The sequence below is a fragment of the Hibiscus syriacus genome, unplaced genomic scaffold, assembly GCF_006381635.1.
Source record: "Hibiscus syriacus cultivar Baekdansim isolate YM2019G1 unplaced genomic scaffold, ASM638163v2 tig00111842_pilon, whole genome shotgun sequence".
Lineage (NCBI taxonomy): Eukaryota > Viridiplantae > Streptophyta > Magnoliopsida > Malvales > Malvaceae > Hibiscus > Hibiscus syriacus.
The window spans coordinates 270470-342558 of NW_024063197.1; the positions used below are offsets into that span (position 1 = coordinate 270470).

The window sequence follows — 72089 nt, forward strand, 5'->3', positions numbered from 1 at the left end:
CACTGTCACCAACGTTGATGACATTCCTCGTTCTCAAAGCTTGGACAACCTTCTTAAACGTAGTACAATTCTTAATGGAATGTCCGGGATTCCCCGCATGGTACTCACACTGAGCACTAGCATCATACCATTTGGGAAAAGGAGGTTGTATTGGTGTCACGTGATACGGGAAACCACATGTCGATCATACAAAATCTGAAACAATTCCTTATAAGTCATCGGGATGGGGTCAAATTGAGGCCTCTCTCTCCTCTGGTCCATTGCCCCTTGTCTATTGTCATTTTGTGTTGATGACCCTACTCCTTGAAGACAAGAAACAATGATGTTATTAGAATTGTACTGCCTCATATTACTGACTTCGTTTTCCTGTTTCTTCGTTGGTGACCTCTTACTAGACTCTCCTCCCTCGAGCTTTTCACTCTTAACCGCAATTTCAATCATTTCTCTCGTCGTAACTACATCAGCAAAACTTCGATAAGGATTGCCGATAAGATGCGAGAAAAAAGGAGCCCTTAAGGTATTGACAAAAAGCATATTTGTTTCATCCTCTTCCAATGGTGGATGGACTTGCACCGCTACATCTCTCAATCTTTGAGCATATTGTCTAAAACTCTCATTAGACTTCTTTTTCATTCCTTGCAACATCATCCTGTTAGGCCTAACATCTTTTAAATGTTTATATTGCTCAAGAAAGGACTTAGCCAAATCTTTCCACGATTTAATATTAGCTCGACTCTGCCGAACCAGTTAAGCTTTCCTAAAAGAAATATATCAACAATTGATCGTCCCCTATGTATCCGGTCATCTTCCTACAGAACATCGTGATATGCGCAGAGGGACACCTGGTACCATCAAACTTCTCAAAGTCATGAACCTTGAACTTTGGAGGCAAAACCAAATCTGGAACTAGACTTAATTCCTTTGTGTCAAATCCATAAACATTGGTATCTTCCTTGATGGCTCTGACTTCTCTTTCTAACTGTTTCCATTTCTCTTCCAGCGGATTGTTTTGGTCATTCTTGGTTTTTTCATCAAAGTCCGAAACTTGATGATATCGATGTTCTTCCTGATACGAACCAGATCCAAGCTGTATGTTAACAGAAGCATCGACTGGATTAATGTGCACCTTCTCAAAATGAACATGGGTCACTTGAACGTTCTGATATTGTTCTGGGGTGAACCCTGGAGTATAAAGTGGATCCTCAGTTACAGTTCTTGGCACAAGGCTTTTCCCATGTTCCAGATTTCTTCCTTCCAATAGACTCGCAAACTTAGCAAACATCTCCTTCTGGGCATTCATCATATCTTCTTGCATTTTCTTTCTCTTGTAACTCCAGCTGAGTTTTCTCAAGTTGAGCAATTTTATCATCCATGACCTTCTTTCGGGTATTATAGGGATGCTTGGAAGTTCCCAGTATTACTCTGTTACACAATCCTTTTATTAATGTTGATGTTTATTAATGAATTTGAAATATATGATTATGAATGAATAAAATGCGATGTAAAAATTTAAATGCATTAAAAAATGTATATGCAAAATGCAGGGTGTTGATCCTGGAACGACTCCTTAGAACAACTCTTTATATTAGAATGACATTCAATTATAAAGTTGAAATATATCACAAATAAATTTGCACCATCTCTCCTATTTATTGTTCATGTGCTACCAGCTCCACAATCTTCTGGTTTTCTTCAGCCTCGGGATCCAGTTCTTCAGTCACATCAGCAGCTTTCTCAGATAAAATGACCAAATATTGAGCTATTCTCCGTGCGTGTCCTAGGTAACAAGCAATAAGGTCCTCTCTTTGCTTAACTCTCGCTTGAGCTCGCTCCCATAAAAAATGCCACTGCATATCCCCCTCATAAGGAATTATCGATAGCTCACTTGGTTGCCTCTGAAAATCTTGAACCATGGCTTCAAGCTCATTCAATTTTTTTTTCAGACTCTCAACTTCCCCACGGCTTGAGCTACCTTCCCTGATTCGGTATTATCGTAATGCAGTCTCTAAACTTGAAATATTCTCCTTCAACTTATCATTCTGGGCCTGACTCTCTTGTAACCGCTGCTCTAAAGAAACCTTTCTTTCGATAAAATATTCACTTGGTGCCTGCTTTGTTTGAGCTCTTCTTGACTCTCTTCGGCTACTCTCTTGAGGCTCGCTACTTCTTGCCTCCATTCGACAGATAACTTACTCGAGCTAGAACCTGTCTGAGTTTTTACCATTCGCTGATAAGTTGACCGAAGATCGTCAAAGTCTAGCCGAAGTTGCTTCTCCGTTTTTTCAATTCGATCTGCTCTACTCTTCTGAATGTCAATCTCCAATCCCTTTTGATACACTTCATTTTATAGCTTCTGTAAAGTCATTATCCATTGTCTCCGTTCTGCTTCGAAATTGCGCTTAGCTAACTCTAATGGAGATGGTACCATTCTCAACTATTCTTCCACAGGCTGAATGTTTTCAGGATTCACCATCGGGATGTTATCATTTACTCGACCGCTTCTCCACTACTCGAGATCATAAGTGAATAGATTCACACGATGAGTTTAATTCCAGGCCTCATCAACCCCTTTAACTTTACCCTTATACTGATCTCCTTTGAATGCAAAATCTGACCCTACCAAGTCCTATGTGGCTAGAATGAACTGCCTTGACCCATACTGTCTGGAAACTAGTAGCGGTGCATACCCAACAAAACCCCATATACCTGGCAAAGGAACCCAATCTCGATCTCCACATCGGTAAAGTATATTCGAAGAGACATTCCACGAAGCTCGCCACAAAATATCACCATCTCTGATATCCTTGAAGATGACCATCCATTTTTCTTCGGTGAAGCCCCCAGGGCATTCTTTAGAAAGAAAATCCTTCAAAGGCAAAAACACATCTAGAAACACTCGTCCTGGTGCCCTTTCAACATGTTTGAAATGACTCAGAATCCACACTAGCAACAAAGGCGCACATCCTATAAAGCATCATTCTCCCTCGCGTCTACAAGAACTCAAAGACCGGAACGTCTCAACTAGAATGGCTGGAACAGGATCCACGTGCTTGTCTAATCTTTCAAACAGGTCAACGACTGATACGTCTACATATCCTAGCACCTTTGGAAAAATAACAAGCCCATAAATCCCTAAAACAAACAAGTCAAGCTTCTTTCTCTTATCAGGGTGATAATCAATTACTTCTTTCAGAGCAGCCCAAGAGATGCACTCACTGTCTCCCTTCTTAATGTTTCTAACTACCCAATCTTCACTCATTCCGGTCATCAATAGTAATTTCTTCTTAAATGAAGGAGTGACTAGCAGCTTGGTATATATTCTATCCATTTGGGATCTCGGAAAACGGACCAAAGCTTGATACTCCTCTATTATTGGTGTCAGATCCACCCTTCCAAATATGAAACAGCTATAAGCTGGATTCCAGAACTGCGCCAATGCTCTAAATAGATTTTGGTCAATAGGAATATCCAGAAGATAAGGAATATCTTCGTACAATTGATAAAACATCTCCTTATCAGCTGCTTCCCATCTTCCATATACCTCTTTTAACTCACTCAGATCATTCTGACGTACATTGATGTGAGTGTAACCAAATAAATCTGACACGTATTCAGGTATCACACTGTTCCGTTGGTCAGTTAGGACTGTTCCGACCACCTCAGAACATATGCATTGTCCTCAACCTCTTTCTGAACCATTCGTTCCATATTACTGGCCTTCTATATGGAAATCGATCCCAAATCAACACCATGTAATGGATAGTGCAATGCAAAACAGAAAAGAAACAAGGCAAAGACAACAAAAGATCGGTTAGTAAACATAAAGTAATTAAGTCGGGATAATAATTTGTTAAAGAATCCTACCCACATGCTGGCTACTCAATCATGCTTTATCAGATCCTACCCAACATGATATCTACCCCCATGCTTTGTTATTCACAAAAAGAAATCCTAACCACGTGATATCTAATTCGCATGCTTGTTCGAAAAATAAACCTAACCACATGATACCTAGTTCGCATGCATTTATTCAAAAAATGACAATAAATGACTAAAAAAAGCATTTCCTTGTGTACCCTCCTCACGGGATTCTCAAGGTTTGGGTTTGGCTCAACCTAAGTTCAGGCTATATGTTCACTATATGCTGGGTTAGGTTATAAAGTAATAAGTTCTCGAATTATCCTTGTCGGTGCCCCCTTGGGCTTTCGAACCCTCAATCCTGGCCCATCACAGGCTTTAGGGGATCGAGTTCAATTTCGAGGGAACACACCTCCTTATGTCCATGCGGAGTTGAGTACCATCACGAGGACCATAAGGCATGAGCTCCAGAAGCGATCCACTATCCTATGCGGAGGTGAAAACCACATGAGGGCATAGTCTCTCACTCCTACTTAATTAGGATGGAGCGGGGTTTTAGCTCATGTCATGAAAATGCAACTGTGCAGTGTGTTAGGAAAAGCGAAAAAACACACAATAAAAACACTCAAAATTTCCTAAATTCACACAATTAATCTGAAATCATTAGCAAACAAATCAGTACAACTATTTAATTGTTAATCGAATTAAATCAAAATACAAACAAAACTTATTAAAAACCAAACAAGGGATCAAAAATCAAATTAAAACAAATTTATAACTTTCAATTGTAAAGACAATTAATTAATTGACTATCGGCCTAACTCTCTAAAAAAAAGTCCCCAACAGAGTCACCAAGCTGTCGAAACAATTTTTTTTCTTAAAGGTGAAAAAGTAATATTTTGAAAACCACATTAGTTTTTAATTTACCTCTTTCAATTTAAAAACAAATGCGATTTAAAAGACATCTCGTTTCAAAAAAAATTTGGATTTCCTTTACGATCGAAAAAATACGATTCAAAGAGTCGCCACCAATCTTTGATTAGGGTGTGATTGGGCACCCAAAAACGTTTTGGCATTATAAATAAAAATTAATTTTAATTAAAACAACAAATTGAGGTCTGTGTTACCAAAAATGAGTTCGGGAGTCGGTTACGTGTGGAGAAGGATTAGCACCCCCACAACGCCCTAAATCGGTACCTCGTCGATTAATTAAAGTCTTTGCAATGAACTTTACAAATTCGAATTTAATTTGATTTTTGATCCCATAAAACAAAGATGTAAATTTAAAACATTCAAAAGCACTCAAATAAATTAAATTAAAATTACCGAGTCGTTTTAGAAAGATAAAGAATGTTCGATTATTTACAAATATCGAGACCAGATCTTAAAAGCTATAACAACCTTTTCTCGGTAAATTTAAATAGCCGAACATTTCTTTTTCTTCAATTCCTAAATTTTAAAGTGATGGATCAATTTTTAAGCGTCATTAATGGGATACACTTTTATTTTAAAATCATTAAAAGCGGGCATCAAATGCATTATGAGAACCCACTTAAAATAATTTTAAATTAAAAGTGTATTACCCTTAATCCAATTATGTAATATATCGAGTTATGCAAATGAGGATATCATACAAATTGTGCAAAAAGTATGTCATGCCAAAAATTAATTAAACAAAATTAAAAATATCATACAACATGACATACAAAAAATTATATACATATGTTTTAATTAAAAATCATAAATTATGCATATTAACATATTATGTACACATGTAACCTAAATATAAAAACAAAATCATAACATTCTAAACTATAAATTTTAAAAAGTGTATATATACATAAATGTAATGATTAAATTTAAATGAATGTAAAATTCGACATACAAATTAAAACTAAAGTATGGATCAAAATGAAACATGCGCATAAATGAGGGATATACACCCAAATAATCTAACAAAATTATAACTAAAACTGGAAACTGGAAAATGACTAAATTAGGACAAACATAAAAGGTTGATTTAAAAATAGTCGTAAGGGTGACTAAAGTATAAAACAAGCTTAAACATTGGGGAATAGAAACATGATTTTACCAAGAAATTCAGTGATTAAATACTAATTTAACCAAAAACTCTAATATATAACCTAAATAAAAAGCAAACCTAAACTAATTTACTAATCTCACCTCTGTCGCTCCTCATCTCTCAACTCTATCTCATGCCTCTCCACTCATCCCACGCAACTGCAGACCAGAAAAAAAAGAACCGACTGCCACTCCTCTCTTGTATGATGATCGGACACCTCACACTTCCATCTCCGACGACCTCGTCGGCGAGACTCTCTAAGGTAAACGTTTCCTTTTCTCTCTCTTATCTAAACCCTTAAATCAAACCATATGGGATTAACAGTAACAACAACCTTTAACCTCCCATCACTGGAAATGGCTTCGATCACTAAATGTAAATATACTACTATTCTTTTATGATTTTGACTTGGTTTCAATTCAAAACATATGCCCAATTTAGAATATTATGAAAGCAATGGAAAATGGAAATTGAAAACAAATACCCTTTTGATGATATGCGTTGCTTTGATTCAATGAAAAATGGAGTTCCACCGTTTCCTTTGACTTTCAAATAAAAAGAAAAATCCACCCTTGTACAATGCTTTTTCTTCTCTGTAAAAAAAACCAACAGGCTCCCCCTCTTTTCGTTTACAGTGGTTTTCTAAAAACCCAAAAAAACACAACTGTCTCTTTACAGTTTTTAATTACCCAAGTTTCGTGCTCCTCCACTACCAATAATGGATCCCTCTTTTGTTAACTCCCTTCTCACATTTATTAACTTCCTATAACCATTTTACTTTCCAGGTTTCACGTGGACTAGAGTTCACTCTGCTGAGGACCATTGGACTTGAATTGGGCCTCAACCTAGTTGGGCTCTTCTGTAAGTCTGTCATCACTTCGAGTCTTCTCCGACTTAGCCCCAAACAAATCGAGTATCTACAGAGTTAATAAGTGAAATTTGAGAAGGAATTTGACTTTTTCATCACTAAGAATAAGAGATTTATGAAGTTAGAAATGATTAATAGCAAAGTTGAAAGTTTAGTAAGATTTTTAATTTTAAGAATCATGATGAGATATGGAAGATAGAGATGGTTTATATGAATACAAGTTGGTTTAAGTAATGGTAGTTAAGTTTAATGACATGATAGGGGCTTAAAATAGAAGAATTGAAGGAAGAGTTAAGGATTTTCGGGTGTAAAATATAAATTATGGGCAAAGTGTATCGATGCACATTCAATGTGTATGCACATTCAATGTGTATCGATGCACTTTCAAATAAATGAACATCGAATGTAATTAGTGTATCAATGCATAAGGAGTGCATCGATGCATCCTCTTAAGAATAAAACATCGAAGGTGAATTGTGTACCGATACAAAGGTAGTGCATCGATGCAGACATTAAGGAATGCATCGATACACTGTAGAGTGCATCGATGCATACCTTTATTAAAAGATAAAAATAGCTTTCTTTTAGCCTAGGAAATGATATATTAGAATACATCAATTGGATACTGATATGTATCAATGTATGATTATATAGATATCGAGCACGAACAAGTTCCATAACGATTATCAAGTTAAGATTCGATCGAAAGAGAGGAAAATCATAAAAGTGGATTGAAACGTAGGGAGGCCAAGGTGAGTGCATACAAGTTAGTTTATGATGTTTAATGGAAATAAGACTTGCGACGAGTCTATTTCCTATATTAGAATGCATGAATTTATGATCATATGCATATGTTTGATTTGGGTATATGTGATATATATTATAGTATGTATTAAATGGTTTGTGTGAATACATGTAGTGTGATAAGTTATATGAATTAATATGAATGATCTATATGATTACATGGGAATGTGAAATAGTTTATATGATAGGTGACCATGCATGTTACATAGTAAATCTGATCAATTATAAGAATCAATATAATAGATTTATATGACTACATGAGAAGGGTGATGAGTTAAATAAGATTAGACTATAAAGTAATATGAGAATAATATATTAGTGAAGGGAATTGAGTATAAATGATGATGCCAAACTATAAGATAAGTGTTATAGAGAAGAAGTATACTTAAAGAGAATTATGGTATAGGAGTTATGTAAAATTTAACTAAATAAATAAATTAACTTATTATACAAATAATATTAGATATGTGATATAAATTATATGTTATGGTATAAATAATTATGAGAATAAATGAAAAATATGAGACAAGATAAGTATTTACTTATAGGATAATATGAGATTATAAGAATATATAGTATAACTTTATGAGGAAGAATCAAATGTTATATGATTTAGGTATGGAAATGATCTATGTGTAAGTAAATTATGTGATTATGTGACTATGTGTGAAATGGAGTAAACTAGGTAATTATAAGGTATGTGAATATAGGTATATAAAATAAGCCACATGACTATGAATTAGGTGAAATTAAGTGGTGAGAATGATATGACAGAAAGCTACCAAAGAATATGTTATGAGAAGATATAAGAACAATTATAAGCTATGTGATATGTGAGTTTATAAAAATGTTCTACGTGCAAGTGATCTACGTGTATGTGTGATTTATATGGAAATGAACTACTTGACTATTGTGATCTTATAAAAATGTAATAATGAGGCTATGTGTATATATGAATGTGTGATAACATAAATATTAATGCCCATGTTATGTGTTATGAGAGCTAGATGTATAGTTGGCATGCCAAGAGTCGAGGGTCTACGCGGTCCTTTGGGATATATATGTATTCTTTGGAACATGTATGAGGCCTTTTGAGACACATATTTGGTCCTTAGCATATGTATATGATTCTTAAGGAATTTTCTACGTGGTCCTTAGGGATATTTTATATGGCACTTCAGTGCAATTCTACGTGGCACTTCGGTGTAATTCTATGTGGTACTTCGGTGCATTTATACTAGCTGTGGTGACAGCATTAGTGCACAACCTCTAGAGACTCACATATAAATAGTTCTCACATATGTAAATGGGCTAATCAAGAAATGATAACAAATATATATTGTGATATGATAAATTTTATAGCAAGGACATGATGAGGTATAGGTATAGTATATGATTAAAAAGGTTAGGTATATGTGCTATGTGATTAAATGATAAGTGACTAATGATGATTTATATGCATGCATGTACTTCTTATTAGATAATCTGATATGATTTATATGATTATGTTTGTATTGCTTGGTTAATTGAATAATATGTTGAGTAAGAAAAAAAATAGATATAAGAGGATATAATTATAAGATATAAATGATAAGAATATTGATAGTGAACTAAGGTTAGAGATTTAAAATAATGTGTGATATGTATATGCTATATATAATGTTATATTGTTTTGATGTGGTATTATGAGAGGATATGTTCATGCATGTGTAAATAGTTATAGTTCTTTTATAATTTAATGCCTCACTAACTCATAGACTTAGCGTGTGGTTGTTTCACATGTAGGTTACAGAAGCGAGAAGAGAAGCGAAGAAGAGCAAGTCAGGTCAGCATCTCCCTTACAAAATTTCAGATCATAAAATAGATGATTTAAATGTGTTTGGTTATTTTAAATATAGTTGGCATGTACTAATTGATTGAGTTAAATATGCTCTGATCAATTTTGGTTATTGTGGCCAATTTATGTAAATAAACTTCTTTTACTTTAATGAAAGTTTTAAATTTTCTTTGAATTTTGTCAATAGTCAAAGTTTGAAAAGTCAATGTGACACCTCAGACTCGTATTTGGGTCGGGTACGGGTCTGAGGGTGTTACAATATTGTTATCATAAAATATGATATAAATTAAGTGACCAATTATGTTATAAAGTCATAATGTATTAGAAGTGTCATGGAAATAAAAGTGTAGATACTATTAAAGTTGTATTTATAATTCGATGAGGGGCAAGTTATAAGTATAGACAATAACCGATTCTTAAATTAGCTATATAAAGGGGTTATGGTCCCTAAGAAATAGACAATCTTGTATTTACTTTTATCCCCGTTAGAGAGTTTATGTTTAAGGGAACTCTATCTTCTTGGAAGATCACAACCAAATAAAAATTCAAAGATTTCAACATTGTAGATGATCTTCAACAATGGATTCAGGTACACTTTCGCAAATCTAGTATTTATTTTTATTCTTGATGGTTTTGGCATGATTAATTTTGGGTTTGATTTCATATATATTATGGCTTGGTTCTAACAAGTGGCACTACAAGAAAATGCACCTTTAGTGACAATGCAAATTGTTACTAAAATCATTAAATTTAGACAATAAAATGCATAGTGACAAATTTTTCAAGTCGTCACTTGTCGTCACTAATAACTCTGTCATTATTATTTTAATGACTATTGTTCTAAAAATTGTCACAATTGTTCATATTTTTTGTGATCATCTATCTGACACATTTATCACTATAAATTGTGATGAATTTGTTTGACACTAAAAAAATATTTTATGATCATCAATATACTCACATTAAGTATTTTTAGTGACCAAATGTTTTATTTTTAGTGACAAAATGTTCAATATTATTATCAATAGAAATTGTGATAAGTTTGTTTGACACCGAAAGTTATTTTGTGACCACCAATGTTGTCACACTAAGTGTTTTTACTGAGCAATTGTTTGACATTATTATCGATAACTCCGTCACTATTATATTAGTGACTTAATGAATTTTATCACCATTATTACTGGTATTTTTTGTGATTACGTTTTCTAAACAAAAAGATTAACAACAGTGACAAAAATTTAGAAACTAAAATTATCCTTATAGTGACAAATATTTTTTTCATAACTAAATAATTAAATTGATTAATTAAAACATTGTTATGAAATCAATTATAGTAGATATGATATTTTTAGTTGTATCCATCTTCTTTAGATTTAAGAAATTGCATTGTAATCATTGTGATCAGTTAATTATTCTTTAACAATAGATGATGCGACATCTCCACATGTTTAGATTTTTGTATAACCTCTAGTATCCTATTTATGAATCAACTAATTCGTATTGGGTACTACATAGGAAAGGGTGACCCTGGATCTAGTGCTCCATCCTGCTAGACCAACTGGTTGTTGGTTTCACATGTTATTGTTTGATAAATTAATACAATTCATGACTTTTGAGATGATCGAACCTGAGACCTTTAGGGAAATAGTGCAACACCTAACCATTATGCTAAGAAAAAAATATTTATTGTTAACAAAAAATAATATTTATGTTAAAATATTGTTGGAATTAATTTTATTTATTTTAATATATATAATAATAATATTATTATAATAATATATTAAATTTTATATGATTTCTCATATGAAATACGTTATTATATATTAAAGTTTCTATGATTTTTTCATATGAAATACGTTCTTGGAAGATAAATATAAAAAACAATTAGGTTGATTTTAAAATATAATCATATAAATATTAAGGTATAAATCTAAAATAATACCAAGTATTATTATATTATATTTTAAAAAATAAAATGAAACAAAAATATTTGAGAATGTATTAGTCCTTTGTAGTGAAAGTCCTAAATTAAAAAAATAAAATACTAACAATTAATTGGTGTTTACAAAATTCACATATATCTCAATAAAGATCGTAAATTATATATAAAAATAAATCAATTTTTTGAAGAAAAACCTAATCATAATTGGAGATTACATGGCAGTGTCAAAGCTTATAGTATCGCCGGTCATTTGTTTAGTTAATAAAAATAAAAATATAAAATAATATATTTAAAAGGTTAAGTTAATTTTATTAGTTATATAGTCGTTGTACAATTTGAATTGTTATTGAAATTTTAAATTCTAAAATGTATATAGACTAAAATTGATCAAATTAGATCATAATAACTAAAACCACAATTTACACATAGTATAAAGACTAACACCAAAATTTTACATTTTGAAAAACTAGCTTTTCTTAACAATAATTTTAATTATTATTGATATCAATATTTATCATAATAAAAAGTAAAAATTTAAGTAATAAGTAACTTTATTGTCACAATAAATATCAAATAATAGTGATCACTTTTTATGTTGTCACTATTATATCATTTCTCGCCAAGAAAATAAGTGCGCCAATTTACATATTCTTATAGTGGTAAAAACATTTGTAACGGTGGAATTTGTGTCGAAATTGTATATTTAGAGTGAGAATTTAATTAATGAAAAATATAACCATCATATTTATTAAGTATACAGAAGGTGCCTAATTTATGCCCGTTTTTCTAGTTTAGTGCCTAATGTTTATTTCGTTCTAGTTTGATGCCTAACGTTTCATTCTGTTGCTCAAAATGAGTTAAGTAATGACGAACCGTTAAATTTAACCGTTAACCCATTAAAAATATCACCTCACATATTTTTAAATATTGAAAACCCATGTGTTCTCATGTTCACTAACAAATGGGTTTACCTCCCTCTCTCTCTTATCCCAGCCTCCATTTCTATTGCTCCGACCATTGCCACCACCATCTCGTCCAGCTGCAGCATAACCACTTCCCTACCCCTGACGCCCAGATTCAGGCCTAGTTCAACCACCACCGCCCCAAAGTGACCCACCGGTGTTCCCGCTAAAACTTGGCCTCTTAATGGGTGGTGTGCCAGAGTAGGTGCGTCGACAGCTGCACTACAAAGGTGGGGAGGGACATAAGTGGTTCGAGTTGGATGAGATACGAAATTATTGTTTGAAATAGAAGTTTTAGACGCAGTCTTTGCCACAAAATCTGCCCATGAGGTTCTCATAATTTCCCAAACCCAAGAAAATCAAAAAAGAAAAATCCTAACAACAACCTAATCAAACCCAAACAAAAACAAAAATCCAGAATTTAAAATCCTCTCAAATGCCTTCTTATCCAATCTCTTTCCGTCAATCACACCTAATCAAACGAAATGCAATCCATAAAACTCAATAAAAAATAAAAGAAAATGAAAAAAAAAATTACAAGAAAAACAAAAATAATTAAAAGCCCAAAGAAAATCACTAGCTCATCGCAAGCCAATGTTTGTTCAATAACCTAAGTACAAATTAAATTGCACTCAACTTAGCCTTGCTTGCTTTGATTCAATCCTAACTCTTCGATTGTTCCATAACTCGTTTAGGCTCGATATCTACATAAATATAATTTTCAAGACAATTATAAGAAGCCTAAACCTTATAATTTGATACTAATAACTCGAACTAATTTAATAACCCAAAAATTTAGTTTTCCTTTAGGGGTGTAACGATGCACTATGGATGCATCGATACACAAAATAGCTTCGAAATTCCCATGCATCGATGCACTCCTTAATGTATCGATGCACCTTTAAAATTTTTCTTAGTGCATCGATACATACTCATAGTGTATCGATGCACCTGTCCAAAATAGCCCGAAATTCATCAATACTTCACCCAAATTTTCATGTATAAAATCCTTATCATGCTACTAAATTCATCTATAACAACTTTAACCAATTCCTATCATTCCAACACCCTATAATCTTCCATATTTCGTCCAAATTCTTAAAGCTAAGAATCATACCAAATTTTCCATGTTATCCAAACTTTATTCTAACACTTCTAACTTCTTATTCTCATAGATGACAAGTCAAATTCATCCTCCAAATTTATTTAAACATTCTTATTCAAAATTTTACTTAAAAACCTATTTTCTTTAATCTTTCATAACTTCTTTATCTTCTGATTTTAAGACAAATTAAGCTTTCCTTAAGCTTAATTATCATCTAAGGATCAAAACCCAAAATTTAATTGAACAAATAATCAACTAATTAGAAAACTTACCTTTGCTTGGAACCTCACGTTGGAGAAGAGAAGAAGATGAAGATGGGAGAAATGTCTGGAAATTTAATTCCCAACATATGCTCCACATGGGTATTATAATACCCATTAATTATTATTTTATTATTTCCTTTGTTCAATTACCATTTATCCCTTTATTTCTTTTGATAATTACTAAAAACTTTCAGGAAATACTTTCAAATAAATCATTGAACCTTTCAATTTTTCCACTTTAATCACCAAATTCTGAAATTTTACAATTTAATCAATAACCCATAGTTTGGGATGTTACAAATCTCCCCTCCTTTTAATAAAATTCGTCCTCGAATTTTCACTGTACCTCTTAATAAGAACATATCTTCTAATGTTCTCATGTTACTTCCCTTACTTAATCTTTCTTGTCATTATTAAAAACTTACTTTTCAATCTTTTAGCTTTTCAACTTCCTTTTCCCTTTATACATTCATCTAATGTCATTTATCATATAATCAGTAACAAATCATCTTAATTTATTTCTATATTTTCTCTCTTCTATTCTGCATTTTCCTTTGACCTTTCTAAAATTCCATATAATATCACTCATCACGTAAACAGTAGCATACAATCCTTACTACTCAATATTATGAATTAATTGATTTACTTCATTCTTCTTTAATTGTCTTACACCATAAACCAAATCTTTACTCATTCCTTAATTCTTGTCTACATTATAATACACAAAAAAAAAATTCATATAATCTCACGCACTTGTTCAAGGAATAATCACCCTTTTATAAAAAAAGGTGCTAACATACTTCAATCCTTCAATTACCTTTTTCTTTTATACATCTATATCATATCCCTTATCATATAGATAGTAACATCAATTCTTATTACTCAAAATCCCAAATCATTCACTTTTCTCATAAGTCTCTAATTACCAACTTTTATTCTATTATTATTCATCTATATCTTAATTTCCTTAATATGTATGAATCATTCTTTATCTCTCTTTCCACATCCACTTGACCAAGAAACATAACCTTAATTACTCATTACAGATGATTAATACATACACTTTGCCAAAATCCAACAATTTTTCATATAGTCTTACGAACATTTTTTATACTAACTCATACTTTATACCTCATCATAATCCTTGTCATACTTGAGCTTTTAAACTTCATCATTTAATTTCCTTAGTCCTTCATTCCTTCACAAATCCAAATCTCCTTACAACCCTTTTCATATCGCTTATACTTATCCCTGATTATTGATCTTCATCGCATCTTCGTAACTTTGATAATTCCCTTTATTTATACAGAACCGTTTCCTTTACCATCTCTTGTACTGATAATTTCTTCTTTAATCTTATACAAATACTTATTTCTTTGCCTACATCATATTTATATGATTATAATACACCACCAAATCCAGATTCACATCATACTTGATTAACTCACTTTATCTTTTCTTTCAATCTTATAACTCTATCACCTCTACTCTTACAACTGTTCAATCTAGAACACAAACTTTGATCAATTAATCATATACACCATTTCTAATCAGAATTATCTCAACAATGGTTTACTTAACTTATCAAATCCATATTCATTCTTGTGCACCATGTAATTTTCATTGTTTAAACTCAACATTCTAATTTTCTTCATCTACATTCTCCATTTTAGAATAGTGGAGATCCTCTAACATTATTCGGTTGCACATTAATTTTTTCTGAACACAGTCCTTAACTTTTAATCTGGGATAAAACCCTTATTAACCCAATCATATACCTTCTTTTCTATTGAAATTTTCCTCAACGATATCTTACTCAATTTTCAAACTCAGACTTTTACTCAAATACAATATTGTCCCTCTATTTCAAAATCAAACATTATAACTTCCTTTATCTTATAAATTGTTCACCGATACTCATTCTTAAACTCTTCTATTACTCTTTATATTCTCTTAAACATATAAATCCTTATTTCCTTCACTACATCACATTACATAAACAAGATATACAACTGTATCTGGATCTACTTCATATTTGGTTATCATAACTTAACAATATCTTATAATTCTAATACATTTCCATCATATAATTTTGTTAGCCATCGTTAACTCTTGCCATTTATAATGCAAACCCCTTGTCATATCCACACTCTTGTTTGTACACCATACTATCTACACGTCTATTATTCCTTTTTACATATCACCTCTTCAACAAATCTTTCGTGTTATCATAAACTTTACTTCATTACTTTAATTCTTTCATTTCCCTTTTCCTCTATCTTTTTACATTCCTTTCATATCATTTATACTTTTCATTCTTTATCATTTTTAACTTTTCTATCAATCCTTAGTTTCCGTCAAACATACAAATCCTTTAACTTTAATACCCTCACTATCACACTACTTTATTATTCAACTTATTTCTTTCAATCAAAACGTAAACCTTCATCAAACTATCCATATATATATTCTTTCCAGTCAAAATAATTCATCCTCTATTTCCTTTACTTATCAAACCTTCATTCTCACTCGTCCATAATATAATTCCTTTGGTTCGAATTTAACCATTCCATTTACCTTTTTATAATCAACAATACCTTATACATAACTAGCCATATCATGTTCTTCATACTCCCATGCTCTTTTATATCACATAGATTTATCCTTAAGTATCACTTCTTATCACATTTTCATGACTTTGATAGTTAACTTTATTTATACCAAACCTCATTTTTTATCATTCTTATACTTGTATTTTCTTCACTTGTTTCAATAATTACCGGATGTCAATACTCCTCTACTCCATTTAAAATACTTTTTATTCTTCAATTTTCATAACTTCTAACAAAGCTTTTAACCTAATTCACAAAGGTTGTCTTTAACCCTGACTTATTATCAATTAACACCTTGTTTAATCTTCCAATATCAAACCCTACTGATTTAGTCTATCTGGCTCCCATCTGATTTGATTCTTTGGCAAAGAATACAACTAATTCATATCTGATTTAAAGTTGAAAATCAAAATCTCTTCCTTTCTTTGATGGTGCTTAACTTTATTAAGCACTAATTTTCTTAATCATCTAAGATTTTTGTTCTCCAATCCTTTCATTCTGAGCTCTCTGAAGAACTTTAACGCGATTAACCATTTCTTGAAATTAGAAAAAATTCAAAACCGATAACACTCTTTTAATTTAAGGCGCAAGCCTTAAACAACCAATTACATGTATCATTCTTATCATTCTTAATCAGAATCAACACAACAATAAATATGCTTAACTTATTAAACTTATACTCATACACATGCATGTGTAATTAACTTGCTTCAAACTCATATATTTTAACTTCATTCATCTTATAAATTGGTCATCAATTTACTTATTCTTGAACTGTTCTATAAACCATAACCACGTCACTTGATCTTTTAACGTTCTTATGGTGACATTCGTTCACCATATTCTATCTTATCTACATAGTAATGAAACTACTCAATTTAACTTCTCCATTTTGGAGAAATGAAAACCTTCTAACATTATCTTCCTATCATTTAATCAAATGTCCATAACAATGGAACATTTCTCAAATTCACTCTTTAAGTCTGGTATTCTCAACTCTTTTTGATACATTTATTATATGAATTATAGAAGTATAAAATTGAAAACACATCATAATATCATTCAACATCATGAAACATTCTCTAATCTTGTACAAGCACTCCCTAAGGTTTTCGTTCTTCTCCCTGTCTGGCCAGGGCAGGTGAATGCTATTACCTTCAGTCTATTGCCTTATGATTCACTTTGGAAACTCTTATGATCGTACATCTAATATAACATAACACTTTAATTCTATTATCAAGACAGTATACTCCTTACACAATCAGATCAGAATTTTTTTTCTCACTTTGTGTTGGCATATATACTTTTTAAAACACTTTTGACTTCGTTTTTAGCCTAGAATCGGCTAAACCGTAGCTCTGATACCATTAAATGTAACACCCTCAACCCGTACCCGACCCGAATACGAGTCTGAGATGTCACATTGCCTTTTTAAAACCATATTCTTAAAAATTTCAAAACATTTGAACTTATATTAAGAAAATACGATCATATATTGTTCAATTGTGTTTGGTATAAAATTTTGAGATAAAAATATATTTATGAATAGTAAAATATGGTATGAACAGTGCTACGTGCATCGATGCATTGCTACAGTGCATCGATGCACCAAAATTTCGAAGCAAATTTATGATTTTCGTAAAACATACATAAAACTCGTAAAAATTAAACCGTTCATTACTATACATTTACATAAATACGTTTAAACATTAGAAAACTCATTCATATGATTTTACAAACCAATTAGAGCATATCGTATTCAAATCTTTATTACATGCCAACCACTATAATTATTACAAAATACATACTATTAACTTCTTTTTTGATCTGATCTTTGGAAAAGAGAAACTGACATGTCTTGCATAAATTTTTATCAATCTTTTTCTTCTGGAAACCTACGTGTGAAACATTCACACGTTAAGTCATAGACTTAGTGAGGCATATAAACATATAATGGAAACCATAAAACATTTCATAAATAAATACACTTAACCTCATATATTTCATATCAAATGCATGAACATTTATTACAATAATATCATATAAAACATATATTATTTCTGTAACATATACCACATGCACATATATCATGATCAATACGTTTAACATTTCATATTCATTATACTTATTAAATCTCTTTATTAGCCCATATACACTGTTGAGAACTGAAGGTATGTGAGTACATTGAGGTTGTGCACTAATGCTGTCACCACAGCTCGTATAAATTCCCACTAGGGGAACTGAATATTTGACCCGAAGGACCGCGTAGAAATGTCCCGGAGGACCACTATGTCCCAAGGACCACATATCACATATGTCCCAAAGGACTACTCCTTAAGAACCATATACCTAATACAATGGACCAAATAAGTGTACCGCAGTACCACATACATGTTCTACAGAATTACATATATGTCCTGAAGGACCACGTAGAATTATCCCGAAGGACCGCGTAGACCCTCGACTCTTGGCATGCCAACTATACCTATAGCTCTCGTATCATATAACATGGTCATTTTTCTTTTGCTTTATATATTCATGTACTCATATCATTGCTCTTATGATCACATATTACATGTGCATATAATCACGTAGTTTCCTTTCATGTAATTCATGTTACTTTTCATATGAATTCATATTCATATATCACATAGCTCGTATCACTTAATCTCATATCATATAACATATATCACATAGCACATAGAATAACATGTCAGACATAGCTTGTCATTTATATCCATACCACATATAATAACATACATCAATTTCTATGTACTAATGCACACATAATAATCACATAGCATTTTAGAAGTTACTTCTTACCATAGTAACTTCATCACTGGCTCATCGCAAGCCAATGTTTGTTCAATAACCTAAGTACAAATTAAATTGCACTCACCTTAGCCTTGCTTGCTTTGATTCAATCCTAACTCTTCGATTGTTCCATAACTCATTTAGGCTCGATATCTACATAAATATAATTTTCAAGACAATTATAAGAAGCTTAAACCTTATAATTCGGTACTTATAACTCGAACTAATTTAATAACCCAAAAATTTAGTTTTCCTTTAGGGGTGTACTGATGCACTATGGATGCATCGATACACAAAATAGCTTCGAAATTCCCATGCATCGATGCACTCCTTAATGTATCGATGCACCTTCAAAATTTGTCTTAGTGCATCGGTACATACTCATAGTGTATCGATGCACCTGTCCAAAATAGCCCGAAATTCATCAATACTTCACCCAAATTTTCATGTATAAAATCCTTATCATGCTACTAAATTCATCTATAACAACTTTAACCAATTCCTATCATTCCAACACCCTATAATCTTCCATATTTCGTCCAAATTCTTAAAGCTAAGAATCATAACAAATTTTCCATGTTATCCAAACTTGATTCTAACACTTCTAACTTCTTATTTTCACAGATAACAAGTCAAATTCATCCTCCAAATTCATTTAAACATTCTTATTCAAAATTTCACTTAAAAACCTATTTTCTTCAATCTTTCATAACTTCTTTATCTTCTGATTTTAAGACAAATTAAGCTTTCCTTAAGCTTAATTATCATCTAAGGATCAAAACCCAACCTTTAATTGAACAAATAATCAACTAATTAGAAAACTTACCTTTGCTTGGAACCTCACGTTGGAGAAGAGAAGAAGATGAAGATGGGAGAAATGTATGGAAATTTAATTCCCAACATATGCTCCACATGGGTATTATAATACCCATTAATTATTATTTTATTATTTCCTTTGTTCAATTACCATTTTGCCCTTTATTTCCTTTGATAATTACTAAAAAATTTCAGGAAATACTTTCAAATAAATCATTGAACCTTTCAATTTTTCCACTTTAATCACCAAATTCTGAAATTTTACAATTTAATCAATAACCCATAGTTTGGGATGTTACAATCACAATTATTTTTATTAATAGTGTCGTACAAAATATTTGTCACCAAAAATTTAATATTTGTGACAAAATTATTAATGGCCACTATCAATTTGTTAGTAAAAACTTTTACTCTTGTAGTAATACTTTTAACATAATTTAATACAGTCACAAATATACCAATATAAAATTGTAAACTTACTAGTGAAAAATGTTATTGTCACTACATTGAATAATAATAGTTATCGCTTAATATGTTATAACTATTACATTGTTTCCTGTTTAAAAAAAAGGTTGATGTCAATTTAAACATTTTATGAGTGACCAAATAGAAGTATGACACAACTATTCACTTCAATAGTGATAAGAATAATTGTAGTCACAAATCACCAATTAAAATTAGTGACAAAAAAATTGTCATTACAAATCACCAACTAAGACAAGTGATAAAAATATTTTCATCACAATTATGAATAATAATAATGACTACTTAATATATTGTCGCTATTACAATTTTTCCGGTGATAAATAAGTTGGCATCAATTCAACCATTCCACTAGTGATTAATTGATAATGACAACTTGATTTGATCACAATAAAATACTATTAGTGATGAATCAACTTGTGATGAACTTCAAAATTGTCACAATTATTATCTAAAGAGTGACCAAATAAAAATAAGTCACAAATTATACATTTCAAAAGTGACAAAAATAATTTTCGTCATAACTTTCTGTGATGAAATTCTTTAGTGTCATAGTTAAATTGTCACAAAAAATCTTAATTCTTGTAGTGTAGTATCATCGCCGTCATGTTGAATTATTGAGAAATAATTGATTTTGTATAAAAAACTTGATACATTTATTATAAATTGTGATCTTATAAAATTTAAGGTTTATATATATTGTACGATTGATACGTCTGAAACTTCGGTTTCTAGTTTCTTTTGTGCGATAACCCCTGCATATCATGAGCATGCCTCTTTCCCAATCATTTGTTTTTGTCGCTATGTATATTGGGGGCTGATAATAATGGGTTTCATTTCTTTGAATATAAATTAATTTTGGTTCTATAACCCATTAATTGTTATTTTAAAAGAAAGTTTGGATCAATTTGGGTTGATATTAAGTAAATTTAATGTGTCATTTTTTAAAAGGGACTATTAGGATTTGTTATGCTTTTTTTTTTTTTGGCTACAAGGGTAACACTGTGTTAGTAGTGAGAGGGTCTTCTCCTCAGGGAGTTTATTTCAGAATCCAAAATATGTTGGACTTCGGAGGGTGATTGATCGAGCATCAAGAGCCCCTGGTTACTATGCCGACCCATATTAGCCAATTTGTCTGCAAGCTTATAAGCTTCTCGGGGGATATAATTTATCATAATGCACCAGTCTCGATTCAGCCAGTTTCGAACACATCTAAGAAGGGTAGACTAATGTTCAGAAGAAGGCGATCTGAGGCGACGAACCACTTCCATGTTATCCGTCTCTATTATTAGATGTCGGACAACACACTCCCAGGCAACCTGCAGCCCATCCAGGAGTGCCTAGAGTTCCGCATGGATCACTAAGCAGCGGCCTATCATTCTAACGTATCCCCTGATCCACAGACCGTTCCATCGCGAAGAGTGCCACCATTGGAGGCCAAACTCTTAGACGGAATCACTGCATCGTCGGTGTTAAGTTTGTAAGTGCCTGTTTTTGGAGGTTTCCAGCTACTGTCCTTGTTCATGGTCATACTGTTGGGGCCTTTGGTCTGCTGCTTGTTGTGGATCACGCTCGCCCAAGACTTGGCCGAATGTATAGATTGCATCGTATTCCAAATCCTTCCTTTAAAAACAAAGTCATTCTTGTTCTTCCAGATCCTTCAAATCAGGATACCAAAGAGATGCTTTCATTTCCATCCGTCACCAACAATTCCTGTATTCAAAGCAATATTAGATTCGAGCCATTCAAGTAAAGAAGAAGAAAAAAATGTCAAATTCATGCAATTTGGAATCAAATTATTCCAAACAGCTTTCTCTTGGTGGCAGTCACGAAAGGTATGTAGTATAGTTTCTTCGTTTGCACCACAAACCTAACATCTTGGGCCGGAAGTAATTCTCCGTTGTACTCGGTCCACGTTCGTCATAATTTTATGGTGTAGAATGAGCCAACTAAATTGACGAACACGTTGAGGCCCATCGAACTCCCATGCAAGATTCCATTCCTTGTTGCTTGGATCCCTACATCGTGGTGAAGGATATCAAAAGCAGTTTTGATTGTGCGTTTTCCTGTTTGCTCCCATCTACAAATCGGCTTGTCTTCACTGATTCTGTCATCTGGTGGTGAATAATATCATTGATAAGAACCTGCTCCGCCAGAGGGTTCATAGTCGGCATCCAGGAATCGATCCAAAAATTGGTGCTTCTACCGTATCTAATTAACCAACTTAAATTTTTCCGTACACATTTCTAAATCCGAGCAAGAGATTTCCACACAAAAGATCCATTTCTTGTCTCGAGTTGAATAGGCACTTGGATCTTAATTTTGTATTTGGCCCTAACCAATCGCGCCCTAAGAGAGTCGGGACACATCAACAATTTATACCCCAATTTCACAAGAAAAGCTTCGTTTTAAGTTTGAAGCGCCCGAATTCTGAGCCCGCCGTGTTTATATGGTTGGCAACAAGTTCTCCATTTTGACAAGGGAAACTTTCGGCGAGTCTTACGTTCCACCCCAAATAAACCGGTGAGCAATTTGCTCAATCTGGTTGCAAACTCCTTTCGGAATGGCGACAGTTTGCATGAAATAAGTAGGAATGTCCAACAAGATGGATCTAGCAAGAGTAACATGACCAGCTAGGGAGAGTTTTGTTGCATTGTCGATAATGAATTGGAAAGTGTTCCTGGTAACTCTGTTATGAAAGAGTGACATGCCCAAGTATTTGCCTAGGTCTTCAGAAAGTTGGAAACTGAGGTCTTGAAAAAAATGGGTCGGCCTCCATATCCTCAGTATTAGCCGAGAAGAAACCTTCGTCTTATTGGAGTTGACTCTATGTCCCGAAAACCTACTAAACTAATCCAAGATAAGCCTTTAGCAAGTTAATTGGGTCCGAGTCCGCCCTGCAAAATAAAATTAAGTCAACAACAAAGAAAAAGTGAGTCAGAGGGGGATCCATGAGAGAGTCGAATCGGTTCCCAAAGTTCAATATTCGTGGCATATTGCACACTATGACCAAGTCTCTCCATGAAAAGTATAAAGAGATACGAGGAGAGGGGACATCCTCGTCTGATTCCTCTCGTCGATTGGAATTCCTCTCGTCGATTGGAATTCCTCCATAAGAGATCCGTTCCAAAGGGTCTTCATGGATGAAGAAGAGACCGCATCCATGATAATTCAACGAATATTATTGTGGAATCCCATATCCTCTAAAGAGCCAAAATGGAAGTCCCACCCCACACGATCGTATGCTTTCTCCAAGTCCACTTTAACAGTCATCCATTTGGTTTTACCCTTCTTCCGTTTTGATCGAATTGATCGTATGTATCGACCAGCAATGAAACTCGCCTGATTCGAAGCTATACATTTTGGAAAGATAGCTTTAAATCTGTTAGCAATAATTTTCATGACAAGTTTATATATTACATAAAACAGGCTAATTGGCCGAAAATCGGTAAAAGAAACAAGAGTGACAACTTTAGAGATGAGCACTAGTAAAGTCTTGCTAAGGTCAAAATCGATACACTTACCATTGAAAATACCTTTAACCCAAGAGAAATTTGAAAATATAACCGTCTCTCATTGGCTCTGGAAGAAAATCTAGGCGGTCACATATCGCATTCAAAGACTCTTTTCATATTTAAAACATTGTTAAAATCCATATTAATGATTCATACGATAAACATATATATGTACATATATTAGAAAACCGTATGAAACATTTACGAAACAAAATACTGATAATACAAATATATCAAGATGGTAGCAAAACACATGTCACCAAAATATAACAGAAAGATATATAGAAATATATTGATGTCAAGTCTGCTAGCCTAGTCTGCTATTATCTGAAAAGGTTAAAATTTACAGAATGAGCTAAAAAACTCAGTGTGCTCCTTACGGTGTATAAAAACATACAGATAAAATATTTTAGTAAAATCGGTTTATCAAACTTGTTTTAAAAACATGAACACTACCCCTGTCTGATCACCAGAATGTGTAGGTTCCCCAGAACCATACACCCACCTGTACACCCAGTAAGGGCTTACCCTGTGCACAAAGCAGATGAGCCTGTAATAAGGTCTTATCCTATGCACAAACCAGAGGATCCTGCAGTAAGGATTTACCCTGAGCACAAAGTTGAGGAGTCTATGGTGAGGACTTACCCTAAGCACAAAGTTAAGGAGCCTGCATTAAGCAATAAGGTCTTACAAGTCATAGACTAGGCCTGAGATACTTCCTCTAATAAAACCCCTAATGACAGAAATAACATGTATGTATTTGAATGAAAACGGTAGTTTAATCCATTAAAACATGAAAATATTCCATTTTAAAAAAATCATATACGAAAATACTGTAATCCATAGATCATATCAGAAGTATACAGTAAATCAAATATCAGATAAACTGTGTTTAGAAAATAAGGTATTGTATCGTAAAAATATTCAGTATTATCAGAAATCTCAAACAATTCATACAGATAGTTGAAAACAGTAATGTAACACCAACAGAAAAGACACTTGTATTGATCTGAGTAGTCTAATAAGGAAGCCTACTACTGAGTTTTTTGATCATGATCAGTGACAACGCTAGATCCTATGAATCGAAAAGTCCATATCAGAATCCTAATACTAATGATATTAACCTTTATTTAAATAATTTACGGAAACCTACGGGTAACTCTCGTAAAACGTGGATCGAGCGGGTCTGACGGACGTAAAACACCGAACCTAACTGACCCTCGATCAGTGAAAAACGAGTACCTTCATAAAAATATCTTATTAGATCAATTACATAACCAAATCTCAAATAAATAACCAAAAATGCTAAAAATACTAAGCATTTCTGGATTAACGGGCTCGATTCGGGGCTTTCGGGTTAGAATTTGGTAAAATGGATTTCGGAATCGGACTCAAGACGTAGAAAAACATAAAATATGACTTTTCAAAAAGTTTGAATTTTTGGTCAAAGTCAACGATCAATGTTGTATCGGATCGGGTCAGCTCAGGCAGGCGGGTCGGACACGTGTCGGGTCAGGGAAGTGGGTCGGGTCGACCCATTTCCAAGCAGTCCACCAAGCGGTAGACTTTCCCCGGGCGGCGCCCAAAATTTTCCAAGGTCTCAGTTTCTCTCCAAATATGCAGAAGAGGGTAACTAAAACATTTTCTGGTGGATGGAGAATGCATTTGCTCTAGCCCGCGCGCTATTTATAGAACCTGACTTGTTGCTTTTTGATGAACCTACAGTAAATTATTTGTCTTACATTGCTTTGTGCCATGCATTATTTTCTGGAAAACTTGTGGGATTTAATTTTTATATTATTTTCAGAACCATCTTGATCTTCACGTTGTCCTGTGGATGGAATCTTACCTGGTGAAGTGGCCAAAAACATTTATAGTCGTGTCTCATGCTAGAGAGTTCTTGAATACGGTATTTCTCTTATGTTGTTTGCTTTCTAGCACATCCTATTAACAATTATTGACTAAATAATAAATTGATGTTTCTCTTTACATTGTTGCTTTTATTTTCAGGTGGTTACGGACATTATTCACCTGCAAGGACAAAAATTGACAGCCTACAAAGGAGATTATGATACCTTTGAGAGGACAAGGCAGGAATAGATTAAGAACCAACAGAAAGTTGTTGAGGCAAACGAAAAAGCAGGATCCCACATGCAGGTCTTCACCGTTGAACAAAACTTAAAAAATACTACATCGATTCTACATTTTCTCGTGTGATTATGGTCATCTTAATAAAATCAAGTCAATACCATTCTTTTGTTAATTGATATTCTTCTATGGCACATGCTGCCAGTGTCAGTCAGTTAGAGCACACTTCAATGTATAACTTGTTCTTCTTCCATCCCCTTCACCCTATTTTAGTAAATATTATCTCAGACCTAGTGAAAATGGCAAGTCTTCTTTTATTATATTTCATACCAAATAAGGTTTGTGCCAGTTATAATCTGTCCTACTAAGTGGGAAATGGCGTATTCATTCATGGTTTCCAGTAAAATCTTCATATTGTCTGATAAATTTTCCATTATTAAGTTAATACATAACTTTTTTTCTAATAAATTTCTTTTTTTTCCATGAGTTATGGAGTATTACGTTGTTTTTTACATCATTTTTTCATCTGCAGGGAAGACGGCTATCGGATAGAGCAAAATCGCAACTAATAATTTGAGAAAATAAAAATGAAGATAAAAGAGATAAATTTTAAGTGGAAACCCCCTAAATAATATAGGGTAAAAACCACGGGCAACGGTAGAAGAATTTCACTATGATAAAATAGGAATTACAACTTCTCTCGATCTACCAAAGAGAAAATAATGATAATTCTCTCTTGATAAAAAGGGGAAAACAACTCTCAAGAAACTCTCTAAATTCTCTATTATTGGAAGAAAGCTAGAATGATTTGGGATGGTTTTGAAGTTAAATGAGCTAGGGTATTTATAGTTGAAGCTTAAGGACTAATTTGTAAATACCCTAAATTACAATGACTAAAAATGATTATACCATTTTCCAAAAAATTCAACAAATGCTAGCTAATTTTCGATGCCATTAATTGTGCACTTTCGGTGCCATGTACATCATTGTTTCTACCTTGTACTTTCATGTTTCTCACGTCTCTGTCAGGCCACAAGAGGATCGACACCACGTAAATTTATCAGCGTTGATCGCTTTCGTCATGAAATCTGCTATGTTATCTTTGGTATGGATCTTCTGCATATCTATTGTCCCTTCTTCCACCTTTTCACGAATGAAATGGTACCGAACTCGTATGTGCTTTGTCCTTGAATGAAATATTGGATTCCTTGCTAAATGTAAGGCGCTGACTGTAACAAAACAAAGAGACATGCTCTTGATTGTGCCCAAGCTCCTCCAATAGCATCTTCAACCAGATTACTTCTTTACTAGCTTGTGTAGCTGCTACATATTCTGCCTCTGTTGTGGATATAGCCACAACTGACTGTAATTTTGAAACCCAACTTACAGCTCCACCAGCAACTTTGAACACATATCCAGTAGTAGATTTTCTTTTATCCAAATCCCCTGTATAGTCAGAATCGACATACCCATTGATAAGTAAGTTTGATCCTCTATAACATAATGCAACATTTGAGGTTCCTTTGATGTATCTCAGGATCCCCTTTACTGTATTCCAATGTTCTTTTCCTGGATCCTCCATGTACCGACTAACCACTCCCACTGCTTGTGCAATGTCTGGTCTTGTGCATATCATAGCAAACATTAAACTTCCTACTGCTGATGCATACAGTACTCGAGACATCTCCATCATCTCTTCTTCACTGCTAGGATTCATACTGGAAGATAATTTGAAGTTAATAGGAAGAGGGGTAGAAATTGGCTTACAATCTTGCATGTTGAATCTTGACAAGATCTTCTTCATGTAATTATTTTGTGAAAGTCAAATCTTCCTATTACTTCTGTCTCGGTGAATTTGCATCTCTAGAATCTTGTTTACTGATCCCATATCCTTCATTTCAAATTCCCCAATTCTTCAATATGATCTTTGTTGGGTCCTGCAACCAACATGTCATCCACATATAATAACAATATAACAAAATCGTTATCACCAGACCTCTTGAAATAAGCACAAGGGTCTGCATTAAGTATGTTGTATCCAAGGAACATAATGAAGGAATCAAATCTCTTATACCAACACCTCGGCGCCTGTTATAGACCGTAAAGAGATTTGTTCAACCTACAAACCAAGTTCTTCTTTTCTTTTTCTTCAAAACCTTCAAGCTGGAACATGTAAATCTCTTCTTCAAGATTTCCATGAAGAAAAGATGTTTTAACATCTAGTTGCTCTAGATGTAAATTCAATGTAGCACACATTGCCAATACTACTCGAACTATTGTTAGTCGAACCACGGGAGAAAAAAATCATTAAAATCAATACCTTCTTTCTGAGCATATCCTTTGACCACCAGTCTTGTACGATACATCTCCATTTGATTGTCACCATTTCGCTTGATTTTGAAGACCCATTTGTTACCAATTGGCTTCCTTCCTTATGGTAGTGACACAAGATCCCATGTATTATTTTTATGAAGGGCTTCAATTTCTTCTTGCATCGCCATCATCCACAGTGAAGCATCTGAGTTGTTTATTACCTCCTAGTATGTTGATGGCTCACCGTCCTCTGTTAAAAGACAGTAATCAATATTACCTTCTATAACATAATCTGAGTATCAATTGGGACGTCTTCTCACATGATCTGATTGACGAGTTGTTGGAGCTTCAGAACTCTCTGGTTCTTGTTCATCGTGTGCTGGTTCTACTTCAGAAGAATCTCCTTATTCAACCTCTTTTTCCACATGTATCTGTGTAGTCTCTGACTTTTCAGCGCTATCATCGTCTTCTTTTCTTTGTAGTTTATTCTCTAAAAATATAACATCCCTGCTGATGATCACTTTGCGGGCAGTGGGATCCCACAAGCGATTACCCTTTACACCATCAGCATACCCCAAGAATTTACATTTTTTGGATTTTGGATCCAACTTTGAGATTTCTTGGGAGTTGTACATCACGTACACAATACTTCCAAGTACATGGAGGCTTGAATAATCAGCTGGTTTACCAGTCCATATCTCCATTAGTGTCTTCATCTTTATTACAATTGATGGAGCTCGATTCACCAAATAACAGGCGGTATTGACTGCTTCTGCCTAGAATAATTTTCTAGGCCTGCATCCCTCAACATTGCTCTTGTTCTTTCTAACAAGGTTATGTTTATCCGCTCTGCTCCATTTTGTTGAGGAGTGTTCGCCATTGTGAACTGTCTTTTGATGCCTTCTTTCCTGCAAAAGTCATCAAATTCTTCACTTGTATATTCTCCTCCATTATCTATTTGAAACACTTGATCTTATTTCCATAATCAAGTTCCACCCGCGCTTTGAAGTTTTTGAAAGTGGAAAACACATCTGACTTCTTCTTAATAGGGTACACTCAACATCTCCTGGAGTAGTCATCAATAAATGAGACAAAATATTTTGCTCCGCCTAGGGATGTAACTGGTGCTTGCCATACGTTAGAGTGAACCAATTCTAGAACACTTTTGCCATACGTTAAATGAGCTAGGGTATTTATAGTTGAAGCTTAAGGACTAATTTGTAAATACCCTAAATTACAATGACTAAAAATGATTATACCATTTTCCAAAAAATTCAACAAATGCTAGCTAATTTTCGATGCCATTAATTGTGCACTTTCGGTGCCATGTACATCATTGTTTCGACCTTGTACTTTCATGTTTCTTACGTCTCTGTCAGGCCACAAGAGGATCGACACCACGTAAATTTATCAGCGTTGATCGCTTTCGTCATGAAATCTGCTATGTTATCTTTGGTATGGATCTTCTGCATATCTATCGTCCCTTCTTCCACCTTTTCACGAATGAAATGGTACCGAACTCGTATGTGCTTTGTCCTTGAATGAAATACTGGATTCCTTGCTAAATGTAAGGCGCTTTGACTGTAACAAAACAAAGAGACATGCTCTTGATTGTGCCCAAGCTCCTCCAATAGCATCTTCAACCAGATTACTTCTTTACTAGCTTGTGTAGCTGCTACATATTCTGCCTCTGTTGTGGATATAGCCACAACTGACTGTAATTTTGAAACCCAACTTACAGCTCCACCAGCAACTTTGAACACATATCCAGTAGTAGATTTTCTTTTATCCAAATCCCCTGTATAGTCAGAATCGACATACCCATTGATAAGTAAGTTTGATCCTCCATAACATAATGCAACATTTGAGGTTCCTTTGATGTATCTCAGGATCCCCTTTAATGTATTCCAATGTTCTTTTCCTGGATCCTCCATGTACCGACTAACCACTCCCACTGCTTGTGCAATGTCTGGTCTTGTGCATATCATAGCAAACATTAAACTTCCTACTGCTGATGCATACAGTACTCGAGACATCTCCATCATCTCTTCTTCACTGCTAGGATTCATACTGGAAGATAATTTGAAGTTAATAGGAAGAGGGGTAGAAATTGGCTTACAATCTTGCATGTTGAATCTTGACAAGATCTTCTTCATGTAATTATTTTGTGAAAGTCAAATCTTCCTATTACTTCTGTCTCGGTGAATTTGCATCTCTAGAATCTTGTTTACTAATCCAATATCCTTCATTTCAAATTCCCCAATTCTTCAATATGATCTTTGTTGGGTCCTGCAACCAACATGTCGTCCACATATAATAATAATATAACAAAATCGTTATCACCAGACCTCTTGAAATAAGCACAAGGGTCTGCATTAAGTATGTTGTATCCAAGGCACATAATGAAGGAATCAAATCTCTTATACCAACACCTCGGCGCCTGTTATAGACCGTAAAGAGATTTGTTCAACCTACAAACCAAGTTCTTCTTTTCTTTTTCTTCAAAACCTTCAAGCTGGAACATGTAAATCTCTTCTTCAAGATTTCCATGAAGAAAATATGTTTTAACATCTAGTTGCTCTAGATGTAAAATCAATGTAGCACACATTGCCAATACTACTCGAACTGTTGTTAGTCGAACCACGGGAGAAAAAAATCATTAAAATCAATACCTTCTTTCTGAGCATATCCTTTGACCACCAGTCTTGTACGATACATCTCCATTTGATTGTCACCATTTCGCTTGATTTTGAAGACCCATTTGTTACCAATTGGCTTCCTTCCTTATGGTAGTGACACAAGGTCTCATGTATTATTTTTATGAAGGGCTTCAATTTCTTCTTGCATCGCCATCATCCACAGTGAAGCATCTGAGTTGTTTATTACCTCCTAGTATGTTGATGGCTCACCGTCCTCTGTTAAAAGACAGTAATCAATATTACCTTCTATAACATAATCTGAGTACCAATTGGGACGTCTTCTCACACGATCTGATTGACGAGTTGTTGGAGCTTCAGAACTCTCTGGTTCTTGTTCATCGTGTGCTGGTTCTACTTCAGAAGAATCTCCTTATTCAACCTCTTTTTCCACATGTATCTGTGTAGTCTCTGACTTTTCAGCGCTATCATCGTCTTCTTTTCTTTGTAGTTTATCCTCTAAAAATATAACATCCCTGCTGATGATCACTTTGCGGGCAGTGGGATCCCACAAGCGATTACCCTTTACACCATCAGCATACCCTAAAAATTTGCATTTTTTGGATTTTGGATCCAACTTTGAGATTTCTTGGGAGTTGTACATCACGTACACAATAATTCCAAGTACATGGAGGCTTGAATAATCAGCTGGTTTACCAATCCATATCTCCATTGGTGTCTTCATCTTTATTACAATTGATGGAGCTCGATTCACCAAATAACAGGTGGTATTGACTGCTTCTGCCTAGAATAATTTTCTAGGCCTGCATCCCTCAACATTGCTCTTGTTCTTTCTAACAAGGTTATGTTTATCAGCTCTGCTCCATTTTGTTGAGGAGTGTTCGCCATTGTGAACTGTCTTTTGATGCCTTCTTTCCTGCAAAAGTCATCAAATTCTTCACTTGTATATTCTCCTCCATTATCTGTTTGAAACACTTGATCTTATTTCCAGAATCAAGTTCCACCCGCGCTTTGAAGTTTTTGAAAGTGGAAAACACATCTGACTTCTTCTTAATAGGGTACACTCAACATCTCCTGGAGTAGTCATCAATAAATGAGACAAAATATTTTGCTCCGCCTAGGGATGTAACTGGTGCTTGCCATACGTTAGAGTGAACCAATTCTAGAACACTTTTGCCTCTAGAATTTGATGTGTTGAATTTCAATCGGTGCTGCTTACTTGTTATGCAATGCTCACACAAAGTAAGTGATACCTTTGTTAAGTCTGGAAGTAGCTTTTTCTCCACAAGGACTTCCATTCCTTGTTCTGACATGTGTCCAAGTTTCTGATGTCATAGCATTACAGAATCTGAACTACATGAGGCAACAGAGGCTTCTGCTTCTAGCAAAGTTTCTTCTTTCAGCATGTATAACTTTGTTGCTATCTTTTCACCTTTCAACATCACAAGCGCTCCACAGAACACCTTCATGATTCCATTTCGTGTTTCAATCTTACTTGCATTATTATCCAACAATCCGTAGGATAATAAACTTTTCTTCAGGCCTTTTACGTGTCGCACATCTCGAACAACTTTAATTGTTCCATCATACATCTTCAATTTGATGGTTCCCACGCCAGTGATCTCTAAGGCATGATCATTGCAACTATACACAGATCCTCCTGATACAGGTTTATAATGATGGAACCATTCTCTTCTTGAGGTCATGTGATATATTGCTCCCGAATCAATGAGTCATATATCTGCAAATCTTTTTCTGCCTTCCACAGTGGTTGACGCTTCACAACATAGAGCATCTCCATCATCTGAAGTGTTTGTGGCATTGCCTTGTGGATTGGAGTTTTTATTTAGACTCCAACAATCCTTCTTCAAGTGACCCTTCTTTCCACAGTTGTAGCATTTTAAATTCTTCTTGCTTCTTGACTTTGATCTACCATGTTTGTGACTGTTGCTTTGGCCACGTTTCGTTGATCCCCCTCTCATCATTGTCAACGTTTCTGCTTGTTGCAGATTTACTTGTCTGTCTTCCTTGTTCTTGCGCCGATTTTCTTCTTGGAGAACAACAGCTGCAACGTCATCAAAGACTAGACTGGTGACATTACTGTTTGTCAAGTTGATGATGAGTTAATCATACGAATCAGGTAGACTTTGAATTAGAAGTTCAACAAGTTCTTGTTCTCCTATTGTACATCTTAAGGATGTAAGCTGAGAAAATAACGAGTTTAGTGTTTAAGTGCTTTGTCACTGAAGTAGATTTTGACATACGGAGAGTGTATAATTTCCTCTTAAGGAAAATTTTATTGTACAACGATGTGGCATCGTACAATTAGGTGAGATGATCCTATATCTCCCTAGCTGTCTTCTTCTCCTCGATTCTTGACAATACTTTATCTGCTAATGCTCGATGAAGGTTTGTCATAGCATTTGCGTCTATTTCGATCCATTTGTTGTCATCTGTGAAATCTACTAGCCTTTCACTGATAGCTGCTAAACAATCGTCTTTCCTCAAGATAGCCTTCATCTTCAATTTTCACAATTAGAAATTTCTCTCATTTAATTTTTCAATATTAAATTTCATTTTCATAGTTTCTATTACGGATATCTCCCACTATTTCACTATCGTGAATAGTTCTCTAGAACCTTCATGGAATGGGTAATACCTTCTTACTTTCTTATGTTGGAGGATCCACCTTTTGGTGGCAACCACAAAGACAATAAGCAGATATTACACACACAAATCTGACTCTGATACCAATTGTTGCGGAAGACGGATATCGGATAGAGCAAAATCGTAACTAATAATTTGAGAAAATAAAAATGAAGATAAAAGAGACACAAATTTTACGTGAAAAAACCCCTAATTAATATAAGGTAAAAACCACGGGGAACTGTAGAAGAATTTCACTATGAGAAAATAGGAATTACAACTTCTCTCGATCTACCAAGGAGAAAACAATAATAATTCTCTCTTGATAAAAAGGAGAAATCGACTATCAAGAAACTCTCTAAATTCTCTAGTATTGGAAGAAAGCTAGAATGATTTGGGATGGTTTTGAAGTTAAATGAGCTAGGGTATTTATAGTTGAAGCTTAAGGACTAATTTGTAAATACCCTAAATTACAATGACTAAAAATGATTTTACCATTTTCCAAAAAATTCAACAAATTCTAGCTAATTTTCAGTGCCATTAATTGTGCACTTTCGATGCCATGTGCACCGTTCTTGACTTTTAACAATAATCTGTCATACTAAGTGGGAAATGGCGTATTCATTCATGGTTGCCAATAAAATCTTCATATTGTCTGATAAATTTTCCATTATTAAGTTAATACATAACTTTTTTCTAATAAATTGCTTTTTTTCCCCATGAGTTATGGAGTATTACATTGTTTTTTACATCTTTTTTTCATCTGCAGGCCTTTATTGATAAATTTAGGTATAATGCAAAGAGAGCATCGCTTGTTCAGTACAGAATCAATGTCATTTTTAAATATAATTTGGGATGATTTTTATGTAGTTGTACTTCTAGTGGTCAAGTTCTTTCTATGTATGTACCCAAGCTGATTGGTTTCTTTCTACAGGCATTGGAGCGGATGGAGCATGTGGATGAAATTGTTAATGACCCTGAGTATATCTCCTTCAGTGTTTTTATCTTATCAATGTTGTGACCCTTGAGTGGGATTTCTGATTCCATTGGGGTTTATTAATTTATGATTGAGTTGGCCATTTTTGTTATGCAGTTACAAGTTTGAGTTCCCAACCCCAGATGACAGACCAGGGCCTCCTATCATAAGTTTCAGGTTTGTTTTCTGAATTTCATTAGAAGAATTTTGAATAATGATCTGTCCTGAAAACCTTTATAAGTGCCAAAATGACAATTGGGTGCTTCTTTACATTTAACTTGTCTTATTTTGTGGCTAAGTTTCTGACATGTGGCTATATTTATTTTAACTTTTATCAAGTTGGCTTTTTGAAGTGTTATAGATTTGGTTCTTATTGGTCTGTACTGATATTATTAGCTATGCTTGCAGTGATGCATCATTTGGATACCCCGGGGGACCAATTTTGTTTAAGAATCTCAATTTTGGTATTGATCTACACAGCCACATAGCAAGTAAGGATAATAGCTTCTTGAGTTTTTTTCCCACTGTAGAGTCCCATCCATGTTTCTTGCTCTCTTTTTTCCTACTTCTTACATTGCACACTTACCTCAATTGGGGGCGAAAATGGTTTCATGCAAGTGTTTGCATTTAAAATAAACTAGATGATGTCATTCCAATTTATGCTGTCTCTTAATGCCCATATTAAGCAATCGTGGATATTCAAGGAATTAGTGCCTTTATACTGTCCCATTTATATGGTTCAATTTTTTCCTTCTATTTTCATCATATCTATGCCTGTGTATAATTTGTACTGGTTGATCCAAATGGGATTGGTAAGTCAGCAATACTTAAACTAATTGCTGGGGAACTACAACCGATCTCTGGGACAGTTTTCCGCTCAGCTAAGGTATCTTAAACCTTCCATTTTCCTATAATTGATTTTGGGTATGTTACATATGTTTTCTACTCCACTCACCACTAAATGTATCAAATCCTAACAATGTTTCTTATTTCCTCTTTCTATATGCTTAAACCTTTTCCTTCTGGATTATGTTACACTTTCCTCTGTGGTATTGCATTCAACTAGTTATGCTTTGGATTTAACTTGATTCTTTCTCCTAATTTATCATCTATTACTTGGATCATTTCCTCTTCTATGATATCTGATACCATACTTCTTAAAATGATGGAAATTGGTAGTGTGCTTTTCTGTAGTCTATAGGCTTTTTCTTATTGTCTTTTCTCTCAATTCTGTGTTTTCAGAACTAACTGCTCCCTATAATTTCTTCTGAGTTTCATCATTACCAATACATTACTAATCTCCCTCTTTATGGGTCTGTATCATAAATTTCTTCTTTGACACTTGATTGAGCCTTGTAATTGACTGTGGATGTTTTTCAGGAAGCAGTAATGATGTCTAATATTTTAGTTTCAATCGTCTAAAATTTAACTTCTTCAATAATATCAGTCTGTAAGAGTCTCAAGTGTAAAATTGTCCTGGAAAAAGAAAAAGAGTACTTGCGCTAATGAAAGATTATACTATTTAAAAGTAGCATTAAAAATTTAAAAGGGGATTAGGAAATTCAAAATCTGATTAAGTAGGCATGTATTGACAATAGTGAAATATACTTCATTATTTGTGCATTTTAAATGGGTCTGACATTATGTGACATAATGATTGATACCAAACTGTTCATGTTAACAAAAACCTCCAGTGGTTTTTATACATGTTGGGCTCAAGGAGACAGACATTACTATATCAACAGGTTTGCATTGCTGTGTTCAGTCAGCACCATGTTGATGGACTAGACCTGTCTTCAAATCCCTGTTATATATGATGTGCTTCTATCCAGTAAGTTGTGTTTTTCTGAGTCATTATATGTGATGTGAGAACAATATGAAGTGCTTTAAAGGCCTTCACCGCAATCGTTATTTATTTAATTATTTTTTCTTTCCCTTACTCGTGGTGCTTTGAGTAATTTAATGTGTTTAAATCCCTTGTTTGACGTTTTGGTCTTCCAGGGAATGCCTGAGCAGAAACTTCGTGGACACGTGGGTTTTTTTGGTGTTGCAGGAAATCTTGCACTGCAGCCAATGTATACTTTGTCTGGTATGTTTGCTTTCTTATGTTTGGATATGATTTTGATAATTTGAAAGCTTTTTTTATTAATTTGCATTTAAGATGAGACTGAACTTTGGATATCAAAACTCCGAAGGATTTTTCACTGGCTAATTTAAGTCATTCAGTGAAAAGGAACAGAATGTTGTTTCTTGATGTTATTAAAGAGTTGGTTTCTGAATGATTGTTTCGAGGCTATGAACGAGTGCATCCTGGTCATTGGGACTAAGAGTCCAGTTCTTTTCTAATGCATCAAATGGATGTTGTCTAGGATTTAAAGTTATGTTATAATTTATATGCATATGTGTGAATGTATCAACAGACATGTTACTTATTGCTTTGATTGCTGATTCTAGGTGATCAAAAAAGCAGAGTTGCTTTTGCAAAGATAACTTTCAAGAAACCACACATAATATTGCTTGATGAGCCATCCAATCATCTTGTAAGTCTTTTAACCTTATTTCTTGATGCTAAGACATGGTTAAGTTGTCAATTATTCTAGGATTTGCTTGAAAAAATATTTTTGGTCCGAGATCCTTCCAGTGTCTGGTATCCACACAAGGGCTTGACTAAGTCTGGAGTTGAGCTGGGTTTGATCCTGTTTTGGAGAACAAGCTTTACCAATGTTTTCTAAATCGCACAGCTTGAACTTGAGACCTTACTGAAGGGGCCACGAGCTCCTTGCTAACTTGAACCACCAAGCCAACAGTTGTTGGTTGATTGGAGAAGTTTTATAACAGCTGACAGTGCAATGACCGCTGACTTTGACCTTCGATTTTGACATTGAAATTAGGATTTGGATGCTGTGGAGGCACTAATTCAAGGCCTTGTGTTGTTCCAAGGAGGGATTCTGATGGTAGACTCAAGTCTTGTTCACTTTTTCAGTTTAGTTAGCAAATAACATGATATTGGTGAGTTTTGGAAGTCTGGGATTGAATAGTGAGTGTGTTGTTTCGTGCAGGTTAGTCATGATGAACATCTTATATTGGGAAGTGTAAACGAACCGTGGGCGGTGTCTCAGGGAAGGGTAAACCCTTTTCACGGAACTTTCCAGGGCTACAAGAAGCTCCTCCAGTCCTCTTCCTAGGAGCATTATCTTATTGGAGCATTATCTTATTGGAGCATTCCCTGTGTCTGGTATCAACATGTTTTTCTGCAGCACATTCCTTTCAATTTGAAGTAAAAAAATATATATAAAACGATATTATTTTTGAATGTTTTGTTTAAAATTGTAATAATCGCGATTGATTGTAGATTGACATTTAATTATGACATATTTAATCGTATAATACTAATGCAATTGGTTGCTGATTCAGTTGTTTTAAGGTGCATGATTGTTAATTGTTTCATGAATAATCATATTGTATTGGAAACAAGTGTTGGTAATGCTCAATCCCACATAGTATTGGAATACTATCTTTTTAGAGAAAAGTCTTAGGAAACAAATACAATACAACCAGTCGTTGCGATTTTGGTAACGTAGATAGATTTTTTCCTCATTGTGATGACATGAACAAAATGATGTTTTAGATACTCAAATTTAGGGTGTATCAATTCCACTACTAAACGGTTACTTTGAGCAAAGTACTTGTCTTAGAATTGGTGGTAATGGATGTAACTCCGACACAAATCATAAGCAAAGCTAGCAAATCAAACCAAAAAATTTGTACATCATATTCTTGTCAGCCTCCAAAGCAAATCGAAGCAAAGCATGATCTTGTCAACCTCCAACAACTTGGAGCTTTGCTTTTTGAGCAGCTTTCATAAACATAAGTGCACCGATTTGAGACAGAACATTTAGGGGTGTGTTAGGAGGGAATTAAGGTTATAATCATACCTTTCAAAAAATTTAATTTTTTTTTTATTTTACATAATCTTTTTTATATTTTTCATTAATTATTTTATTTCATACTCTTTGAAGTTGTATAATTTCACATATCCTAATTTTTTAATATAACTTCTTAAGTTTATACCTTATAAAAATTTTTATATATATTTCCAATTAACATTTCTTCTATTTTTTATTTATCCATTATTCTTTTTCTCCAAATTATTTTTTATTATAAATTAAATATTTATACTTTTTTAATGAAAGTTAAATTGCAGATCATAATAATAACGACGGTTAATAACGGAGTGATTATGAAAACTTTTAAACTTCAGTGATGTAAAGAAAACTTTATTTAAACTTTAGTGACTGTTGGTGTAAGTTTTCCATTAAATAATGACTGTTAACACCTTCTAGAACCTTGGGGATTTTACCCTTAACCGACGAGAGATGCAGTGAAAAAGTCATCCTCTTCAAATCTCGTTAATCCAATTGATTCCAGACTAAGAACTAAAATGGCCCCAGCTTGATCTCTCGCGAGAATCTGGGAGAGGTCGCTGGCTGGGTCAGCGCCACCGTGCTCTCCGCCTTCTTCTCCTCCCTCGAGCGTTTCTCTTGTATCAACCTCTCCACCGACGATCCTGATGATGACGAAAATCCCGACGAGGCCAAGGACCGCCCTCTCCCCTACTCTTAAATATCCTTTCCCACTCCCCACAAATATTGGTGTACTTGCCATGGCATATATTCTCGGTTTCTGACGATTTAGGGTTCTGTTTACAGGAAAAAGAAAAACGAAAGAAAACTTTATATGTTCTAAGTTTGTTGCTACATGTGATTGAAAAATTGAATTGTTATGCAATAAAGGTTGGTTTATGTCATTTTTTTTCTCTTTTGGATATTCAATGATATGGCTTGGTTGATGCTTCGCTTGCTCAAATGTCTGGAGTCAAAACCCTCGATCGAAAAATATGGAGCTTAATTTTACTCTTGCATTTGATTCCTAGGTTTGGTTATGACAGTGTCTTTCTGTTATCAGTTGAAGAATTTACTCATGTGGTTTCTTTTATATGATGTTTTGGATTATTCAATTCAGTATATATATATATATATATTAACTTATGCTACGAGTTCTTCGGAATCTTTGGAAGGAATATGTGCATTTGTTTTATTAACAACGTAGACACAACTTGAATAACGGCTGCTTGAACATGAGTCCTCTAGAAAAAACAACATTCTCTTTTACCACTAAGACCACTCAATGAATTCAAATATGTGCATTTTTTATAGAGGAGAAAAATTGTCTTTCTTTTTTGCGCTGTTTCATTCGGATATGGTTGTAGAGTGGCCATCCTTTTTTCTTGACAGCTTCTAGGTTCAGCTTGTTGCTCTGCATTTGTTTTAATTTTTGGCCTCGGTGCATAATTTGAGCGGTTGGCTTCAGCTTTTGTTCTTTGGTAGTAAATGATAGAGAACTATTTCGAGCCTCTTAGGGCGTATGGGATTTGGTGTTTCTCAAACATATAGAATCATGTTTTTAACAGCAATTATCTCTCCTTTTCTCTCTATTGGCTTTTCACTAGTGAAAAGGGAAGTGAAAAATGAAGATTGAGCATCTAACTACGCTAAGATTGAGCTATAAGTCCTACCTAACTTCAAATGGAGCACTAGTTCCATGTAAATTAGGTGTCTAATGGCCCTGAAGATTGTATGCCTCTAAGGCTCATTTCAAACTCTGCTATGGTTCACTAGGAAGCTTTATATTTACCTCTTCTGCTTCCGTGTCCTTACACTGTTATGTGGCTGGTTCTTAGCATCTGGAACTATTTAGGAACAATAGAAGATATCACTTTACCGCTATGTCAACCCACTAAGTCGTGTTATCATTATATTTGGAGTTAGGTATTTATTCCTCAGTCATTTTCTTCTCTTTGAATGCAGTTCTGTGCATTTTGAACTTGATACAGAAATCTGTACGTTGCTGTCTTGATGGCTTAGTCTTGCATGCTTAGTCCAACTGTATAATCTCCTAATAGCTTTTTAAGGAAAATATATTTGAGAAGATTAGATAGATGCAGGTAACATTGCTTGGCATAAAGAAGCCTTTAATCTGCTAAGAAAAAGGAGAAAATCGAAGAGAGAGACTTGTATTTCTGTTACCTTCTTTAGCATTTATAGCAAGTGAATCTCTCTATTTAGCTCATGCTATCTGATTCTTATACAAATATTGCATAGTTTTGTTGTAATCTAAATGCTCAAAGTAACATTTGGCACGAATGTTCAACTTTACCGATTATTTCCGTCTCCCTGATCCTTCCAACAAAGCAGCATGAATATGCAACGACGAATTATGTACAACCTTGCTCTCTTTCCCTTCAATCTCTTACTCTCCGGTACCTGAACTTCGACATGCTGTTGTGGAGATGGTTCCATCAACCGTGTCCTGGTTTTGCTAACGCTGCAAGACCTTGTGTCATGTTTATCAGATTATATAATAAGTTTTCTAATTTAGAGATCTCTTGTACAGCAGTTACTCCATTGAAATCAGTAAAGAATTGTCAAATACCTCAAGACTTGACTCTGCTTTAGCTTTGAACAAAGGAGCCGGGTATTTTGGCACTCAAGTATTTGAACATTGGTTCCTCATCCGGACTTGCAGATTATTTGTCCCTTGATCCAACCATGATAGTCCACTTTTCCCAGGATTTACTGCCAAAAAAGACAAATGGGACCATATAGCTTTCTAGATTATCTATGCTCCTTTCCTCAGCTAAGGATAATATCACACTCGTACCACAGCAGCAGAAGTTTGTGTTTCATTGTTTCCGAGGTTTCTCTGGGCTTGTCTTGCAGAAGATACACAATGTATTTACTCTTACAGGAGAGCTACATTTAGGACACTAATTGGGTCTTGTGGGCGCCCATCCCCACACCCCCAAAGTTGATAAGAGGCCAGACCCACCGGAGGAAGGTCGAGCGGAAAGTAAGGCCCCAACACCATATCCTCAACCAACCCCTTTTTAAAATGAAAAAAAAAGAAAAAAGTTGGAAGTAGAAACCCTAATGGATTTTAGGCACTAGCAGCCTAATACTTGTTTTGTTGTTTGATGAGAATATGTGTTTCAATGAGCTCCGATGATGTGTGTGAAATGATGCAACATGCAAGTCGTTCCAATTTCTGAAAGCTTCATGGAAGCATTGTGGAACTTAACTCACTCTGATGGCGCCACTCACCTTCTTTCTCTCTCTCTCCACTATGTTCAACCCTTGATTTGTACCCAACAATACGTTCATGCCTAAACAGATACCTGTAAATTTCGAACAGTGGATCAAAGCAAGCTGAAAAGTTGATGCTGTTGTCTTTCAAACTATGAAATAACAAAAAAAATTGAGTTTTGAGCAACCAAATACCTAAAGACCTATTTGCAGATGTTCAATATTTCGTTCTTGGTCGCTTGGAAAATGCGAGTCAGATCACAACTTAGGCTAAACTGGTCGAGTGAACTCAATACATTGAACACTGCCAGTGATTGTTTTGTATCCAGAACAGAAGGTTTACTTAAAAGAGAATCTTCCTCCATTGCAAGTTGAATAGTAAAAGGTTTTGCTCGACCCATGAAAGCCCACTCTCCATATATTTCATTGGGGAAAGGAAAAGACTAGGGAAGATAATTTAATTTTAATTTAATAGATTTTAATTTGATTGGTCTTGTAAGATCAAATTTTAAAAAGTAGATTCAAATTGGGTTCAATTTTATGAAAGATGGAATTGAATTAGATTTGAGTTTAGATGGAATTTTTAAATTGAATATCTCTATATATTTAAAAATAATTATTATAATATTCTTCTTTTTAATTAGAGGAGTTTTGTAGCAACCTGAAAGTAAGTTCAAAATATTTTGACCTTTAATAGAAAATAACTCTTAGGAGTTTATTTAATTATTTTAAGTCATTGAATGTTGCTCATTGAAAAGGAATTAATTCAGTTAAATTATTTTATGTACTTCTTCAAGTATAGGAAAAGATCATTTTTTACTGTTTGAGATGATTATAAAGAGGTATTTATTTAGAATCCTTATTAATTATTGATAACGTATACACGTTACCGATGTAATTGTTCGAAATCAAAATTTTTAAAAAGAATAATATTTACTTTAACTATTGAATCCACTTAATAAGTTTAGAGAAAAAAAAGATTGTTTCTTGACGAAATATTATTTAAAGCTTTTGAACATAAAAATCCATGAGGTTTCCATTTTTTATAGTGCAATTGTAATTCCTTGATGGAATGTCATGTAAAGCTTTTGAACATGAGGTTTCCAATTTTTATATTGTGATTGTACTTCTTGTATTATTTGGAAACTTCAATTTGTTTTCTTGTGGTACGAAATAGAGTTAATTGCGTCACACATCCTTATATCATTATTCTTATTTTAAATTAGTCCTTAAACTTTTAAATATTTTAATTTTATCCCTATACTATGACTATCATTCTAAATGAATCCTCAAACTTTTGAACATTTCATTTTCATCCTCAAACTATGACCTTCATTCTAAATTGATCTTCAAACTTTTTGAACATTTAATTTTATCTCAAACTATACATATATACTAATCACATCCTTTGTTAATAAAATGTTACACCAAGTTATATTATTATATGTTTGAGAAAAATAAAATTTAAGCTAAATTATGCTTGAAACTAACTACATATTTGGATGACTTTGGGGATGAAATTGAAATATTCAAAATTTTAGGGACCAATTTAGAATGAGGGTCATAGTTTAGGGACAAAATTAAAATTTTCAAAAGTTTAAGGACTGATTAGAATGAAAGTCATAGTTTGAGGATGAACTTGGAATATTCAAAAGTTTAATGACCAATTTAAAGTGAAGATAATAGTTTGGGACATATGATGCAATTAACTCTATCAAATATCCATAACCAATAACATATTTTGTTTGTGCTTTTTATTTTTGGAGTGTTGATTATGATATGTGGTTATTTTTGTTAATGTTTCTACTGTGTTTTATTGAGATGCTTGTACAGTATTATTTTCTCTCTAATTTCAACAAGGATATAAGAAGAAAAATATATTTCTTCATATCTTCCCCTATTTATTTTAGATTTTAGGTGAATGTAGCATATAGAGGCAGTCGCCTCTTGAAAATTTTAAATTGATGTATATTTTAGATTTTTCTATATATTTTTATTAATAATTTGTTTTTATATTTGAAAATTTATAAGTTTCTCCTCAAACATAAAAATTGTACGTTTATCCCTAAATATATGTGTTTTCTTTATTTTATGATGTAAACTTACACGGATATAAATAAGTATAAATAAAATATCTTTTTATAAATAATTTTAAATAAATATAGATAATTTATTTAATATAAGTTTCAAGTACAGCTCGTTTAACTCATTTGGTTGGTGTTCCAGCAGTGTGAAGAGTGGGAGCCAAATCTTTATGAAAGATGATTAGTGATGGATATACGTTGGATTCACATAGTCGTCAATTTCTTTTTTTATATGCATATATCCCTTTTATATGAAAAAGTGATTGAGATATGTTTGGCTTTGGCTTTGGCTTTAGTTGTCAAATGAGTCAGCAATTTCGGACTAAATTTCAGGAACACCTCCTTAAATTAGGCTTTTTATTTATCATAAAACTTATGTATACTGGCCTGGCCTGAAGCACCATAAAAGCTGATTGAGAAAAAGCTTTGATGATGATAACTCAATAATGTTCCCAAGCTGGTGGAGTCATGCCTAATATAACCTTAACTAAGGATTGAAAGAGGGATGTCGTAGTACGATTGTATTTTTTGAAAATTCCACTTTGTCATATAATTTAAGTATTTTTTAAAAAATATATATATAATTTTGTACCCCTAAATTTTTATTATAAATTTTAAATTTACAGCTCTGACATAAAATAATATATATATTACTAGATTTAATTTAACGGATGAATTGAGAAATTGCATAGGTATATAATTCATTTGATAGATGGGACACTTGCTAATGTATAAGTCAACACTCGTTTTTTTTTGTCCCTTTTTTATATTATTATAATAATAATAATTATTATTATTATTATTAATTAAGTTTTATTTGTATTTTTCAGGCCAAATTACAAATGGGCATTTGACCCAAACCCCAAACCCAATTACAACCCGACCCGGACCCACCAACCTATGCCTCCCATGTGAGGCACCACAACCAAGCACCCCACGTTAAACTACATAACAGTCACCCGTGCCCTGCAAACATGACGACATTTAGCAAAACCAAGGTTTGGGGCAGTGGGGGAAATCAGAAAAGAAATCAGTTATCAGCTAGAAAAGGATAAAAAGAGATCGAAGGATAGGGGGGGGGGGGAACCATTAGCAATCGGAACAGAAAAGAAAGCGAGAAGAAAAAAACTGTAAACAGGGGGAAACAATTGTAAGCGAAAGGTAGGGGGACTCTTTCCTGAAAATTACAGTGTAAATTAAGGCAAGGAAATGATAGTGTAATCCACCATTCAAGAACGAGAGAATGTAACAGAAATACAAGTATTTTCGAGGTACTCTTCTGGGATTTCTTTTTGTTTTCCAGTTTCTTTGTGTGCGCTTATGTTATTTAAAAAAAAACAGAATAAGATAAGCTTTAGATTTTGATATTATCTACTTCGATAATACGATTGTGAAAAAACTAAGGTTCCTATAAAACTCGTGCAACTAATTTGTATTGGAATCCCTCCCACATTTTTTTTCATCGAATTAAAACAAAACAAAGCAATTGTTATTTCGATAGAACCAAGCAAGAAATGTAAACAGAATCAACTCTTTCCCACTGTTACTTCTCTAAGACAGAAATCATACCAAAGCAAGAGATTTCAAGAGGTTTTCATTTTCTATTTTCGTTTTTTAGAGTTTCCAAAGGTGCACGTCTTCGATCGAAATTAAAAAAAATATATAAATGGAGGAGTTTAATCGTTGTTACCTCGGTTGTACGGAGGCCGGTGGAGTCCCGTCGGTTTCGTCTCATAGCCGTTCGGGTCTCCACTGTCAAAGAGAAGGAGTTGAGATTAATAAAAAAAACCCGAAACATAATAAGGAAGATGAATAAGGAGAACGTAGGGGTCGGTTTACCTTAGTTGTTTCGAGTTACTTTGTGGGTTCGGATCTAGCGTCGGGAGGCGAGCATTCGTGGTTTGGTTTCGAGAGGCGTAGGGTCTTGATTCGCTGCTAGGGTGAGAAGGAGGTTTAGAAATCGAAAGGGGAGAATGGTCTGTTTACCATAGAGATAAGGGCCGTTGCCGGCGTTATGGTCGACAGAAAGTTGAGGGTCATGTTCTTTGGCCGATTATAAGCTTGCATGTTGGTCTGAAGTGTGAGGCCATCGGAGATTGGCGGTTGGGGTCTCTTGGGAGTGAGCAGCGCGGCCGCGAGAGAGGAGAAGGGGTGAGATGCGGCTGAGAATAGAAATGAGGGTTAGGGTTAACTTTTAGCCTAAAATTATACATATATGTCCTTATTAAAAACGACAACGTTTTGATGGCTGGGGTAGCACGTGCCTGGAAAGTAGGGGTAATCTCGTACGAGGTCCATTGTCTTTAAAAATCGTTACGTTTTAGTCCATAAATCGAGGTTTTCATTTATTTGATTTAGTCTCTTTAGTTTGTATGTGTTTCATTTTGATCCCAAGTATTAGTGTATTCAAGTTTGCTGTTTTTAGGCGTTGAACCTTTTAATTTTTTTCATGTTTCGTTTTAGTCCTTAGGTCGAACTTTGCATGTTTATAATTCTGTCTATTTAGTTTACGCGCATTTAATTTTAGTCCTAGTGTTAATTTCTTTAACTTTTGTTGTTTAGACATTAGGATTCTATATTTTTGCATGTTACCTTTTAAGTCCTACGAATATCTAGGGTTTGCTTTGATGTTAGTCCTTTATGATGTTGATTTATTTTACTTCGGCTTCATGGTTTATTATAGCATAATATTAGTTTTTTAATTATTATTTTATTTGCAGTTAAGTTGGCAAAATTTTGTCTAATAATATTTAGTCCTCATTTTAATAAGTGTAGTTGTTTTCTAAAACTTATAATTTGAAATATTATGTTTTTATTTTTTTTATTTAAGTCACATTTGTGTATCTTATGTTAATATATATATATATGGTTTATAATTTTTAATTACAAAATATATGTATATAATTTTTGTATTAGAATGTCACATTGCATGATATTTTTAATCATAATATTTGTTTAATTAATTTTTTCATAATTTGCATGGTAACCTTATATGCATAACTTGACCAAATGACATAATCGGATTAAGGGTCATACCCTTTTAATTAAAAATTCTTTTTAGTGGGTTGTCTTAACTTATTAGATATCCACTTTTGATGATTTTAAATTAGAAGTGTATCCCATTAGTGACACCTAAAAATTAATTCATCACTTTAAAAATTAGAAGGGTAATAACTTTGGCTATGACTTCGTTCCCGCTTTCTTCAATAACAACATTAACCCTTGTCCCTACATGGTTCGGCAGAGGGTTCGGCTTGAGGTTGGGATACTGTAATGTTATTAGAATCACATTTCTTCACATTATTGACCTCAATTTCATTCATTCTCGCTGGAGGCTTTCGGCTAGATTCTTCCCCGTCTAGCTTCTCGCTTTTGATTGCCATCTCGATCTTTTCTCCTGCATTGACTATATCAGCAAAAATCTTGGACGAATTTCCAATGAGATGTCCAAAGAACGGGGCTCTCAGAGTATTTGTAAAAAAACATATTAGTTTCTTCCTCCTCTAACGATGGATGAACTTGCACAGCCACATATCTCGACCTTTGGGCATACTGCCTGAAGCTCTCGTTGAATCTTTTTTCCATACTCTGTAACAGAATTCGGTTTGGCCTCACATCTTTTACGTGTTTATATTGCTCTAGAAAAGCCTTAGCCAAATCCTTCCAATATTTAATCTGAGCCCGACTTAGCTGATTGTACCAATGGATTACTGAGTATGTCAGGCTTTCTTGAAAACAATGAATTAATAGATGATCGTTTCCCACATAGTCTGTCATTTTTCTGCAAAACATGGTAATGTGTGCAAAAGGACAACTGGTGCCATCAAATTTCTCGAAGTCTGAAACTTTAAACTTTGGTGGCAGCACTAAATCAGGGAACAGGCTTAGCTCTCTGGTGTCGATTCCATATAGGCTAGCATCTTCTTTCATAGCTCGGAATTCATGCTTCATTTGTTTCCATTCTTTCTTAAGCTCCTTATCACATTCTTTTTTGTCTTCCTCATCTAAATCAGGGACATCTTCAATTAGTTGCGGGTTTGTAGAAGAGCCAGGTAGGTTTATTTGTATTTTTTTCAGTTGGAAAATCGTGGCTTGTTTTGCATGGACATGCGGTGGTGTGAAGCTAGGGGGATATAACGGTTCCTCGGCAGTATGACTGATAACTGGAGTCTCTCCTCGGATTATACTATTTCCTTGTAGCAAACTAACCAGCTTTTCTATCATGTCGTTTTGAGCCTTCATCATCTGTTCGTGCATATCCTCTTACGCTTTCTTTAAATTCTCTTGCATTTCAGCTTGAGTCTTCTCTATTTGGGCAATTCTGTCATCCATTGCCTTTTTTCGCGTGTTGTACGGATGCTTGTAAGTGTCCAGTATTCTGCCACATAATTTTTTTATTAATATTGGTGTTTTATTAATGAAGGGTGAAAAATATGATTAAAATGTTATTTGTAAAAGTAAATGCAATGTAGATGCAATATGAATGCAAGGTGACTGCAATGCAAGGTGTTGATTATGGGACGATTCCTTAGAACAACTTTTTATATAGGAAACGAAGCTCAATTACAATGATTAAACAGATCACAGATACATCTGAGCTATCTCTCCTAATTGTTGGATGTGTCCTAGTAACTCCAATATTTTATGGTCTTCTTCAGTCTCTGACTCTAACCATTCGATCACATCATCTGCTCCATTGTATAACTCCTTCATAAGGGACTAATGGAAGTTCATTTGCTCTTCTTTGAAAATCTTGAACTAAGGCCTCGGGTTCATTCATACGCTTCGTCAATCTTTCCTCATCAGCATGGTTTGAACTACTTTATCGACTTCGATATCGTCGCACAACAGTTTCTAAGATCAAAACTTTACTCTTCAATTTATCATTCTGGGCCAGATTCTCTTGCAGTTGTTGTTCAAGGGCAATCTTTTCTCTCGATAATAGCTTTGCCTGATGTATGTTCTGCTTGAGTTCTTCACTGTTTTCCTTAACTTCTCTTTTTAACCATGCCACTTCTTGTCTTCATTCAGCAAAAGACTTACTTGAGCTAGCAGCTACCTAATCCTTGACCATTCGTTGGTATGATAGTTGAAGATCATTGAAATCCAATCTGAGTTGCTTCTCCACTTTTTTGATCCGGTCAACTCGACTATTTTGGATATCAATCTCCAACTCTCTCTGATACACTTCATCTTTTAGCTTTTGGAAAGTCGTTCTCCATTGTTTCCTTTCCGCCTCAAAATCACACTTAGCTAGCTCTAATGGAGATGCCACCATCCTCAAATATTCTTCCATAGGCTGAATATTTTCAGGATTCACCATTGGGATGTTGTCATTCACTCGACTGCTTCTCTACTGCTCGTACTCTTGAGATAATTCGAGATCATGGGTGAATAGATTTACACGACGAGTTTCCTTCCAGGCCTCTGCAACCCCCTTGACTTTGTTCTTATATTATTCTCCTTTTAATGTAAAATCTTATCTTGACAGATCCCACGTGGCTGGAATGAACTGCCTTAACCCATACTGTCTAAAAACTAACAGAGGTACATACTCGATAGAACCCCATATACCTGGCAAAGGGACACAATCTCGCTCTCCACACCTGTAAAGTATATCTGAAGTGACATTCCATGAAGCTCGCCACAAAATATCACCATCCTTGATATCTTTAAAGATTACCATCCATTTTTCTTCGGTGAAACCCCCAGGCCATTCTTTAGAAAGGAAATCCTTCAAAGGTTAAAAACCATCCAGAAACACTCGTCCTGGTGCCTTTCAACGTGCTTGAAATGACTAAGAATCCACACTAGTAGTAGGGGTGCACACCCTATAAAGCGTCATTCTCCTTCTCGCCTATAAGAACTTAGAGAACGAAACATTTCAGCTATAATGGCTGGAACAAGATCCACATACTTGTCTAATCTTTCGAAAAGGTCAACGACTGATATATCTACATATCCTATCACTTTTGGGGAAATAACGAGCCCATAAATCCCTAGACCAAGAAAGTCAAGCTTCTTCCTCTGATCATCGTGAAGATTAATTACTTCTTTCAGAGCAGTCCAAAAATGCACTCACTGTCTCCTTTTTTCTTAATGTTTTTAATAACCCAATCTCCATTCATTCCAGTCATCAATAGCAATTTCTTCTTAAATAAAGGAGTGATCGACGGCTTGGCATAGATTCTATCCATTTGGGACCTCAGACACCGGATCAAAGCTCGATACTCCTCCATTGTTGGTGTCAGATCCACTCTACCAAACGTAAAATAGCTATAACTGGGATTCAGAATTGTGCTAGGGCCCTAAACAGATTTCGGTCGATTGGAACATCCAAAAAATAAGGTATATCTCCATATAACTGATAAAATATCTCTTTATAGACTGCTTCCCATCTTCCCCATATCTCTTTTAGCTCATTCAAATCATTCTGGCGTACATTGATGTGAGTGTAGCCAAACAACTCCGATACATACCCAGGCATCAAACTGTCTCATTTGGTCAACTGGGATTTTTCCGACCACCTCAGAACATCTGTATTTTCTTTAACCTATTTCTGAACCTTTTTTTCCATATTACTAGCATTCTATATGGATATCGATTCCAAATCAACACCATGAAATGGATAGTGCAATTCATAACAAAAGGAAATAACGCAAAGAAAAAGGAAATCAGTTAGTAAACATAAATCAATTAATCGTGGATAATAATTTGTTTAAAGAATCATACCCTCACATGTTGGCTACCCAATCATGTTTTATCATATCATACCCAGACATGATATCTACCCTCATGCTTTACTTGAACATTAAAACCCTAACCGCATGATATCTAATTCACATACTTGTTTGAAAAACAAACCTAACCACTTGATCTCTAGTTCGCATACATTTATTCGAAAAAAAGAAAATAAATGACTCAACAAGCTTTTCCTTGTGTACCCTCTCACGGGACTCCTGATGTTTGGGTCAGGTTCGACCTAAGTTCAGGCTCTATGTTCACTATATGTTGGGTTTGGTTCTAAAGCATTGGGTTCTCGAATTGTTATTAATGGTACCCTTTTGGGCTACCGAACCCAAATTGGGCCCAATTACAAATGGGTATTTGAACCAAACCCCAAACCCAATTACAACCCAACCCAGACCCGGTTGCACCAACCTATGCCTCCCATATGAAGCACCACAACCAAGCACCCCACGTGAAACTACATAACAGTCACTTGTGCCCTGCAAACATGAAGAAATTTAGCAAAACCAAGGTTTGGGGCAGTGGGAGGAATCAGAAAAAAATCAGTTATCAGATAGAAAAGGATAAAAAGAGATCGAAGGATAAGGGGGGAACCATTAGCAATCGGAACAGAAAAGAAAGTGAGAAGAAAAAAACTGTAAACAGGGGGAAACAATTGTAACCGAAAGGTAGGGGGACTCTTTCCTGAAAATTTCAGTGTAAATTAAGGCAAGGAAATGATAGTGTAATCCACCATTCAAGTACGAGAGAATGTAACAGAAATACAAGTATTTTCGAGGTACTCTTCTGGGATTTCTTTTTGTTTTCTAGTTTCTTTGTGTATGTTATTTAAAAAAAATAGAATAAGATAAGCTTTAGATTTTGATATTATCTACTTCGATAATACGATTGTGAAAAAACTAAAGCTCCTATAAAACTCGTGCAACTAATTTGTATTGGAATCCCTCCCACGTTTTTTTCATCGAATTAAAACAAAACAAAACAAAGCAATTGTTATTTCGATAGAACCAAGCAAGAAATGTAAACAGAATCAACTTTTTCCCACTGTTACTTCTCTAAGACAGAAACCATACCAAAGCAAGAGATTTCAAGAGGTTTCATTTTCTATTTTCATTTTTTAGAGTTTCCAAAGGTGCATGTCTTCGATCGAAATTAAAAAACAAATATAAATGGAGGAGTTTAATCGTTGTTACCTCGGTTGTACGGAGGCCGGTGGAGTCTCGTCGGTTTCGTCTCATAGCCGTTCGGGTCTCCACTATCAAAGAGGAGTTGAGATTAATAAAAAAAAAACCCGAAACATAATAAAGAAGATGAATAAGGAGAACATAGGGGTCGGTTTACCTTAGTTGTTTCGGGTTACTTTGTGGATTCAGATCTAGCGTCGGGAGGTGAGCATTCATGGTTTGGTTTTGAGAGGCGTAGGGTCTTGATTCACTGCTAGGGTGAGAAGGAGGTTTAGAAATCGAAAGGGGAGAATGGTCTATTTACCTTAGAGATAAGGGTCGTCACCGACGTTATGGTCGACAGAAAGTTGTGGGTCATGTTCTTTGGCCGATTAGAAACTTGTATGATGGTTTGAAGTGTTGAGGCCATCAGAGATTGGCGGTTAGGGTCTCTTGGGAGTGAGCAGCGCGGCCGAGAGAGAGGAGAAGGGGTGAGATGTGGCTGAAAATAGAAATGAGGGTTAGGGTTAACTTTTAGCCTAAAATTATACATATATGTCCTTATTAAAACGAAAACGTTTTGATGGCTAGGGTAGCACGTGCCTGGAGAGTGGGGGTAATCTCATGTGAGGTCCATTATCTTTAGAATCGTTACGTTTTAGTCTATAAATCGAGGTTCTCATTTATTTGATTTAGTCTCTTTAGTTTGTATGTGTTTCATTTTGATCCCAAGTATTAGTGTATTCAAGTTTGCTATTTTTAGGCGTTGAACCTTTAATTGTTTTCATGTTTAGTTTTAGTCCTTAGGATGAGTTTGCATGTTTATAATTCTGTCTATTTTTTTACGCGCATTTAATTTTAGTCCTAGTGTTAATTTCTTTAATTTTTGTTGTTTAGACATTAGGATTCTATATTTTTGCATGTTACCTTTTAAGTCCTACGAATATCTAGGGTTTGCTTCGATGTTAGTCCTTTATGATGTTGATTTATTTTACTTCGGCTTCATGGTTTATTATAACATAATATTAGTTTTTTAATTATTATTTTATTTGTAGTTAAGTTGGCAAAATTTTGTCTAACAATATTTAGTCCTCATTTTAATAAGTGTAGTTGTTTCTAAAACTTATAATTTGAAATATTATGTTTTTATTTTTTGTATTTAAGTCACATTTGTGTATCTTATGTTAATATATATATGTGGTTTATAAATTTTAATTACAAAATATATGTATATAATTTTTGTATTAGAATGTCACATTGCATGATATTTTTAATCATAATATTTGTTTAATTAATTTTTGCATGACATCTTTTTTGCATGGTAACCTTATATGCATAACTTGACCAAATGACATAATCGGATTAAGGGTAATACCCTTTTAATTTAAAATTATTTTAAGTGTGTTTTCTTAACTTATTAGATATCCACTTTTGATGATTTTAAATTAGAAGTGTATCCATTAGTGACACCTAAAAATTGACTCATCACTTTAAAAATTAGAAGGGTAATAACTTTGGCTATGACTTCGTTCCCTCTTTCTTCAATAACAACATTAACCCCTGTCCCTGCATGGTTTGGCAGAGGGTTCAGTTTGAGGTCGAGATACTGTAATGTTATTAGAATCATATTTCTTCACATTACTGACCTCAATTTCATTCATTCTCGCTAGAGGCTTTCGGCTAGATTCTTCCCCGATTAACTTCTCGCTTTTGATCGCCATCTCGATCTTTTCTCTGCATTGACTATATCAGCAAAAATCTTGGGCGAATTTCCAATGAGATGTCTAAAGAACAGGGCCCTCAGAGTATTTGTAAAAAAACATATTAGTTTATTCCTCCTCTAACGGTGGATGAACTTGCACAACCACATCTCTGCACCTTTGGGCATACTGCCTGAAGCTCTCGTTGAATCTTTTTTCCATAATCTGTAACAGAATTCGGTTTGGCCTCACATCTTTTACGTATTTATATTGCTCTAGAAAAGCCATAGCCAAATCCTTCCAATATTTAATCTGAGCCCGACTTAGCTGATTGTACCAACGGATTACTGAGCCTGTTAGGCTTTCCTGAAAACAATGAATTAATAGTTAATCGTTTCCTACATAGCCTATCATTTTTCTACAAAACATGGTAATGTGTGTAGAAGGACAACTGGTGCCATCAAATTTCTTGAAGTCTGGAACTTTGAACTTTAGTGGTAGCACTAAATCAGGGACCAGGCTTAGCTCTATGCCGTCGATTCCATATAGGCTAACATCTTCTTTCATAGCTCGGAATTCATGCTTCATTTGTTCCCATTCTTTCTTAAGCTCATTATCATGTTCTTTTTTGTCTTCCTTATTAAATCAGGGACATCTTCAATTGGTTGTGGGTTTCTAGAAGAGCCAGATAGGTTCATTTGTATTTTTTCCGGTTGGACAGTCGTGGCTTATTTTGCATGGATATGCGGTGGTGTGAAGCCAGAGGGATATACCGGTTCCTTGGCAGCAGAACCGATAATTGGAGTCTCTCCTCATTATATTATTTCCTTATAGCAAACTAACCAATTTTTCCATCATGTCGTTTTGAGCCTTCATCATCTGTTCGCGCATATCCTCTTACGCTTTCTTTAAATTCTCTTGCATTTCAGCTTGAGCCTTCTCTATTTGGGCAATTCTGTCATCCATTGCCTTTTTTTTCGTGTGTTGTACGGATGCTTGTAAGTGTCCAGTATTCTGCCACATAATCTTTTTATTAATATTGGTGTTTTATTAATGAGGGGGAAAATATGATTAAAATGTTATTTGTAAAAGTAAATGCAATGTAGATGTAATATTAATGCAAGGTGAATGCAATGCAAGGTGTTGATTCTGGGACGATTCCTTAGAACAAATTTTTATATAGGAAACGAAGCTCGATTACAATGATTAAACAGATCACATATACATCTGAGCTATCTCTCCTAATTGTTGGATGTGTCCCAATAACTCCAAGATTTTATGGCCTTCTTCAGTCTCTGGCTCAACCCTTCGATCACATCATCAACTTTCTGTGACATGTCAACCAAATATTGAGCCACTCCTTGAGCCTGCTGAGGTATCTTGCAATGAGATCCTCCCTTTGCCTAACTCTCTACTGAGCCTGCTTCCAACTATAGCGCCATTGTATAACTACTTCATAAGGGACTAATGGAAGTTCATTTGCTCTTCTTTGAAAATCTTGAACTAAGGCCTCGAGTTCATTCACACGCTTCGTCAATTTTTCCTCTTCAACATGGTTTGAACTACTTTCTCGACTTCGATATTGTCGCACAACAGTCTCTAAGATCAAAACTTTACTCTTCAATTTCTCATTCTGGGCCCGATTCTCTTGCAGTTGTTGTTCAAGGGCATTATTTTCTCTCGAGAGTAGTTTTGCTTGATGTATGTTCTGCTTGAGTTCTTCACTGTTTTCCCCAACTTCTCTTTTTAACCCTGTCACTTCTTGTCTCTATTCAGTAGAAGACTTACTTGAGCTAGCAGCTACCTGATCCTTGACCATTCGCTGGTATGATAGTTAGAGATCCTTGAAATCCAATATGAGTTGCTTCTCCACTTTTTCGATTCGGTCAGCTCGACTCTTTTGGATATCAATCTCTAACCATATCTGATACACTTCATTTTCTAGCTTTTGCGAAGTCTCTCTCCATTGTTTCCTTTCCGCCTCAAAATCACACTTAGCTAGCTCTAATGGATATGGCATCATCCTCAAATGTTCTTCCATAGGCTGAATATTTTCAGGATTCACCATATGGATGTAGTCATTCACTTGATTGCTTATCCACTGCTCATACTCTTGAGATAATTTGAGATCATAGGTGAATAGATTTACACGACGAGTTTGCTTCTAGGCCTCTGTAACCCCCTTATATTTGTTCTTATTGATCTCCTTTGAATGTAAAATATGATCCTCACAGGTCCCACGTGGTTGGAATGAACTGCCTTGACCCATATTGTCTAGAAACTAATAGATGTGCATACCCGACAGAACCCCAGATACCTAGCAAAGGGACCCAATCTCACTCTCCACACCTGTAAAGTATATCCGAAGTGACATTCCACGAAGTTCGCCACAAAATATCACCATCTTTGATATCTTTAAAGATTATCGTCCATTTCTCTTCAGTGAAACCCCCAGCCATTCTTTAGAAAGGAAATCCTTCAAAGGTGAAAAACCATCCATAAATACTCGTCCTGGTGTCCTTTCAACGTGCTTGAAATGACTAAGAATCCACACTAGCAGTAGGGGTACACACCCTATAAAGCGTCCTTCTCGCCTACAAGAACTCAGAGAACGAAACGTTTCAGCTAGAATGGCTGGAACAAGATCTGCATACTTGTCTAATCTTTCGAAAATGTCAACGACTTATATCTACATATCCTATCATCTTCAAGAAAATAACGAGCCCATAAATCCCTAGAGCAAGCAAGTCAAGTTTCTTTCTCTAATCAGGGTGACAATTAATTACTTCTCTTAGAGCAGTCCAAAAAATGCACTCATTGTCTCCTTTCTTCTTAATGTTTTTAACAACCCAATCTACATTCATTCTAGTCATCAATAGCAATTTCTTCTTGAATGAAGGAGTGACAGGCGGCTTGGCATATATTCTATCCATTTGGGACCTCAGACATCGGATCAAAGATCGATACTCCTCTATTGTTGGTGTCAGATCCACTCTATCAAACGTAAAACAGCTATAAGCGGGATTCAGAACTGCGTTAGGGCCCTAAACAGATTTCAGTAGATTGAAACATCCAAAAGATAAGGTATATCACCATATAACTGATAGAATATATCTTTATAGACTACTTTATCTATCTCTTTTAGTGATGTGTGAGTGTAGCCTAACAACTCCGACACGTACCCATGCATCAAACTGTCTCATTTGGTCAACTGGGATTTTTTCGACCACTTCAGAAAATCTGTATTTTCTTTAACCTCTTTCTGAACCTTTCATTCCATATTACTAGTATTCTATATGGACATCGATTCCAAATCAACACCATGAAATTGATAGTGCAATTCATAACAAAAGGAAATAACGTAAAGAAAAAGAAAATCAGTTAGTAAACATAAATCAATTAATCAGGGATAATAATTTGTTTAAAGAATCCTACCTTCATATGATGGCTATCCAATATGCTTTATCAGATCCTACCCAGACATGATATCTACCCCCATACTTTAATTGAACATTAAAACCCTAACTGCATGATATCTAATTCATATACTTGTTTGAAAAACAAACATAACCACATGATCTCTAGTTCGTATACATTTATTTGAAAAAAAAAAATTACTCAACAAGCTTTTCCTTGTGTACCCTCCTCGCGGGACTCCTAATGTTTGGGTTAAGTTCGACCTAAGTTCAGGATCTATGTTCACTATATGTTGGGTTTGGTTCTAAAGCATTAGGTTCTCGAATTGGCATTGACGGTACCCCTTTGGGCTATCAAACCCTCAATCCTGGCCCATCACAGGCTTTTGGGATTGAATTCATTTTTGAGGGAACACACCTCCTTATGTTCATGCGGATGTGAATACCATCACGAGGACCATAAGGCGTGAGCTCCAAGAGTGATCCACTATCCCATGCGGAGGTGAAAACCACACGAGAGAGTAGTCTCTCACTCCTACTTAAATAGGACGGAGCGGGCCTTTAGCTCATGTCATGATAATTCAACTATGCAGCGTGTGAGGAAAAGCGAAAATAAAACAACGCATAATCAAAAAGCACTCAAAAAATCAATCCTCTTTAAACACATAATTAATCTGAAACTATTAGCAAACAGATCAGTACAACTATTTATTGGTTAATCAAATTCTGAACAAACAATATTAAAACCAAATAGGGGATCGAAAACCAAATTTGAACGAATTTATAACTTTCAACTGCAAAAATAATTAATTAATCGACTATACGCATGACTCTCTAAAAAAAGGTCCCCAACGGAGTTGCGAAGCTGTCGAAACGATTGTTTTCTTAAAGAAGTGAGGGAGATTTTGAAAACCATACCATTCTTCAATTTATCTCTTTTGATTGAATTTTAATTAAAAAATATGCGATTTAGAAAACCTCCCGTTTCGAAAAATTTAGGATTCCTTTAAAATAAAAACATACGGTTCGAGGAGTCGTTAACAATCTTTGATTAGGGTGTGATTGGGCACCCAAAAACATTTTTCCATTTTAAATAAAAGATTAATTTTAATTGAAACGACAAGAAGTCCGCGTTACCAGAAAATGAGTTCAGGAGTCGGTTATGTATGGGGAAGGATTAGCACCCCACAGTGCCCTAAATCAGTACCTCGTCGATTAATTAATGTCTTTGCAATGGAATTTACAATTTCAATTTCAATTTGATTTATGATCCCCAACAAAACAAGAACATACGAATTTTATAATATTCAAAAGCACAAAAATATATTAAATTAAAATTACCCAGCCTTTAGAAAGAAAAGAAATATTCGGTTATTTAAATTTATCGAGAAAAGGTTATTATAACTCATTTAAGATCTGGTCTCAATATTTTTAAATAATTGAATATTCTTTATACTTCTAAAGGTTGGGTAATTTTAATTTAATATATTTTTTTGCTTTTGAATATTATAAAATTCGTATGTTGTTGTTTTGTTGGGGCGATGTGGTGGTGTTAATCCTTCCCCACACGTAACCGACTTCCGAACTCATTTTCTGGTAATGTAGACTTCTTGTAGTTTTAATTAAAATTAATCTTTTATTTAAAATGGCAAAACATTTTTGGGTGCCCAATCACACCCTAAACAAAGATTGGTGGCGACTCCTCGAACCATATGTTTTTATTTTAAAGGAATCCCAAATTTTTCGAAATGAGAGGTTTTCTAAATCACATATTTTTTAATTAAAATTCAATCAAAAGAGATAAATTGAAGAATGGTGTGGTTTTCAAAATCTCCCTCACTTCTTTAAGAAAAAAATCATTTCGACAGTTTGGCGACTCTTCTGGAGACCTTTTTTTAGAGAGTCAGGCCTATAGTCGATTAATTAATTGTCTTTGCAGTTGAAAGTTATAAATTCATTCTAATTTGGTTTTTGATCATGTATTTGGTTTTAATAGTGTTTGTTCAGAATTTGATTAACCAATAAATAGTTGTACTGATATCTTTGCTAATGGTTTTAAATTAATTATATGTTTAAAGAGGATTGATTTTTTAGTGCTTTTTGATTATTTATTGTTTTATTTTCGCTTTTCCTCACACACTACAGAGTTGCATTATCATGACATGAGCTAAAACCCCACTCCGTCCTATTTAAGTATGAGTGGGAGACTACTCCCTCGTGTGGTTTTCACCTCCGCATGGGATAGTGGATCGCTCCTGGAGCTCACGCCTTATGGTACTCGTGATGGTACTCGCATCCGCATGGACATAAGGAGGTGTGTTCCCTCGAAATTGAACTCGATCCCAAATGCCTGTGATGGGCCAGGATTGAGGGTTTGACAGCCCAAGGGGTACTGGCATGGCCAATTTGAGAACCCAATGCTTTAGAACCAAACCCAGTATATAGTGAACATAGAGCCTGAACTTAGGTCGAACCTAACCCAAACATCAGGAGTCGTGTGAAGAGGGTACACAAGGAAAAGCTTGTTGAGTCATTTATTTTCGTTTTTTTGAATAAATGTATGCGAACTAGAGATCATATGGTTAGATTTGTTTTTCAAACAAGTATATGAATTAGATATCATGCGGTTAGGGTTTTAATGTTCAAGTAAAGCATGGGGGTAGATATCATGTTTGGGTAGGATCTGATAAAACATGATTGGGTAGCCAGCATGTGAGGGTAGGATTCTTTAAACAAATTATTATCCCTGATTAATTGATTTATGTTTACTAACTGATTTCCTTTTTCTTTGTGTTATTTCCTATTGTTATGCATTGCACTATCCATTCCATGGTGTTGATTTGGAATCCATATCCGTATAGAAGGCTAATAATATGGAATGAAAGGTTTAGAAAGAGGTTGAAGACAATGCAGATGTTCTGAGGTGGTCGGAACAATCCCAGTTAACCAACGGAGACAGTTTGATATCTGCGTACGTGTTGGAGTTGTTTGGCTACACTCACATCAATGTATGCCAGAATGATTTGAATGAGCTAAAAGAGATATGGGGAATATGAGAAGCAGTTGATAAAAAGATATTCTATCAGTTATATGGCGATATACCTTATCTTTTAGATATTTCAATTAACCAAAATTTGTTTAGGGCCTTAGCGCAGTTCTGGAATCCCGCTTATAGCTGTTGTACGTTTGATATAGTGGATCTGACACCAACAATTGAGGAATATCAAGCTTTGATCTGGTGTCCGAGGTCCCAAATGGATATAATCTATACCAAGCCACCGGTCACTCCTTCATTCAAGAAGAAATTGCTATTAATGTCCGGAATGAGTGAAGATTGGGTTATTAAAATCATTAAGAAGAAAGGAGACAATGAGTGCATTTCTTGGACTGCTCTGAAAGAAGTAATTAATCGTCACTCTGATCTGAGAAAGAAACTTGACTTGCTTGCTCTAGGAATTTATAGGCTCGTTATTTTCTAGAAGGTGATAGGATATGTAGATATATCAGTCGTTGACCTTTTCGAAAGATTAGACAAGTATATGGATCATGTTCCAGTCATTCTAGCTAAAACGTTTCATTCTCTGAGTTCTTGTAGGCGAGAAGGAGAATGACGCTTTATAGGGTATGCACCCCTACTGCTAGTGTGGATTCTTTGTCATTTCAAGCACGTTGAAAGGGCACCAGGACGAGTGTTTCTGGACGGTTTTTAACCTTTGAAGGATTTTCTTTCTAAAGAATGGTCTGGGGGTTTCACCGAAGAGAAATGGATGGTAATCTTTAAAGATATCAAGGATGGTGATATTTTGTGGCGAGCTTCGTGAAATGTCACTTCGGATATACTTTACAGGTGTGGAGAGCGAGATTGGGGTCTCTTTGCTAGGTATCTGGGGTTCTATCGGGTATGCACATCTATTAGTTTCTAGACAATATGGGTCAAGGCAGTTTATTCCAACCACATGGGACCTGTTAGGATCATATTTTACATTCAAAGGAGATCAATATAAGAACAAATTCAAGGGGGTTATAGAGGCCTAGAAGCAAACTCGTCATGTAAATCTATTCTCCTATTATCTCGAATTATCTCAAGAGTACGAGTAGTGGAGAAGCAATCTAGTGAATGACTACATCCAACAATTAGGAGAGATAGCTCAGATGTATCTATGATCTATTTAATCTTTGTAATCGAGCTTTGTTTTCTATATAAAACGTTATTCTAAGGAATCGTCCCAGAATCAACACCTTGCATTGCATTCATATTGCATCTATAATGCATTTACTTTTACGAATAACATTTTAATCACATTTTTCACACCTTATTAATAAAACACCAATATTAATTAAAAGATTATGTGGCAGAATACTGGACACTTACAAGTATCCGTACAACACGCGAAAAAGGCAATAGATGACAGAATTGCCTAAATAGAGAAGGTTCAAGATGAAATGCAAGAGAATTTAAAGAAAGCACAAGAGGATATGCGTGAACAAATGATGAAGGCTCAAAATGACATAATGGAAAAGCTGGTTAGTTTTCTACAAGGAAATAATATAATCCGAGGAGAGACTCCAGTTATCGGTCCTGCTACCGAGGAATCGTTATATCCCCCTGGCTTCACACCACTGCATGTATATGCATAACAAGCCACGACCGTCCAACCGGAAAAAAATACAAGTGAACCTACCTGGCTCTTCTACAAACCAACAACAAATTGAAGATGTCCCTGATTTGGATGAAAAAAAACAAAAAAGAACATGATAAGGAGCTTAAGAAAGAATGGGAACAAATGAAGCATGAATTCCGAGCTATGAAAGAATGTTAGCCTATATGGAATCGACGCTAGAGAGCTAAGCATGGTCCCTGATTTAGTGCTGCCACTAAAGTTCAAAGTTCCAGACTTCAAGAAATTTGATGGCACCAGTTGTCCTTCTGCACACATTACCATGTTTTACAGAAAAATGACAGGCTATGTGGGAAACAATCAGCTATTAATTCATTGTTTTCAAGAAAGCCTGGCAGGCTCAACAATCCGTTGGTACAATCAGCTAAGTCGGGCTCAGATTAAATCCTGGAAGGATTTGGCTAAGGCTTTTCTAGAGCAATATAAACACGTAAAAGATGTGAGGCCAAACCAAATTCTGTTACAGAGTATGAAAAAAAGATCCAACGAGAGCTTCAGGCAGTATACCCAAAGGTGGAGAGATGTGGTTGTGCAAGTTCATCTACCATTAGAGGAGGAAGAAAATAATATGTTTTTTATAAATACTCTAAGGGCCCAGTTCTTTGGACATCTCATTGGAAATTGGTCCAAGAATTTTGCTGATATAGTTAATACAGGAAAAATGATCGAGATGGTGATCAAAAGCGAGAAGCTAGACATGGGAGAATCTAGTCGAAAGCCTCCAGCGAGAAAGAAGGATAATGAGGTCAATAATGTGAAGAAATATGATTATAATAATATTACAGTATCCCAACCTCAAACTACCGCGTCGTCTGCACTAAATCCTGTTAAGCAAGGGACGAAAGAACCAAGACAGAAAAGAGAAAAGGTTTAATTTGACCATATCCCCATGACCTATAAAGAAATATTCCAAATCTTGTATGACAAACATATGGTGTCACCTTACTCCACTTCTCAAATGCAGCCTCCTTACCCAAAATGGTTTGACATCAATGCTCAATGTGAGTATCATGCGGGGGCATTCAATTGAAAATTATCGGCCTTTAAAAAGTTAGTGCAAATATTAAGAAAAAGAAATGTCATCATCTTCGGTGATAGTGAGTAGCCTAATGTGGCTTAGAACCCTTTGCCGAACCATGCAGAGATAAGGGTTAATGTTGTTATTGAAGAAAGAGAGAACAAAGTCATAGCCAAAGTCAATAAAATGAAGTCATCTATGTATTGGGTATGGGGGCAAATGGTTAAAGTAGACTGGTTGACCTTTAATGCTAACCGAAATAAGCACGCTTGCCCCTACCATCGTTGCAATGATCATGTCATTCAAAACTGTGATGAGTTCAAGGCCTTGTTAAGGGCTAATGGATAGTAAATACATGGAATTTTACCATGAAGCTACGAAAGAGAAACAGATAGAGATTTACGCTTCCGAAGGCACATCCAAGGGAGTTTACAATACTAACTTCCCTTTAGTCATCACACCGAAAGCCCGGACTATGGAAAGGTTAATCCCAAAAGTGGTGATCACGCCTCCGTCGTCCTTTCATTATAAGGATAACAAGCAGGTCCCTTGGAGGTATAGCTGCCAACTAGAGAATGTTGAGAGTTCATAGGCTGTTAAAGAAGAGGTGGATGAGGTAGGCCACTTCACCAGAAGTGGGAGATGTTATTCTCCTAACCAGACCAGTGAACCCGAGAAAAGAGAGCCGTTGATAAAGGAAAAAGGGTTGAGATATTACTGAAAGATAATGAGTCGGCAATTAATGAGCCTGTAACCGAGAATGAGGCTGTAGAGTTTTAAAATTCTTGAAACATAGTAAGTACAACATTGTCGAACAATTACACAAATTGCCAGCTCATATCTCAATCCTGGCTTTACTATTAAGCTTTGAGGTACATCGAAATGACTTGTTGAAAGTCTTGAATCAGGCTTTCGTACCGAAAGATGTACCAGTGGAAAAGATAGACCGACTGGTTGCGAATATTCAAGCGGGTAACTTCATCTCTTTCTTTGATGACGAGATCCCGTCCAGAATGACGGGCAATCCCAAAGCCCTACACATTACCATCAAGTGCAAGGGACATGTGTTATCACAAGTACTAATCGACAACAACTCTGGCTTGAATATGATGCCATTAGTGACCTTGAAAAAACTATCGGTCGATAGTACACACATGAAAAATTCCCAAAGCATCGTCTGAGCTTTCGACGGAACGAAGAATAAAGTGCTGGGGAAAATCAATATCCCTTTAACCACAAGCCCATCAACCTACGAGGTCGAATTCCTTGTAATGGATATAATGCCCACCTATAACTTCTTATTAGGAAGGCCTTGGATCCACCAAGCAGGATCCGTGCCATCCACTCTGCATCAGAAACTCAAATTTGTAATTGAGGGGAGACTGCCATGCCTTAATGCCGATGAAGACAACATTGCTTCCATATCTACTACCGCTCCATATGTCGAAGTAGATGAAGATGCAGTCGAGTGTTCTTTCAGATCCCTGGAATTCGTTAATGCCACCTTTGTTGCCGAAAAAAAAAATTTTGAAGCTTAAGCTGTCCAGTTGTACCAAAATGAGACTGAAAATGACTCTGGCAAGAGGAGCCAAGGTTGGAAGAGGGCTAGGGAGTCACTTATAGGGGAATATTAGTCCATTTTTTCTGGGTATTAAGGAGAGCGTTTTGGTCTGGGATATCGCCCGACATTAAAGGAAAAGTTGAAAGATGTTCAAAAGAGCCAGCAAGTCTTCCCCGATTGAATGGATCAACTCCCCCAGATCTAATATTCCCTTCATTGTAAGTGGAACATGTCTCTCTTTTCCAAAATTTGATATTCCCTGAGTGATAGCGGAACAAGTCTACATTGATTCAAAATTTTCTGAAGAATAGCAGAATGAATCACAACTCCCCCAAATCTGATAATCTCGTCAGAAGAAGCGAAACATATCCCTCTCTTCAGAACAAGTCTACCATGATTCAATATTCTCTAAAGAATAGTAGAATGAATCAAAATCCCCAAATCTAATATTCCTAAGTGACAGCGAAACAGACCCCTTGTCATATTTCAAACTATGAAGTTGATCAGACGAAAAACGAATTGTCTCTTCGTCTTTGCCCTATTCTTGTTGACACAAGAATGGGCAAAGAGGGACAGCTGTTTACACTCATTTTTTTGTCCCCTTTTATATTATTATAATAATAATTATTAATAATATTATTATTATTAATTAAGTTTTATTTGTATTTTTCAGGCCAAATTATAACCCAAATTGGGTACAATTACAAATGGGCATTTAACCTAAACCCCAAACCTGATTACAACCTGAACCAGACTCGATTGCAGCAACTTATGCCTCCCACATACTGCTGTCACCCACGAGTAAACCAAGGACCGGCTCCCCATCTCGTGCCATACCTATCGAGCCCACACCTCTCATGTGAAGCACCACAACCAAGCACCTCACATGAAACTCCATAACAATCACTCGTGCCCTGCAAACATCTTCACATTTAGCAAAACCAAGGTTTGGGTTATAGGGGGGAATAAGAAAAGAAATCAGTTATCAGCTAGAAAAGGTTAAAAAGAGATCGAAGGATAAGGGGGAACCATTAGCAATCGGAACAAAAACGAAAGCGTAGAAAAAACTATAAACAGGGGAAACAATTGTAACCGAAAGGTAGGGGGCTCTTTCCTGAAAATTACAGTGTAAATTAAGGCAAGGAAATGATAGTGTAATCCACCATTCAAGAACGAGAGAAAGTAACAGAAATACAAGTATTTTCGAGGTACTCTTCTGGGATTTCTTTTTGTTTTCCAGTTTCTTTGTGTGCGCTTATGTTATTTTAAAAAAAGAATAAGATAAGCTTTAGATTTTGATATTATCTACTTCGATAATACGATTGTGAAAAAATAAGGTTCCTATAAAACTCGTCAACTAATTTGTATTGGAATCCCTCCCACATTTTTTCATCGAATTAAAACAAAACAAAGCAATTGTTATTTCGATAGAACCAAGAAAGAAATGTAAATAAATCAACTCTTTCCCACTGTTACTTATCTAAGACAAATCATACAAAAGAGATTTCAAGAGGTTTTCATTTTCTATTTTCGTTTTTTAGAGTTTTCAAAGGTGCATGTCTTCGATCGAAATTAAAAAACAAATAAAAAGGGAGGAATTTAATCGTTGTTACCTCGGTTGCACGGAGATCGGTGGAGTCTCGTTGGTTTCATCTCATAGCCGTTCGGGTCTCCACTGTCAAAGAGAAGGAGTTGAAATTAATAAAAAAAACCCGAAACATAATAAGGAAGATGAATAAGGAGAACGTAGGGGTCGGTTTACCTTAGTTGTTTCGAGTTACTTTGTGGGTTCGAATCTAGCGTCGGGAGGTGAGCATTCATGGTTTGGTTTCGAGATGTGTAAGGTCTCGATTCGCTGCTAGGGTAAGAATGAGGTTTAGAATTCTAAAGGGGAGAATGGTCTATTTACCTTAGAGACGAGGGTCGTTGCTGGCGTTATGGTCAATAGAAAGTTGAGGTTCATGTTCCTTGGCCGATTAGAAGCTTGCATGTTGGTTTGAGGTGTTGAGGCCATCGGAGATTGATGGTTGGGGTCTCTTGGGAGTAAGCAGTGCAGCTGAGAGAGATGAGAAGGGGTGAGATGCGACTGAAAATAGAAATGAGGGTTAGTGTTAACTTTTAGCCTAAAATTATACATATATGTGCTTATTAAAACGAAAATGTTTTGGTGGCTATAGTAGTACGTGCCTGGCGAGTGGGGGTAATCTTGTGCGAGGTCCATTATCTTTAGAATCGTTACGTTTTAGTCCATAAATCGAGGTTCTCATTTATTTGATTTAGTCTCTTTAGTTTGTATGTGTTTCATTTTGATCCCAAGTTTTAGTGTATTCAAGTTTGTTGTTTTTAGGCGTTGAACCTTTTAATTTTTTTCATGTTTTGTTTTAGTCCCTAGGTCAAAGTTTGCGTGTTTATAATTATGTATATTTATTTTACGCGCATTTAATTTTAGTCCTAGTGTTAATATCTTTAATTTTTGTTGTTTAGACATTAGGATTCTATATTTTTGCATGTTACCTTTTAAGTCCTACGAATATCTAGGGTTTGCTTCGATGTTAGTCCTTTATGATGTTGATTTATTTTACTTCGGCTTCATGGTTTATTATAGCATAATATTAGTTTTTTAATTATTATTTTATTTGCAGTTAAGTTGGCAAAATTTTGTCTAACAGTATTTAGTCCTCATTTTAATAAGTGTAGTTTTTTTCTAAAACTTATAATTTGAAATATTATGTTTTTATTTTTTGTATTTAAGTCACATTTGTGTATCTTATGTTAATATATATGTGGTTTATAATTTTTCAATTACAAAATATATGTATATAATTTTTGTATTAGAATGTCACATTGCATGATATTTTTAATCATAATATTTGTTTAATTAATTTTTGCATGACATTCTTTTTGCATAATTTGCATGGTAACCTTATATGCATAACTTGACCAAATGACATAATCGGATTAAGGGTAATACCATTTTAATTTAAAATTGTTTTAAGTGGGTTGTCTTAACTTATTAGATATTCACTTTTGATGATTTTAAATTAGAAGTGTATCCCATTAGTGACACCAAAAAATTGATATATCACTTTAAATTTTGGGAGTGGAAGAAAAAGAAATATTCAGTTATTTAAATTTATCGAGAAAATGTTATTATAACTCATTTAAGATCTGGTCTCGATATTTTTAAATAATCGAATATTCTTTATCTTTCTAAAGGTTAGGTAATTTTAATTTAATATATTTTTGTGCTTTTGAATATTGTAAAATTCTTATGTTGTTGTTTTGTTGGGGATCATAAATCAAATTAAAATTGAATTTGTAAATTTCATTGTAAAGACGTTAATTAATCGGCGAGGTACCGATTTAGGGCGTTGTGGGGGTGTTAATCCTTCCCCACACGTAACCGACTCCCGAACTCATTTTATGGTAATGCAGACTTCTTGTCGTTTTAATTAAAAATAATCTTTTATTTAAAATGGCAAAACATTTTTGGGTGCCCAATCACACCCTAATCAAATATTGGCGGCGACTCCTCAAACCATATGTTTTTATTTTAAAGGAATCCCAAATTTTTCGAAACGATAGGTTTTCTAAATCACATATTTTTTTAATTAAAATTCAATCAAAAGATAAATTAAAGAATAGTGGTTTTAAAATCTCCCTCACTTCTTTAAGAAAAAAATCGTTTCGACAATACAAATGCTCCCTCCAACTCATATATGAATGCATTACATCAAGAAGGAAAAAAGAATTTGTGGACAGGTAGTATAGGTGGTGGTGGGTCAATAATGGATCCTTCTTTCATTTTCCTTTAGCTATTGATAGATCCTCTAACGATAAAGAAAGAATAGTGTCATCAATTAACCAATTTAATACTAAAATGTTATGTTATTGTGTAAAAATGGAGGAGTTGGAGAGATGATTAGTCTCATCAATTCAAATCTAATTATACAAAACTTAATTTTAAGTGATGGAGGGGACCCATATTCCCCAAAAGAGAGTACCCATCTATTCAATCACACAATATGTATATATGCTTTGATATTATAAGTATAATGTAGATTGTGAAATGAGTGAGTGAAGTAATTAATGGGAGAATATACCCAAATTTGTCCACATCCAAGCTGCCACATTAGTCAAACAGAGTTGGCTAATTATCTAACACCTAAGGCAGGTGATTAATAAAAATTAATAGAATCTTATACAAAATCCAAGGTTTTATCCCATTTATCACTGTATCCATAAATATTAGTATCAGTCCACTCCTAATGAAGTCAACTTTTTGGCTCAGGTTTGATCTGGGGAAGTCTCCTTTTTCCCCTTTTTTTTCATATAACAAACATTTAATTTTAGAGCTAATTACATACATTCTCTCAAGCTACCATCATTTAAATTAGCCTTTAAACTTCTACACGTTTCAATTTATCTCTAAATCATGACTTTTGTTATAAATCATCCTTACACTTCTGAATATTTCAATTTCATCCTTAAATTATGACTCTTATTCTAAAGTAATTCTTAAAATTTAAATATCTAATTTCATCTGGAACTTTGCACTGGAAGTGTGCAACTTTGTAGAGAACGGAAAGGATTCAGAGATGGGTGTCAAATATCTTTGATCTCTGTAATCATGGACAAACGCGAGATTTTATGTTAGGAGAAGCAAGCTTTTAAATTTCAAGAGATGACAAATTATAAAATTTTAATGGGATGAAAACATATTCAGAAAAAAAAAAATAAAAATATGATAATTTAAATATTTTAGGGGGAACGACTATCACCACTCGTCCTTGCCGGTAACCATGTGCTGCTTTCTACATGATTCATGCCCTCAAAGTTGTACTTTTATGTGCCTGTAAAACCAAAAGGTTTCAGATTAGTGGCAATGGTTGAGCATAGAATGCTTCGGTTGACTGTTCATCTGCTTTTGTTATAGGCCATACCTATGCATACCATAATACCAGCATTTTAAAACTTGATAAGGAAGGCCTACAGTTTGAACTGGCCATTGCTCCTGCCCATTTCCCCAATATGATTAATTCGGGTTTTGTTCTAGTGATATAAAAAGGTAAGGTGAGTTTAGTTTATTTATTTAAGTGATGTTTCTAGTGAACGGTTATCGTTGTATCTTAGAGATAGATTAATAACGTTCTCAACACTGAAAAGATGATGAATTTGTTTTAAGGAGACCGTTAAACAGTCCTCAACAAATTTAGCTATCAATTCAATTCATGTTTGAATTATTTTTAAATCTTCTCCGGACCTAACAATCTCATTATCATATCCTCCATATAAGTTCTATTGAGCTTTCGGAAGATCCTCTACATAAGTTTCTTTGAAATCTCTGAAAGATCCTCCTCTCAAGTGAACTTTGAGGCCTTTGGAGCCTCTATCCTCCAGGGGTTTCAAGAAATTTCGGTTAATTTTTCTTCATAATAACATTATTTACGCTTAATTATTACAAGATATTACTTGATTATTTTTAAATTTATCTAACACTCTTAACTGATATACAACCTTTTGGTTAAAACAAGTCCAGCATGCCATGCATCATGCGGTGGCACCTCCCTTTAAAGCAAAAACAAATCAGTTATTAAGCTGACACCAGCCAGAATATGATCCTAAACACCAAACTAATTGTTTGTTCCAAGGGAAACTATGGTGAATCATATGGAAAGCTTTGAATTTCATTTAAAAAACAAAGAATTTGCAGTTGTGGAGAAGGAATATGATGTCATACTCAAGGGAGGTCCCTCCCATGGAGCACGGGGCCTTCAACAAGTGCCCCAAAAGCAGAGTTTTCGTGACTTTCCTTCTTTTTTCTACATAAATAATCTTTAGGGTGGCAAATCCCTACCCCACCTTCATTTTTTTCACAAAATAAAACTGACAGGTTATAGCAGCCAACGTTTCTTTAAGAAATCATCTACTCTTTATTGCTTTAGTATAAGCTCAGCTGCATTAAGTAGAGACCATGAAAGTAAAATTAAACCATATACATATCCTTTGTATAAGTATTCAATAAGAATATATATTAGTAATTAATTCCATGATTGAAAAGTGTATTTTTTCTAATACTTAATTATCATTTTGATTAATGATTCACCAATTAAATTATAATTTTATAAAAGCTCATCCTATAAGCAAAAATTACCCCAATCCCACTGAGTGCATGAGTGAGTGAGATGTAGTATTTTGATAGATTGAGTTTATTAACTAAGAAATTAAAATGGAAGGGTTTGAGTGGATGCTATGTATCTTAGACATAATTGATCAAAGAGAAAATGTATTATTAAATCAATTTATATATATATATATATATAATATATATATATATATATATTTAATTTAGGCTTTAATATACAGAAGGTGCCCACCGTATGTCTGTTTTTCCAGTTCAGTGCCTAAGGTTTTTTTCGTTCCTGTTTGGTGGCTACATTACATTTGTAACTCAGAATTCACGCCGTGATGGACCGTTATATTCGACGTTAAACCATTAAAAATGCCATGTGGCTTATTTTTTAATATTAAAAAAAATAATATTGCAAAATAAAAAATAAACGTTATAATTTTTTACCGTTTAACCCTTAATTTTTCCCTTCTCCTTCTCTCTTCCCCCAAATTGATTTTACCCTAAATCTTTTCCAAGGGGATCGGCATCGAAGCTTGCTGTGATTTGCTTGGTTGTTGTAATTTATTAAAGCCAGTGCTACTACTAGTAAATGCCTTCCTCCGACTGTGATTTGCTTGGTTGTTGTAATTTACAGTTCTGCTTCCTGATGCTCCACTTGTAACTGTAAGTGTGTTTCATGGTTTAGGGTTATCATAATGTTTACAAAGTAGATGAACTTTGGATGTTTCAGAAGAAGAAACAGACCATGCGTGTAATGATATTGATATTGGTCAATACCCGAATTTTGATGATGAAACAGCCGTTGCGAAGAATGTTTTGTTGATGATAATGAGGAGGAAGTTACGACTGTGAATGAACATGTTGAACATCCATTCTGTAATCATATAATCCTGAAGAAGAAAAAGTCCCCGAAGAAAAGAAAATGCCACGGGCCCCGAAGAAAAGAAAATGCCACGGGCGTATAACTGGAATATGCCAGAATTACTTCAGATACCGGAAGAAGAGTTGATAAAGAAACATTGATTTTCACAAAAGTTATTCGTATCAAGAAAGATGGTGTTTTGATACAAAAGAAGACTTGAAGATAGCTTTATATACGAAATGTTGGAAGATGGCTATCAACTAAAAGTTAACAAATCAAGCAAAGATCGTTTCGAAACAAGGTGTATGATTGACAAAAACTGTACGTGGCGTATGATTGCAAAGAATAAAAGATTGCAAATGTTTCAGTTAGGACTTTTATTGATAAACATACATGTTCAAGAACCCAAGTTTTCCTCACCATAGGCAAACAAAAAGGTGGGTGGTTTCTGGCTGAGTTAATGTTTTTGAATGGCAGGGTATATCGGGGACATGAAATTATGACTGACATGAATGCTCGTTCAAGATTAGTATATCATTCTCAAGCTTGGAGAGCCAAATGTTATGCCTTGGAATTGTTGAGGGGGTCGCCAGAAGCATCGTTTGCCCAACTGCCGGCTTATTGTCACAATTTAAAGCTGAAAAATCCTGGGTCGTTAACTCATATCAAAACAGATAGAGATGGACCTCTTTGAGTTGCTGTTTATCGCCATTGGTGCTACGGTTAGTAAATCATATAATTTTGTTTGACTCATTTTTGTTAGTTACATGCATTTCACATTTAAATGATTATATTTCTTGTGTATATTATTTTATAGATTCGTTCGTTTATACTTGCATGCGCCCAGTTATTATAGTTGACAGGAGCACATTTGAAAGGTCGATACCTTGGAGTAAACTTATTAGCAGTAGCCATGGATGCTAACATGGGATATTGCCA

The 72089-nt window shown here is 34.7% G+C and overlaps 2 long non-coding RNA genes and 1 pseudogene across 2 annotated transcripts; 1 reads left to right on the top strand and 2 right to left on the bottom strand.

Annotated features, from left to right (window-relative positions):
* The first annotated feature begins 24532 nt into the window (after window positions 1-24532).
* Window positions 24533-37892, top strand: LOC120172131 (annotated as a pseudogene).
* A 2783-nt stretch (window positions 37893-40675) lies between these two features.
* Window positions 40676-42194, bottom strand: LOC120172116. Its single transcript, XR_005520939.1, has 3 exons — window positions 41980-42194; window positions 41135-41876; window positions 40676-41035 (listed from the first exon to the last, which is right to left on the bottom strand). It is a non-coding gene; the product is annotated as an uncharacterized LOC120172116 (long non-coding RNA).
* A 2457-nt stretch (window positions 42195-44651) lies between these two features.
* Window positions 44652-46037, bottom strand: LOC120172120. The gene is made up of 3 exons (XR_005520940.1): window positions 45708-46037; window positions 45559-45620; window positions 44652-44834 (listed from the first exon to the last, which is right to left on the bottom strand). It is a non-coding gene; the product is annotated as an uncharacterized LOC120172120 (long non-coding RNA).
* Window positions 46038-72089: the final 26052 nt, after the last annotated feature.